The sequence below is a fragment of the Malus domestica genome, chromosome 13 (assembly GCF_042453785.1).
Source record: "Malus domestica chromosome 13, GDT2T_hap1".
NCBI lineage: Eukaryota > Viridiplantae > Streptophyta > Magnoliopsida > Rosales > Rosaceae > Malus > Malus domestica.
Window position 1 is genome coordinate 7456672 of NC_091673.1, and position 71238 is coordinate 7527909.

Here is a 71238-nt window from a genome sequence, read left to right on the forward strand (position 1 = left end):
ACCCTCGTATCATTCGCATACTTAAAAATGTTAGTAAACATAAGTGTGATCGGTCAAATTGTCATGTAATTTGAGTGAAAATATAATTAATTTTTATGAGCGGAATATATACTATTAATAAAACTAAGATATATTATAAAATACCATTACATGGATTACCAACATAGATTTAAGGAGGAGCTTGGTAGTTGATACCTTGATTAATAATATCCGCTAGTACCAAAAGTGGGTGGTTTTATTCTTTGACAACATTGATTAAGGAGGAGTTTAATCCAAAGTATCAATTATCAAAAGTCAGAGTTGGTCTTGGAGTTGGATGGAAAGGGTAATTGGGAATCCAAACCTCCCTCGCTAAGTCGATAAAATAATATGAAGAGAAAACATGAAAATAAGAATGAAATTTTTTTCAATGCATCTGAAACACGGAATAATAGTCATAAACTCTTTTTTTTCAAATGTATCTATCTATATGATAATAACATAACGTATGAGCTCAGTGTTCTTATCACACTAATCAATCTCTCAACGAGAAGGCATCCCTTTCTTTCCTTGTAGTGTGAAAGGTTTGATCACTAAGCAAAGCCTTTGCCTCTCTCTCTCTCTCTCTCTCTCTTCCCTGTTTTTCTTATTAACCCCACCATCAAATGTCCCCAACCTGCAACAGATTCACCAACAAAAACTAAAAAACAAACTAACTCCTACGGAAAAACAAAAGTCACTCTTTTCATCTTATCCCCCACCCTCTTTCCTCCCTCTATTCCCTTCTCTTTCTGTTCTTCCATCCCAAAATTCAAGTGAGAAGAGAAAGAACATATGTGGCAAGCTCATGCCTGCAAGTCTTCTTATGGAGAATCCATCAAAGCTCTTGAAGCTGATATCCAACATGCCAATACCTTGTGAGTCTCTTTTTTCTCTAATTTTTTTTTTTTTGTTGGTGATCAATCAAAACTGTGGAATAATCCATATGCATTTTCCTCTTCTGGGTAGTTTGTTGGGTAGTTAATCCAACTGAATTGTGGTTGTTGGGTAGTGCTTATCATTTGAGAGAGAAGGTAAAGTTGGATTTTTTTTTCCCTAAACATTTAAGTTCGATACTGTTTCCTTAAGGCTTTTTATGTGAGAAATTTTCCAGCTTTATATACATTACTGCTTTTATGTTGCCAATTTAATTGCTTCTCTGGAAAAAAAAGAAAAATCCCACAGGCTGTTCTTATTTTTCTACCCAAATGAAGCTCAAATATTTTTTGATTTTTTTTTTCCATTTGTTTTTGGGATGGATTTTGTTGCAGGGCAGCTGCTCTTCCCAGAGATTATGGTGGGAACTGTATCCAAATGAGATTGTCTTACAGCCCCTTTGCACCTTTCTTCCTGTATCTCATTGAATGGATGGATTGTAGTTGCACTGATGTACTTCCCAATTATTTAGGCCTTCTCCACATCCTTGTACACAAGGTGGGCTGCTCTTCCGTTTCATGCTTTATTCGTTTTACTTCCCAGTTGCCTGCTGCAGAAAGACAATCTTTTGTTTCCTAAAGACCGAAATTAAGCTTTACGATATTGTACAGGTATATGTCGATGGGATGCCTTCATTGTCCTCCAAAGAACAGAAGGTCACTTTAAGGGAATTTTACGGTATGTTATTCTCTTGTTAGCTTCTTATTGAAAACATACCGGTTCTTGGAAGAATTGTTTTTGACATAGCGGTGAATTCTGCTGGAAATCAATGCAGCTGTAATATACCCTTATCTTAGGCAACTTGAAGGCGAATTTAACGAACTGGAAGATAATAATAATAAGAGAAGTCGATGCACAGATGTTTTGGGCAGAAAGAGGATGGAAGACCAAAGGAAGCTTTCGGATAAAGATCTTGAGAGAGAAGATGAATGTGGGATATGCATGGAAAACTGTACAAAGATGGTGTTGCCTGACTGTGGGCATTCCATGTGCCTCACCTGCTTCCATGATTGGTATGATCAATTTCCATCTTCACTTGTTTGCTTATTAGCGAACTGAAAATCATTTTGCTTACCGGTGAGGTAACCTGTGGAAAATATTTATTCTGTAATGTGCCTGATTTGCAGGAATGCAAGATCGAAATCCTGCCCTTTTTGCCGCGGCAGCCTAAAGAGTGTTAGCTCCAGAGATTTGTGGGTTCTCACTAGCATCGGTGATGTTATTGATGCAGTAACCCTTGCGCAGGAGAACCTAAGACGTTTCTATCTTTATATTGAAAATCTACCTGTAATTGTGCCGGCAACGCATATTGTGGTATACGATTACATGCTCTGACTCACAACATGAAGAATGAAGTTGCAAAGTACACAAATTACTCATTACCCCAATGTATATATAGCCTAATATAGGGAAGTTCAATGTAAACTACCATGCCGGGTTGACGAGCTGTCTCATGGTAGCTGTATATAGTCAACTAAAGTACCGAATGCCTGTTTTCAGACGATAAGCTGGTAGCTTTGGAGATTCTTGAGTTGCATATGAGACTATGGGAGCATCCTGCCCATCTCCAATGACTAAGGCACCTGCAAGTCTCTGGCGGAAGCCCTGGATATATGTATATATAACAGGTAAGCCTGGCATTCAACTCAGCTTTTTGGAACCTGAGTGTTGGAATGGAAGTAATCATGGTTTCTGCTCAATTACTTGATGATCTCTTATAAATTAATGAAGTTTACAGTATTTATATACCACTTGATAACAGAATGTAAGTGCTTATGCTACTGCAATAGAATTATTTCGTTAAGAATGTCATGTCACGATGGAACTTCGTTTTAATGAAACTCATTATATATATATATACGAGTTTTAAATCTTCGGTGCATTGGAGATGCTCTCAGTAGAGTCATAGTAAGATTAACCTCGAGGGAGTTGGTTTAATGGCCAGGATTTTGTTTAAAAAAGCAACAATCCTGAGCTTGATTGTGCTCCAATCCAGCTCTACAAGTCGCCATCAGTAGATTTTCCCCGCTGAGCATCGGTCAATGTAGGACGAGAGATTGGCTGTGCCGTGAAGATAGCAGAATGCTCGAAGAGGGGGTGATTGGGGATACCTTTGTGCCTACCTTGTGATGATGAAAACACACATATCATCCCCTCAACAGGAAGCAAACTACTATGCCTTTATGCTAAATCCTGCTGTTTAACATCACTGGATGGCTTTAAGGGACCTGGTTGAGTAACTTCTGTTACAGCTAAACCAAGGTTGTTTTATGTAGTTATTGGCATGCAATATTTTTAGGGTGGTGTTGTCCACACCCTCATTTTTTACTTCTCATGCACCTCACAATTTTCGGCCGTCGGATCAAATGAATTGAAGAAAATCAATGGACAAAAATTAACAAATAAATGTATAAGGGAGATAAAAAGAGATGTGTGAATAGCACTATGCTATTTCCATCTGTGTTATGTCTCACATAATTTAAAAGGGAAAAATATCAGTAATAAAATTGCGCTAAGCCACAAAATGTTACTAATGTAAATACACAAGCAAAGTTTGTATTAGTGAATTGGTAATAATACGTAACGGTGAGACAATCATACTATAAATCACTCTTAAATTCCCAAGCAGTAGGCCTGGCATTTTGGACCCAACCCGTTAACCCAACCCGACCTAACCCGTTAATATTTGTATTTGAGTGGATGCTTAACGGGTCGGGTCACTTACGGGTGAACCCGTTAAATAACGGGTCACTTTGGGTCAACCCGTTAGACCTGTTAGGACCCGTTAACACCCGTTAGTTGATGATATTTTAGTAATTTTAGTAAAGTCTTAATAACAAAAAATAAACTTTATGCAAAAAAAATAAAATAATAATAATTGTTAACGGGTGATCCGTTAGCTTAACGGATTGGGTTCGGGTGACCCGTTAGCTTAACGGGTTGGGTTCGGATGACCAATTAACTTAACGGGTCAGGTTGAACCTGAACCTGAACCAAACCCAATAAACCCGACCGGTTTACAGGTCTACATAGTAAAGGAATATTTGCCCGGCTGCCAAATTGTCTCATCATCATTCAGATTGGGCCTCCGAATCAATACAACGATACTTCTCAACCCATCAACCCAACTAAAATTGCTTGGGTCCAAAAACAACTGCTAAGATAATAAGATTTATAAACAATGCTAACAAAGGCATAAAGTTAACTAGTTAAGTGGTGGCAAACATATGAGAAAAACTTGGATAGGTCAGCCGAAAGATAGATAGTCAAACACTTTTACAAGGGAGTGAGCCCTTCTCTATACAAAAAAACATACCGTAATATTCTTGTGAGAATGGCCTTGACTAGACCTTACTGAAGTTTTTCTCCGGACCTATTCTTAGAATGGTTGTTCATGGTATTCAACATCACTGCAACAGTTAAAAGGGGGAGTGAAAACAAAAACAATATAAGTAAAAACAAAAGAAAGAATACAGAGGTAAAGAAGAGGGGAAGCATCGTAGGAGAGCATAAGGGTCTTTTAACTTTTAAATTAACAAATAAAAAGGCAGTCCACTGATGAGAAGTTGCATGGAGTTCATCTCCCTAGTTCCTTAGACACCAATCATGCTCACCCTCTCTTTTAGTAAATTATTGTAGAATTTCTAAGTGGGCATTTCCTTTTAGAGCCATTGAGTTTTTATTTCTTCAAAGTCCTTTTCTACCCCACTCTCCTAAAAGTATGCCTTTAAAGGCTTATAATTCCCTAAAGTTTTTTAGAGTTGTAGGTGAAAAATATAGAAGGTTAATGGCTCACCCACTAATTAATGAGGTTCAAACATGTATTTAGGCTCACACCACATGTCAATTATTTGCATTTTTGTATGACACAAAGTGGAGGAGGAACTTACATATAATGAGAATATCATTATCATTACGGTGATCTTTAAGTCAATAACGACTGTCATGTAATAAAGTTAAAATACATGATAGTATATGATTAGTCTGAGAAATTGACTCTACATATCACTAACAATGTGCATGATATTTTAAAGTCAATCACCCACTTAGGGGCGAATCCACCTTTGAGACAAGGTGGGTCAAATGACTCCTCCAAGTTCAAAAATCCTCCATGAAAGAGTTTGGTGTTGCCCCTTGAAAATTTGAGATGCCCTTGAAATATGTCCTCCAACTGCTTGACGAATTGCCTTTATGAGCATTGGGCAGGGTAGCTGTTAGCCTCATACCAATGTATGCTTTTCTATGGTCCCTTTCGATAGACGCACTTGGTATATGTTAGCATTTGTCGCCATGCTCGCTTAAAAGCTATTGACATCAATCAATATGCTCGCTCGAAAGTTGTTGGTATTTGTTGACATGCATGCAATATGACTCGAAAAATGACCCTAGGCCTATCACGACTCAATGAAATGCCAATTTGGTAACTATTTTGTCCAAAATATTTTGCGTGCTACTTGCGCTATTCTTACTGACCCTCCCAATAATATTTCTTAGATTTGCCACTGCAGTGTCATGTAATAAAGTTAAAATGCATGATATTGTATAATTAGTTTGAGAGACTGTTGTAGTGTCATTCTGTTGTATGGTATGACAACGCATGATTAACTTAAGATATTGTCATAGTGATAAATATATCGTGGTCGTATGTATGTGCATATATATATATGCAAGTGTCTCTTTCACAAAGTGCGCAAGGAAATCTTGTTCTTGCTGGGTTGCTGGTTGGTCAAGAAACTTAATTAAGTGATCATTGGCACAAATTAAACCATATTTTATATTAAATGGAGTTTCAGAAAAGATGCCACTTTATTTTGCACCAATATGGAGCAAATGGCACTATACTGGCTTCAATATTTTTCTGCTTAGGGGCATCGTGGCCTCAATTCACGATAATGATTAGCCCGTCTTAATCTTAAATATTTCAAAAAATCTGCAAACTCTGCCATTACCTTTTTTAAGCATGAATCCTCTTATGTCACTGAGTGCATGTCATCTATCTAGTGGCCTTGTTAGATATTGGAGTGATTAGAAAGTAGATTAAGGACTAATTCTTTTGTTAAAGTTAGATGTTCCTTCGAGATTAATTAGCATCATGAACGTTCCTTAATTGTGATGTTAAACTTAATGTGGGTTAGAATCTCTCTAATTTCATGTTTAAAACATAACAAAAAACCAAGAGTGAAAACCACGCACTAATGAAATGGAGACAAAACACACTGCTTGTGTAAGCTGATTGCTAATGTCAATGTAAACAACACAAGGATGTTTTGTCCTTCTCTTATTGCATCATGAGTTATTTAATACTAGTGAAAGAAGAGATTTTTCAAGATGACTGAAACAGGGAGCGTTACGCTACGTTATACAATTGGAGAAAAGTTTTTTTTTTGTTTTTTTGTTTTTTTTGTTTTTTTCAAATGCCCCTCTAATTGTATAATGAGATGTGGTGTATTGCTCCGTGTTCCAATCACAATGAAAATCTCTGTATAGTAAAGGGTTACAGGACATTCTTACATGTAACTAGGGATACATGTTCAAGTTTCTATTCATTTGTTACATGATCAAGTCACGTGACAAGTGAAATAGTAACTTAGGTAATATATGATATGAATATAGAGATATATTTTTTACTACACTCAAGTTTTTTCTCAAAAGCCGATGCTAATTAACCAAGACTGATTTTTTTGGGTGTATTTTTGTTCATCACCCTCAAATGATAGTAATGCTCACCTGAATGAATTTAAATTTTGAGGTTTATGTCTGTCCACTACACAGATCTTAATATTTAAACTATCTAACGGTGATAAACAGAGTATTAAGTATTACCAACACTTGAAGGTGGTGATAAAAAATATATCCGATTTTTGGATCTCACAATCTGCCCATTCATGCATTTTCCTAAAATATTAAGTGAAACCTTACCCTAAGTACTTAAAGGTACTTTAATTATATGAATTATTTGCTGAGCAATGACATTAAACAATTAAATTAACAAAAGGAGTTATCCAAATGCTTCCACTTTCATCGAAAGGATTTGGATAATGTGTAACCAGACGGGTGTCAAGAACATGCATGCTTTACAAACACTGGTTGGAAGAATTAAAAGGTCAAATACTGTGAGTTTGGTACCAAATGGATTTCAGTTGTCTTCAAGTTCAGATGGTCTTGGCTTTTTGTCCAACCACTACAAAATATCCTTCAAACAACTTTTCATCTTTGTCTCTCAAATGCATTCCACGTGCCCTCAAACCCTTGTTTTCTTTATCCAACATGCATCAACTTCAAATATTTTTTACCAAAAAATTAAAAACATGAACTCCAATTTGTTCGATCACCTTCCTCTCAAGTGTACAAGGATAAATAATATATTTTTTGCACAACAAAAAGGGAGGCTTTGCCTTTTCTTGTCTTGCCTTTCGGCTTTGAGTCTTGACACAAAATGCAATATTGTAAAGGATCTTAGGTGACTAGTAAAAAGGAGTCCTTGCACATAAAATAATCTAGTTAAATTATTTTTGACGTGTGACTATAATACTTTGTGATTTTCATTGATTTTAATTCAATTAGAGTTTCTCTGAACTAAAACTTCACAAGTATTGATCATTGAGCTTGTAATAATGTGAAACAATTATCATTTGGCTTACTCCGTTATAATTTCCTTCCATTTTTGCCCATTTAAATCTTTTATTTTGGATGGAAGTTCTAACAGAGTTAACGAAAATGACCATTGCTCTACATTATAACAAGTTCAGGGACCAATACTCACATATTTTAGTTTAGGGACCAAAGCTCCAGTTATGCCAAAATTCAGGACCATTACTCCAATTCTCTAAACCAAATATAGTAGAATTATACTTTGATGTGTAGTTACAATACTTGGTTACTATAAATTATTGAAATATTTATGGGATAAATAAAATTAATAAAGAATTAAGATTTGTTTATTTAAATCTCACTCGTGCATTTGACGTTGCATTGAACTATAATGTGATATTGTAGAAGTTACCCATGCTTTGTGTCCCTTTGAAATTGATGCATTAAGCTACCTATGTGTCCTTTACAAGATGCCCTTGTTCATTCAAGCATTTTTTCACAAAGCATACACCACCATGCCCACCTTCAGATTCTACTTCTTTTATCTGGTAAACCTAAGATTCTACCCCCAATTTTTTGAAGTTACCATACTTTTCTCACTTTCCCATATTCTTTTTGGATACCAATGGTGAAACTTGTTTATGTTTCAGCTATATACAGAATCATAACTGACAATAGATGGTTGATGAACCAAATTTTCGTGCCTAGTGCCCTCCGATTTTATTTTGATTCAAACTTTGTCACACGTTCTATTGGGAAACACTAAGCAGAAATTAGACAATATATAAACTACTATTGAGTACTTCCTTGATATTCCTCAATTTTTATTGTTAATTAAATGCATGTAACTGATTTTATTTAGTATGAGACATTTAAATATAATACATACCATATAAACCACGACCTAGTGGTCCTTAACTTCCTTTAATACACGCTTTTTTGTTTTTTTTTTGTTTTTAGAAAAGGGGAACAATTGCTACCAAGCCACGGTTATCCACAATTTCCGGTGGTCAGGAAGACTCATGCTTTTTTAATATACGCTAATGTCCTCCAATTGTTTTGATTATTATTATTATTATTATTATTATTTGCAACTCATTCTATTTGCTCATTTTTCTCTCTCTATATATTTTAAGAAGAGAGAAGAACATGTGATCACCTACAAGAGTGGGTCGTCAAAAACACAAATAGATTTTCTTCTAATGAGGAAAGGGGATCGTATAACTTGTAAGGATTGCAAAGTTATACTAGGAGAGAGCGTGGCTAATCAACATCGCTTGTTGGTGATGGATGTACATATCAAAAGAGTAAGACAAAAGAACAAGACTTGGAAGTGCCCAAGGACTAGATGGTGGAATCTAAAAGAAGAAAAACAAGCCATTTTCAAAGAGAAGGTAATCACCCAATGTGTGTGGGATAGAGAGGGGGAAGCTAGCCAAATGTGGGATTCCATGGCTAGTTGTATCCGAAAAGTAGCAAAAGAGGTATTAGGAGAGTCCAAGGGCTTTGCCCCACACCAAAAGGAATCTTGGTGGTGGAATGAGGAGGTACAAACGAAGGTGAAGGCTAAGAAGGAATGTTGTAAAGCCTTATACAAGGAGAGGACCGATGAAAATGGTGAAAGGTATAGAAAAGCGAAGCAAGAGGCGAAGAAAGCTGTCAGAGAAGCTAAGTTAGCGGCTTACGACGATATGTATAAACGACTAGATACCAAAGAAGGAGAGTTGGATATCTATAAACTATCTAGAGCAAGGGAAAATAAGACAAGGGACCTAAACCAAGTGAGGTGCATCAAGGATGAGGATGGAAAGGTTCTTGCTACAGAGAACGCGGTTAAAGACAGATGGAGAGGTTATTTTCATAATCTTTTCAATGAAGGACATGAAATGAGTGATTCTTTAGGGGAGTTGAGTAACTCAGAAGAGTGTAGAAACTACTCTTTTTATCGTCGAATCCGGAAGGAAGAAGTGGTTGTAGCTTTGAAGAAGATGAAGCATAAAAAAGCAATAGGCCCAGACGATATACCAATCGAAGTGTGGAAACTTTTGGGAGAGACAGGTATAACATGGCTCACTGACCTTTTCAATAGGATTTTGAAAACGAAGAAGATGCCAAATGAGTGGCGAACGAGCACTTTGGTGCCTATCTACAAGAATAAGGGCGACGTACAAAATTGCATGAACTACAGGGGTATTAAGCTAATGAGTCATACAATGAAGCTCTGGGAGAGAGTCATTGAGCATAGATTGAGGCAAGAGACACGGGTTTCGGACAACCAATTCGGGTTCATGCCAGGGCGCTCAACCATGGAGGCAATCTATCTCTTACGAAGATTGATGGAAAGATATAGAGATGGGAAAAAGGATTTACACATGGTCTTTATAGATTTGGAAAAAGCGTATGATAGGGTCCCAAGAGACATTCTTTGGAGGATTTTAGAGAAGAAAGGAGTACGAGTAGCATATATCCAAGCTATAAAGGATATGTATGAAGGAGCAAAGACTGCCGTAAGAACTCATGAAGGACAAACCGAAAGCTTTCCCATAACTGTAGGATTACATCAAGGCTCATCCTTAAGTCCTTACCTTTTTGCGTTGGTAATGGATGAGTTAACATGACATATTCAAGATGATATTCCTTGGTGTATGCTTTTCGCAGACGATATAGTGTTGATAGATGAAACTCAGGAAGGGGTAAATGCAAAGCTTAACCTTTGGAGAGAAGTGTTGGAATCTAAAGGTCTTCGCCTAAGCCGATCAAAGACAGAATATATGGAGTGCAAGTTCAGTGCAAATGGAGGCCAAAACGAGTTAGGGGTGAGGATCGGAGATCAAGAAATACCAAAGAGCGACCGTTTTCATTACCTAGGATCTATCTTGCAAAAGAACGGAGAATTAGATGAAGATCTCAACCATAGAATACAAGCTGGATGGATGAAGTGGAAGAGTGCATCCGGCGTGTTGTGTGACCGCCGTATGCCACTGAAGCTCAAGGGAAAATTTTATAGGACGGCAATAAGGCCGGCGATGCTGTATGGCACAGAATGTTGGGCGGTGAAACATCAACACGTACACAAAATGGGTGTAGCGGAGATGAGGATGCTTCGTTGGATGTGTGGGCACACGAGAAAGGATAAGATTAGGAATGAGGATATCCGGGGTAAAGTAGGAGTAGCCGAAATTGAAGGAAAGATGAGAGAAAATCGGTTACGGTGGTTTGGACATATGCAAAGAAGGCCTACTGACGCTCCGATTAGAAGATGCGACTATGGGACAGAGGTTCAGGGCCGAAGGGGTAGAGGAAGACCTAGGAAAACTTTGGAAGAGACTCTAAGAAAAGACTTAGAGTACTTGGATCTAACGAAGGACATGACACAGGATCGAGCACAATGGCGTTCTAAGATTCATATAGCCGATCCCACTCAGTGACTTGGATTTTCCAAGTCTCCAACCGAGAAGTTTTCCTCACTCGGGAAATTAAGGGAACACTACCCCAACCTACATGCTCCACTCAGAAAGCTTCAACATACAAGCTTCAACAAAAGAAAATTCAAAGAACTTAGCGAAGAAGGCTTTGGTGTATTTAACACAATACGTTGAAATGAAGGAAAGCTTATTTATTGATATCCCCGATAAGCTACAAATATGTACATATACATGAGTCAAAATAAACACACAAGAGGGAGCCTTCACAAAGGTTGCTTAAGAGAAGTCTCAGCAGTCGGTAGAGCCCCAGAAAGAGAAGGCACCGGAGGGGGATCATTTGGAGCCTCAGTACTGGACAGAACCCTAGAAGGAGGAGGCATCAGAGGTTGATCATTTGGAGCTTCATTACGCGGTACAGCCCCAGAAGACGAAGGCAATAAATGCCTTTGGAACAAACCCACAAATCTCTGATGATCAAGTAAAACCTGACCATCAGTTTCCTTCATCTGGTCAAGCTTCATCTTCATGTTTGTAGCATAGTCATGTGCGAGCCGGTGCAACTGTTTATTCTCATGCTTGAGCCCTCTAATCTCCTGTTTGAGACTCATCACTTCAGCCGCCAATGATTCAACTTGGCGGGTTCGAGCAAATAGGCGTTGGGCCATATTAGACACAGAACCTGCACACTGAACACTGAGAGCCAGCGAATCCTTAACAGCTAACTCATCAGACCGTTTGGAAAGTAGTCTGTTATCTTTGGGAGTGAGAAGGTTCCTGGCCACCACCGCAGCGGTCATATCATTCTTCATCACGGAATCCCCAACGGTAAGAGGACCAGTAGGGGAGACGAAGGATGGGCGCCATATGTTGTCTGGAGAAAGCGGGGCTGCCTCTTCAACAAGGTTCAAGTCAAAACGACGGTCGGAGGGGCCAGACATTTTCAAAGGTGTTGAAGAGAGAAGAGGTCGGACAAATCAAGATCTTAGAAGTGCAAGAATGAAGCTTCTACTGGTGGAGATTCAAGTGTGCTTTAGAACTTAATGCCAGCCCCTATAAAAATCTGCACTCGACGGAGCTTCAGAAATCGAAGAGGCGTCTGCTCAGAAATCGAAGAGGCGTTTGCTTTCTCAAAAGCTGAGCTGCTTAGAGATCACGAGGGTTGATCTCAGAAATCGAAGAGGCTTTTGCTTTCTCAAAAGTTGGGCTGCTCAAAGACCACGAAGGCCGATCTCAGAAATCGAAGAGGCGCTCGCTTTCTCAAAAGCTGGGCTCCCCAGAGACCACGAGGGCCGATCTCAGAAATCGAAGAGGCACCTACTTTTCCAGCCTTGTCAGCACCTGTCACACGCACACTCAGCTTTGCGGAAATTATGGGCATTCTGTCGAAGACTTCTGGGGAAGTAGAAAACACATGAATCTTACTGTTCAATCACCCACTTCCCACACGCAACAATAGCTCATGGGTACCACAGATAACTTTGCCAAAGTTCTCTGCCAAAGTTGAGCACGTGAAGCTTGCAGCTCCCACTACATCGCTCTGACCAAGAAGGGTAAAAGAATAGCAAAGAAACAGCACTAACAAAGTTTAGACCCATAAATTTTGAAGGTCTAGCTACCATATTATTACCCACAAGGGTAAAGGAACAGTACCACTGCTGGATAATTGGAAAGTCCCTGTGTGTCAACCTCTGTGCTTCGTGGCAAGGTAGACTAGCAAACATGCTCAATCTTTACTCACATTCGAGAAAACACTCCCAATAAGATTGCTTGCTCCAAAATCGAAGAGGCACCGTCCTCCAAATCTCGAGAGCCAGACTTCCAACATGACTACTTTATTAAAAATCGAAGAGAGGGTAAAAGAACAGTACCATTGCTGGATAATTGGAAAGTCCCTGTGTGTCAACCTCTGTGCTTCGTGGCAAGGTAGACTAGCAAACATGCCCAACCTTTACTCACATTCGAGAAAACACTCCCAACAAGATTGCTTGCTCCAAAATCGAAGAGGCACCGCCTTCCGAATCTCGAGAGCCAGACTCCCAACATGATTACTTTCTAAAAAATCGAAGAGACACTGCTCCCCGAATCTTCGAGAGCCAGACCCCCAACATGATTGCTTTCTCAAAAATCGATGAGGCATCGTTCTCCGAATCAATCGAAGAGGCGCTCGCTTTCTCAAAAGCTGGGCTGCTCAGAGACCACGAGGGCCGATCTTAGAAATCGAAGAGGCACCTACTTTTCTAGCCTTGTCAGCACCTGTCACACGCACACTCAGCTTTGCAGAAATTATGGGCATTCTGTCGAAGATTTCTGGTGAAGTAGACAGCACATGAATCTTACTGTTCAATTACCCACTTCCCACACGCAACAATAGCTCATGGGTACCACAGATAACTTTGCCAAAGTTCTCTGCCAAAGTTGAGCACGTGAAGCTTGCAGCTCCCACTACATCGCTCTGACCAAGAAAGGTTAAAGAATAGCAAAGAAACAGCACTAACAAAGTTTAGACACATAAATTTTGAAGGTCTAGCTACCATATTATTACCCACAAGGGTAAAGGAACAGTACCACTGCTGGATAATTGGAAAGTCCCTGTGTGTCAACCTCTGTGCTTCGTGGCAAGGTAGACTAGCAAACATGCCCAACCTTTACTCACATTCGAGAAAACACTCCCAACAAGATTGCTTGCTCCAAAATCGAAGAGGCACCGTCCTCCGAATCTCGAGAGCCAGACTCCCAACATGACTACTTTCTCAAAATCGAAGAGAGGGTAAAGGAACAGTACCATTGCTGGATAATTGGAAAGTCCCTGTGTGTCAACCTTTGTGCTTCGTGGCAAGGTAGACTAGCAAACATGCCCAACCTTTACTCAAATTCGAGACAACACTCCCAACAAGATTGCTTGCTCCAAAATCGAAGAGGCACCGCCCTCCGAATCTCGAGAGCCAGACTTCCAACATGATTACTTCCTCAAAAATCTAAGAGACACTGCTATCCGAATCTCGAGAGCCAGACCCCTAGCATGATTGCTTTCTCAAAAATCGAACAGGCATTGTTCTCCGAATCTCGAGAGCCAGATACCACAGACCACTTTTTCAAAGTGCTCTGACAGAGTTAAAAATGTGAAACTGACAGCTCCCACTACCATGCTATGACCAAGCAGGGTAAAGGAATAGCATTACTACTTGTTGTTAGGGAGACGCCTATATATGTCGACCTCCATCCCCAACGGACAGGCAGACCTGCAAAAATGCTCAACCCTTCATCATATCTGAGAGGGCACTCCCAACAAAGCCTTTCGAAATATTCAGCTTTCTTTCCCCCCGATAATACCTCTGCAAACAAGCTATACTAGAGCAAGAATATCTCATATCATCAGGGTTAAAAGCAAGAGTATCCCATATCATGCTTTTTCCCTGTCTTTTCCTTTGGCCTTGTTTTTACCTGCAAGACAAGGAGAAAGAGAGCAATCAGTCAGCACTTGGAATCAAGTTTCCAGCCAGGAACTAACTGCCTGGAACCTCTTACCTGATTACTTACCTGGCATTGCTCTCGAGTACTCATCTTCAACATCTTATGTTTCCAGGGAAGATTCCGCATCTGCTTGAGGAACAGATAGGGCAAGTGCGAAGGATACAAGGAAGCATGTGGAGACAAGCGTAACAGCACACGTGCCGATACATCCATTACTCTGTCAAAAGCAAAAGTATCCCATATCAGCAGGGTGAAACGTACTCTAGATTTGATGGACTTGTTTTGACCCTCAAATTCTTCAGTCGGCCTTATACTCTGGAGGAAACCAGAAAACCCTCCAGCTCAGTTCAAGAATAAGCCTGTGGAAAGTTACTTCTTCAAAAGCAAAAGTATCTCATATCATCTCTTCTCATTTTTCTTCTCTTTATCCTTCATGCTGTTGCAAGATGGGGAGAAGGTGAACAATCAGTCGGAGCTCTGATTGCTTACCTTGTCTGTCACCTCTTTCAGCAGACCCCCTAGCTCGGCGACTTGGGGGACTCCTACTACATGGTTTGTATCGCGCTTGACCAAGCCTGAAACTACAAGTAAGCTTCAAGTGAAATTGATACATTACCTTGTGCATCTCCACCAGTTAAAGATACCACCCCTGGATGGAGGAAAAGTACTTCCAGAGAAGATGCCACATCTACCTATGAGACAGATAAGGCAAGTCAAGACGACACCACACTCCGATACTTAGAAGTTTCGTGATTACGAGATCATTCTCCCACAATATTTCCTAATGTCATTTGTACTAAATCATTCACTTGTACTCACTAAAGGAGAGCTTGAACCTATGTACTTGTGTAAACCCTTCACAATTAATGAGAACTCTTCTATTCCGTGGACGTAGCCAATCTGGGTGAACCACGTACATCTTGTGTTTGCTTTCCTATCTCTATCCATTTATATACTTATCCACACTAATGACCGGAGCAATCTAGCGAAGATCACAAAAAGCGACCGTTTTCGCTACCTAGGATCTATCTTGCAAGAGAACGGAGAATTAGATGGAAATCTCAACCATAGAATACGAGCTGGATGGATGAAGTGTAAGAGCGCATCCGGCGTGTTGTGTGACCGTCGTAGGCCACTGAAGCTCAAGGGAAAATTTTGTAGGACGGCAATAAGGCCAGCGATGTTGTATGGCACAGAATGTTGGGCGGTGAAGCATCAACACGTACACAAAATGGGTGTAGCGGAGATGAGGATGCTTCGTGGGATGTGTGGGCACACGAGAAAGGATAAGATTGGGAATGAGGATATCCGAGGTAAAGTAGGAGTAGCCGAAATTGTAGGAAAGATGAGAGAAAATCGGCTCCGGTGATTTGGACATGTGCAAAGAAGGCCGACTGACGCTCCGGTTCGAAGATGTGACTACGGGACAGAGGTTCATGGCCGAAGGGGTAGAGGAAGACCTAAGAAAACTTTGGAAGAGACTCTAAGAAAAGACTTAGAGTACTTGGATCTAACGGATGACATGACACAAAACCGAGCGCAATGGCGTTCTAGGATTCATATAGCCGACCCCACTTAGTGGGAAAAGGCTTTGTTGTTGTTGTTGTTGTTGTATATATTTTTGGGTTAGGATGACAATTCTAACCATTAAACTCGATAACCGTGGATAACCGTTTGAATGAATTGGATTTGGGTATGAAAATTTGGGTATGGGGAAAAACCATGATTATTATTCGGTTATGGTTTTGGATATGGTTATAGGGGTCCCCAAACAGTATCAATTCCAAATCCGAACCAAATAATATATATTATATATAATACTAAAGTATTAAAATATATATATGTATATATATTTATTTATTATTCACCGAATCCATTACCTTGAGAATACAAAAATTGCATTGCGTGATGTGCATTTTGTAGAAAAGTTCAAAAGTTTTAATATGAATCCAAATCTATGAGAATTCAATGACACTTATGGGAGATATCAAAGATCAAACCGACATTATCAATGTTTAGCTTTAATTTTTATGCTTCACAACATCTATTCATTAAATCAATTTATACATCAAATATTTAATGATAAAATTAATATTTACTAAATTATCATGCATCAATTGAATGAATATATTTTTTTATTGACAAAGATGAATATAACCGTTAACCGATGGAAAATCCGTTACCCAGTGAGTATGGTTATGGATAATACCCGATGGTTAATTTGCGATTATGAATATAATTAGTTTTCGTGGTTATGGGGATGGATATAATATTTCCGTCCCCAAATTTGAACCGTTGCCATCTCTATTTTTGGGACATTTAGATCTGGATCCAAAAAATCAATTAGGTTAAGTCCATTATTATCTTTTCTCTATTTTTTTTTATACTCATATTATATTTTGTAAAAATATTAGAGATAAATTAAAATCTTCTAATTTCAATAAATCTGCTTAATATCTTTTAACAAAAAACTAATATAGTAATACAAATCCATCCACAGAACATACGACCATAGCTCCAATAACAAATATACGAATGTATATTATACATATAACTGAGATATGAAACCTTACTAAAATGTACAAAAACATAGTATACTTACAAGCAAGACAAATTAATATGTGATTGGTTGATTATAAAAAAGAATTGTCATATAGGTAGATGAATACAATTAACTTATGGTATAAGTTGATTATAAAATTTTAGAGTAGTAGGAAAAACCAAAATAACATGAAAAAAAGAAGAAGAAATAATTAAAGAGATAATTAGAAAAAAATTTAATTTGTCTAATAAAATTTAATCATTAAAGAGATAATTATTGACAATAAAATAAGGAAAACTAAGAGCAATTCCACCCATGAAGCCCTTCCCCCTGGCAATCCACTATTCAATCCACCTTATTAAACAGTAACTGCCTTAAATGAATAGTAACTACCATTAATGAACAGTAATTGCCATTTACATCTCCACCTTTGGAACCCTTCCCCCTGGCAATAAGCAATTAAAATAATAGTTTTTTTTGTTTGTTTAAATAATAAAAAACCCTCTCTCTCTCTCTCTCTCTCTCTTTGACACAAAAAAAATAAAAAATTGCAAAGCCCTCGGGCCACATGCCCGTCGACTCCCCACCCCCCTTCGCTCGGGCTCCCACCCTCACTCGGGCCCTTCCCCGCTGGAGCTGCTCCCATCGGCCCTCAGGCCCTTTCTCCTCCCCTGTCGCCTGAGCAACCAGCATCCGCTGGAGTTGCTCTAATAAAAAAGACTTGAAAACTTTGAGTTTTAATGATAGGGACAAAATAAAGGATAAAATGAATAGTACCATGATTGTCTTTTTAGGGTAAAAATGTGATTTTTCGTTAAAATGAATAATACCGAAAGCTTTTTGTTAAAGTTCCCAATAAAATAAGGCCTAAAGTTAAAGAATTAGACTTATTTTAATAAATTCGAGTATTCTTAATATTGGGTTAAAAAATTGTAAATTATAGAGTAATGCTATTCATACTATGTTTTTATACCACATTTCTATATCACTTTAGGTGGCATTTGATGCGAATAGCCACATCATTTGAAAAATTTGCAAAACCCAAGGAAAAGAAAGAGAAAGACTCTTCGTATACCACAATCATCATTTAATTAACTAGTTTTTCTTAATTATTAGTTTATTAAATAATGAACTAAATTTAAAAATCTGATTAATTCAAATTATGTAGCTGTCCACATCAAATGCCACCTGCTATAAAAATAGGGAACTATAACGAAAAGTACCTGGTACTGTTCACTTTAACGAAAAACCACATTTTTACACTAAAAAGTCAATTATGGTACTATTCACTTTACCCTTTATTTTGTCCTTATCATTAAAACTCAAAAGTTTTCAAACCCTTTTCATTAGTTTTCCTATAAAAATATGATACAAAAATATGATATTTACTCTGACTTGTATCAACTGTCCTAATCCAAAAAAGTGAGAGAAACTAACGTGAACCACCCTGACCGTTAAGTTATCCGGCGCCAAATATTCGTTGGTTCCCTCTCGTCAAAAAATCCAAAGAAGCCATTTTTTAAAATTTTGGAGACACTCCGAAGCTATATAATCTCATTCGAGCTGTAAGTCCCCACGCTACCCCTCCCACTTCAATCTTAACTCTTCCTCCTTCCTTTAACTTTTTCCCAATGGAGAGTAGCTTCTCTTCTCCCCGAAACGATACTTTTCCTGCTGGCCTCCGGGTCCTCGTCGTCGACGACGATCCCACTTGGCTTAAGATCTTAGAAAAGATGCTCAAGAAGTGCTCCTACGAAGGTTATTTCACGCTATCTCAGTTTTCTCACTGTTCCTCTGTTTCGATCACTCTTTAAAGTTCCAACTTTGTTGTTTTTTTCTTCTCTATTTTCTGGAAATTTATAGTTTTCCTGAATGTTTTGGTGTTTTTGGAGATGGATTTTTTGAGTTGTGGGTTAATTTTGGTGGGTTCTTACTTATTAGTGGAATTTTGATCATATTTGGTAATTTAATCACTGTGTTTGTTGAAAGCAAGGATTTTTAATCTTCCCAGAAGCAGCAGTTTAGTTATCGATTTTTCGATTTAAGTAAACGGATAAGCAGAATGATCAGGGTTTACTTGAGATAGAGTATTTGATTGTCTTTACAGGCTGCTATGCAGGAGGATAATGATAATGTGTTTCCGTTAATTAGTTAGTTTAATCAAATGGCAAATACTTTATTCTGTATCGAATATAAACACGTAAAGGTGATTGATTTCAGATAACTGGAGTATTCTTTGGTGCCTCTGGTAGTGTACTTATAGAATTATTACTCTGATCAGTTGTATGGACAACTTGCTGCAGTTAAATACTGTCCCAATCTTGCTGTCATGCTTGGATTTCAGGTTTTATGATCCTTGCTCAATAAATTTTCGTGGTACTTCATATGGGGAACTGAAGTAGTTACTTTGGTTATGTTGGGGGATATTCTCATGCATGATTACTTGTATATGATCTAAACAAGTATAGAAGTCTTCCATTATTCATATAGAAAAGGAAATCCGTTTGTCTTACAGGATTTTATTTTTGTCCGACTGTCAGACACGATGCTTTGGCCAGTATGATAATATAATCAGCTGTCGAATGATAACAGCATCCATTAATTTTCATTATTTCTGAAGTTTTTTCCCTCCCTTTTTTGTCTGTGTTTCAGTGACTACATGTGGTTTGGCAAGAGATGCTTTGCACTTGCTTCGCCAAAAGAAAGATGGATATGACATTGTTATCAGTGATGTGAACATGCCTGACATGGATGGTTTTAGACTTCTTGAGCATGTAGGACTTGAGATGGATCTTCCAGTTATTAGTCAGTACTCTGCCGTTGACCAATAAAGCTTTGTCTTCAAAAGAAAAACGTCTGTCACCACTTAATTCTGACATATCATATCCGTTTTACCTGTGCAGTGATGTCTGTTGATGGAGAAACGAGTAGGGTTATGAAAGGAGTTCAACATGGAGCATGTGATTATCTTCTTAAGCCGATAAGAATGAAAGAACTGCGCAATATATGGCAGCATGTCTTTAGAAAGAAGATACATGAGATAAGAGACATTGAGAGTCATGAAAGCTTCGAGGGTATTCAGTTTATAAGAAGTGGATCAGATCAGTATGATGAGGGCTACTTTCTTAGCGCAGATGACCTCACTTCATCGAGAAAAAGAAAGGATGTCGATAACAAATACGATGACAAAGACTTTGCTGATTTATCATCTACAAAAAAGGCTAGAGTTGTTTGGTCTGTAGATCTTCATCAGAAATTTGTAAAAGCAGTACATCAGATTGGATTTGACAGTATGTAAATTTCTTGCTTATGAAGCTAGGTTTTTGGATCAGCATCATGAACTATAAGTCTGAATACATTTTGTGTTCCTTTTCAATAATATCGCCACCAACTTTATTATGTTTCTACAGAGCGATGATGTGTAATGTCTGTTTGGCAGAAGTTGGTCCGAAGAAAATACTTGACCTGATGAACGTGCCTTGGTTGACAAGAGAAAATGTCGCTAGCCACTTGCAGGTAAATACCTCACCTTTAAGTACTTTTCCTGATAACATCGGAAACTTTTATGTAGTGGGATTTGTACACCGCAATACTTTCATTACGGTAACATACCTGGCAATCGATAATTTCCTTACGCAATAATGTATGATATATATATATATATATATATATATATATATATATTACATGCATATATGTATATAATATGTATACACACACACAAGTATAGTGACAACATAAATTGCTCCCATTTCCTTGATCTCAGTCGGATTTGTCAAATTTACTGACACATGTACGAGGAATTATAGTTCATAATGCTTATCACTGAAGTAATTGAACTCAGTCTCTCCTGTAACAAAATGGCTAATAAAAGCTGAAGTGTAATAGATAATATGGTTACATGGCATGATTATTCTCACTGAAAAAGTTCATGTGCAGAAGTACCGGCTCTACTTGAGTAGGCTGCAAAAAGAGAATGAACTTAAATCTTCTTGTGGGGGGATGAAGCATTCCGATTATTCCTCAAAAGATGCTCACGGAAGTTTTGGCCTTCAGAACTCGATCAGCATTCAACAAAGTGATGTTGCACATGGCAGCTTCAAAGTTTCTGGCAATAGCTTAGTTTCCCAGAGAGTGGGTACGAAGAGCCACGAGAGTGACATAGAAGGGATTGTTTCAGAGCCTGTGGCAGAACCTAAGAAAGGTTCGAACGGAAACATTCCTGATTCTCAGAAGACCAGGAGTCCACAGATGGACTTCAATAATTCTTACGCGGAAACCAAAAAGGGTTTGATTGGCAATGTTCCTGATTCTCAGAAGATTAGGACTCCGCAGGTGCGTCCCAGTCATTCACTTGCATCGGTGGAATCTGAAGTAAACTTCACAGAATTTGAATCCGCTATTCCAACAAAGTATTCTAGGAATGAAATTCAATTGAATAAAAAGCAGAAGCCACTTATTCCGTTAAATAGTGGATTCAACAAGCCACCACTGCCCGGTCCACACAGCCATTTCCAAGTTGATCGAGTACAATCAATTCCTTCCAGTAGTTCAAGACCTTCTATCGCGGAGGAAGATGTAACTGGCCCTGCTAAGAGTAAGCCTTCATATTCTGAGTACATAAATATTCAGGGTAGCCATGTAAGTCCAACAATAAGCACGGCAGACTCCTTTCCTGATCAAATCAAGAGCTGTGTGGTAAACCATCAAGTTTCTGAGGCCGTTTCCACTAGTACAGCAAACATGGAGTACCAGGGCTTCAACTTGAACTGCATTACTGATTTGGAATCCGCCCAAAGAAACCTAATCGTGGAAAGTGCATCACCTTTTGGTTCTTTGGATGACGGCTTTCAAATTTGTTGGTATCAAGGTGATTGCTATGGCATGAATCTCGGACTTCAAAATATAGAGTTCCCGGAGTACAATGATCCTGCACTTGTTTCTGAAGTTCCCGCTCACTTGTATGATGCATTGAGATTTGATTATCCATATGAGCCATCAGAATATTCTGTCATAGGTCAAGGTCTATTCATATCATGAACTGCCCCTGCACGGCACTGTTCCTTTGCGCAACTTCAACGAAGAATGATCCGTTGCTATTTCCGTTTTGATAAGCCAGTATAAGTTGAATATCTGTTATATCTCTGACCGGTTTGGATTTGAATGTCGAGATGTGTATCACGAGTGATGGAAAACCATAGCATAATAAGCTTTCTTCTTTAAATTTGATGAGATGTGCACTAGATTTCTTGTATCTATACGCATGTGGAGAATCCATGCCAGAATGGTTTTTTGTTAAGTCTGTACCTCTGCATAAAACTCATCGTTCTCTCCACGCAAGTTATGAAACGAGAAATTTAATGAACAAAATGGAAAAAATATCGAGAAATAATTCGAAAAGGAGAAGAAAGAAGAAGCTGTGTACATGGAGCAACCAAAATATGTAATCATTCCTAACTTTTGTATATTGATCTATTTACAGTCACCCAAAAGAACAAAAGAAGCACCGTAGAAATGAAAGATAAACCCTACAAAATTTCACTTCTAACAGAAAGACCTCAACAAAATGCCCCCGTTCCCCGAAAGAAAACCATACTATCCTCGCATGTTAATTTTCTTTCCCCATATTTTGTATTACAGAAAGTAGTTGTGGCCCTTCTGGGTGGTAACCGGACTTTTCTTTTTCTTTTCGATCAGAGGGTGTCAACCTGCTGAGTCAATCAATCTCCATGCATATCCCTAAGCTAGACACCCTCAACTCTGGATATTGGGAGGAGAATTCTCGTGAGCATTCTTTTTTGAAAGAGAAGGCACCATTCGATTTGTGCTCAAATTGTATTTTTGTGTGACACACTTGGAGCTGTGAGAATTGACAAAAGGTCGAGAGCTTGAGTCCAGAATTTTGCTGACGGTAGAGTGCCTCCCAAGTTTGGGTGACCGAGACTGTGACGGAGGAATCTGCAAGACATTTGTGTCCACCATTCATAAAAAAGAAAACATTTAGAGGGATAAAATGGAAAAGGTTCCGAGGGGAGAGTAGCAGTCTTCATTGCCTCAGAAACTAAAATTGCAGTAGAAACTTTCCAAAGACAAGACTACTGAAAGCATTCAGTGCATGCTCTAATACATATACAAAGTTCGGAAGAAAATGTGTGTACCTTGTTCAAGTGATTACTTGGCAATTGTGGTCCCGAGGAGAGAACTTGGTTTCGTTTTGCTTTTAAGGCAGTGCTCTGGTGCAGTTTATTAACATCACCCACTGCTTTTTCCTGCATAACATTTTCTTTCTTTTAAGTATACTTATAAATGTTTGATAATGATACACGGGTACAGAATATTACAGGATTCAACTCGCATTGCCCTGTCACACATGTTTTATGCGACTTGCTCTGATAGCAAAACTCGAATGAGAAGAAACCCCTTATCTAAATGCATAAGATCAAAGGAAAGTTATTGTGTCAAAAATACCAAGATTTTTCATAAGAAACTAACCCTTTTATTAGATCTCAGTTGCAACAGCTTATGTTCAGCCTCCTTGGCAATTTTCTTCTCTTCCAGCCTCTGATAGAACTGGTGCAGGAAAAGAAAGAGAAATTTCTCTTAGCAAAGAAACCCACAAATACTTAATGAACCATGGTACGATAAGGAAGGAACTAAAAATATAATAATCGATCGAGTCTTGCCTCTTTACGCTTTTCTGCTCTTTCTTCACTCTTCAATCTAAAAGGACATGATACAATAGGGGGTCGTGGTTTACTTCCGTTTGCAGTAGAAGATTGGCTGCCAAACAATCAGTTATTTAGAATAATCCATAGCCATAAGTTATGAAAGCATTGGTAGTTCCTTTTAAATCTAGTCCAATAACCATTTTAGTCCAATAATCTAGAACATTATACGAATACAAGTTCATAGAGTTTGTTAAGTAATTAAAAAAAATAACAGAAAAAGAGTTATTAGTTCCTGAAAAATAAAATGAAAATAAATAAAACATATAGCCATGTCAGTAGCAAAGTCCTTACTCTTTTGAGGAGGATATCCATTTCCCATCTCCAATTGGTCCAGCTACTGACTTATTCAGTAATGTTTTTGCCCTAGAAGCAATATAATCGATCGCATAAGTTAAAGTACTCAATGCATGATAAATAGCACAAATCGTAAGGGAGTATGTAATGGACTGAGACTCTGAGACATTAGCGAACATATGAGAAGAAAGCAGAATACCTTCTATCTTTGGACCATGGTTCTACTGAAGACTGCATTAATACCCCGCCAACAGATGCCTGAAGTTGGCAAATAAAACTAGGTGTCACATTAGACACAAATCATATGAATGAAGAATAAATAATAAGATTAAATGGTAAGAATTCGTACCCTAATAGCAGTTCGTCGATGAGAAGCCGGATCATTTATGGAGATATTAAGTTTAGTCATTTTACTTCTCGAATTTCTGGTCTTCTCAACAACTGGTGAAGTTCTTTTACTGGTTTCATTTTCGCCCACATGAGAAGTGAAGTGCATTGACATGTGGAGAGATTTTGCAGTCAAACTCCTCTTGTCAACTAAGTCTGATGAAACCTTCTTACCCATTTGAGTGGCATTTTTCCCGTTTATGGTTTGCACACGAATTGCTTGTTTGGCAGGAGACGGTGGCACCTTGGGTGCTCTACCTTTAGTGGATAACCTTGGGGAAGAGTTCATCAATCTTTTCTTGCTCATTGAAGCAAGATTCTCCTCACCGGAAGCTTCCTGGAGGATCTGTGAGATGACAACAGTTAGTGTGGTGAGAAAAAGTGGTCAAGCAATTGCAACTTACTTAAAAACAGGACAGAGCCCAACAATTTACCGTCTCTGGCATCTTCTCTTCTAGGGTGGCAACAATCTCATTTTGGTCTTTGCCATTTTTAAACTGGTTTGATATTTCAACGTGAATAGGATTTTCCAAATTAACACTTTCTTCAATCATCGCTTCTGATCCGTCCACCTTGGTGATATCCAATTGATTCCCTTCAACATTTTGATTATGGCTATTCACATCAGCTGAGTATACTTCTACCTCAGAATATGGAGCAACATTTTCCTGTTCTTTATCAACAACCATCTGGCTCCCTCCATTTGCCGGTTCTATGTCCACGGAGGAGCTCTCACAATTTCCGTACACAGTTACCGATGATGCTGTAACATTACAGGCATCAGCATTTGTCACCTCAAGCAAGGCTGCTGCTTTCTCGGCAGCTTTTTTCTTGTAATGAGCTTCAAAATAAGCCTTCTTCAGAGCAACAGAGCCGGGCTTGGAGAACTTCTCGACTTCTTCTAAGTATCGATTGTGGGAAAATGCTGACCATTTCTCCCAAGCAAGAGGTTCTGACATATACCTACCGAAGGAGATCGATTCTCCTAGGCAGTGAAGGGGGTCGCCCTGCAATGCAAAGCACATCACAATTTCCTCAGTGAATTCCAAAATCCGACTCGTAAAAATGTAACCAAATCATACAAGTCCATCCAAACACAAAATTCAATAATTCCAACAAGAAACTAGAGAGATACCCATATCATTTAAACCACCATGAATAAGCTCACTGCGTTAATGTAATCCCAAAAGAATGTGATGCACAAGCTAAAGAACTTTAACATGAAAACGAAACTGGTTAAAAGTCTCTCTCTCTCTCTCTCTCTCTCTCTCTCTCTCTCTCTCTCTCTCTCTCTCTCTCTCTCTCTCTCTCTCTCTCTCACTCCCTCTCCTCTCTCTCACTATAATAACGCAAGATTAGGAACAAACCAAACGAACCAAGAACTGAAGACATCCATTGGAAAACCGCCTACTACAACACTACGCGCACTTTATCCCCTAAAAATAACAAAAGGAATAGCTCTAACAAAACCATCTTAATCCACACCACATTAACCAAAGTTCTCATTTTCCCACTATTTCTCAGCAGCCAAACAAACCACTATGCGATTAAAACAAGCCAATCGGATCAAGACCCATTAAAGCTTTCGAGAAAACAAGAAAAACCCATGAATCGAAAAACTTCAAGAGTCAAAGAAATGGGAAAATCTGCAGAAGGACGACTGACCTCTTTGACTTCAGGGGAACACTCAGAAGGGTCGGATGATGAGCTCATCAGGCAGGCCGATTCACCCATTTCAGTGTTCTTGCTTTCTCTGGGAAAATCCTTCCAATTGGGGTCGTTTATATGGCTAGAAATTTGAATTGTGAATTGCAATTCAAGAAAGGCGCCTTATTGGGTCCATTCCATGTTTGGTTTTACAATTTTTACCCCCAAAAAATGTGCAGAAAAAGAAGCTTTTTTAGAGAGAGAGAGAGAAGGGGAGCGTGGGGTTTTGTTTGCCTTTAAAGCTTGGGTTTCTAGTTTCCTTGATGATTTTCTTAGATGGAGATGGAGATGGAGATGTCTCTCCTTTTTTTTTTTTATTCTTGGAAATTTATTTATTATTTATTCGTTAAAATGGATCAAGGGCCTCAACGTTCATATACTGGAGTGTGATATGGGACCCATTAATTGGAAAATTAAAACTTTATTTCCAACGTCTATTTCCTTTTTAGTCGATTGACCAAATAAAAGTTCCTCTTTTTGTTAATGATGGAGAGAGTTTGAGCCACGGATCCTTTGTTTGCAGAAAGTTTGAGCCATGGATCCTCTGCATGTTGCGTCGACCCTTTTATTTTATTTTCGCAAACACTTAGTAAAATTTCAATTATTTAGAGAATTTAACACTTTAAGTTATTAACTAATGTGGATAAAGTTTGCATCTTTTTCTTCAATCGTAGATAGTACTGGAGTCGTACGAAAAATGAATCGAACTAATGAGTAAAATGGCACTTTACTGTAACAGACTGTAAATCAAACTATATATTGTTTGATCATTTACATTTACTGAAAAATTTTGGTACCATGTAAACGGTTCATTATTTTGTTATGTAGAGATAACTAAATGTTTTGTGGTTTGATTGATTGTTTGTTGTTGTAAATATGACTTTAAATAATGATTACGAAAATGAACGATTATGATTATAAAATTTGTGCAATGAAACCACGCTAATCGCAAGGGGAAGACCTTTCCCATGCAATGGATGCAAGTATATATGTTCATACTTTCATGTAAATGTTGGTTTAAAATGATAATATTATTTGTATCACATTTACTAATCACTTATCAAAATAGAGATCCATTGATATGCGTGATACTTACATAGTTACGTGTACTCAAGCAGTGTTTGACAATGTGATCAACAATGGGATCCAGTTAACAATATAAATGATATAGAATTTTTGTTGGGAAATTTGTTTTAACACTTTTCTTTTAGAGTGGAATTTACACATTCATTTTTACTTCACACACACGTTTTTTTAACCGTCGAATTGAACGAATTGAAGAAGAAGATCAATACCAAAAATTAACAAAAAGTATATGAAAAGTAAAATAAATGTGTTGATAGCACCACCCTAGATTTTAGTCTCTTCCTTTCCTTTGGCATGCAAAGCTTGCTTCTATTCATTACGACAAGTCATTTATCTTATGGTGCATTTACTAAGGGGAGTGGGGACAATAGGAAGGACAAGGATTGTTTGCACTCCCACTTTCGGTGCTCTCTCGTGCCCTCCTGTTTTGTGTGGTCACAGTTAAGCCACGTCAATATTTTATATTGTTTTTTTATAAAGATAATAAGACAAAAATGAAAAGTAATATAAAATGTTGACGTGGCTTAATCGTGACCACACAAACAGAAGGGCATGGGACGGCAGAAAATCCTTATCCATGTGAATTGCACTCCTCCCAGGTTATTCAAGTGTTGGTACTTGAGGGAATGAAATGCATGTGGGACCCATCTAATATGGGGAATCAGACTCCCAACATACCCGGCATCAATCTCCCGAACAATAGATGTGATTTGAATTCCGGGAGAAAGTTTATATCTGGAATCCCTTTTTTCTACCCAAAATACCCTTACCTCGTCTCCCTTCCACCTCTTTCTCTGCTTCTTTGTCTCTGCGGGCACGGGCAATGACCAATATCAAAGGAGAAGAAAATCAGAGGGAAAGAAGAAGAAGAAGATGGAGAAAAGAGATGGAGAAGCTGAAAAGAATTGAGGAATGGGATGCAGTGTGGTCTTCACGAGAAAGAAAAAACAATTGGCGGATGGGGAAGAAGAATCAGAAGAGAACAAGAAGAAGAATCATAAGGAAGCAAGAAGAAGAATGGGAGACTGAAAAGAGTTGGGGGATGGCCGAAAAGAATTGGGCGATGGGGTGCAATTTGGGCTTTCAGGAGAAAGAAAAATAATTGAGGGATGGAGAAGCGAGCAAGGAGGGCTCTCACTTGGTTTTTTTAATATCAACTACACAAATGTCTTTTTGACATTTCAAAAAAAAAAATTGATAAATTGTACAAATTCTTTGTAAAGCATTTTTCTCAAAGTTTTTTTTTAAAAAAAAAAAATTTATAAAAAATATAAAAAACTATATACTTGGAATATGAATAATTTAGTAATTACATTAGTTTTCACTCCGATTCATGTATTTAAGTAAAAAACTTATATAAATAAATATGGTTTCTACTCCGATTTCAAGAAATTTTAGTAAACAATTTTAATAGAAATCTGATTATGACTTCACCCTATTTCAATTCCCGTTTAATCTAATTCATTATCAATTCAATTCCTTTCATTTTGATTAGACGAGATTCCACGAGTACTGTAAGTTTAAAAATGTAAACCAGTAAATGCCAAAATGCCAATTTTCCAAACGATGCCGTTTCTTATTCGCCACCGAGTCTCTCTCAGATTTTTCCTTATCCAGGAACATTTCTGGACTTCTCCAGAACTGTCTGCTTCTGAATGTGTCTTCCTCCTTCCATCTTGTTCCAGAAATGTCTACACTTTCCTTTAAATATTGGAAAACCTGGATGCTCTCCTCAAGTTTTATTTCATTCACTTCACTTTCTTATCTAGATTTCTTACCTACCAAACAGATCCCCACAACTCCATTAATTACTGACCAATAAACGAAACCCAACATTTGAGAGTACCAAAATGTCTCAGGCCGTATCCAATGTCAGCCCCTTTTTCCCACTGTCATCTGTGAAAACCAGAAATGTGCGATACCCTGTTTTCTCAAAACCAATTAATGGTGGCGGATGTTTTAGCCACAGTAGTAAGAACAGCCTTAAGGCCATGGCAGGCGATGCAAGAGACAACCTTGACCACATGCAGAGGGCCACCAAGCTCCAACAACAGCAGGCCCAGCCTAGAAAGAGAGCTGCCCCAGCGCCGCCCATCGGTAAGTTCGAATTCCCACTAAAAAGTTTTAACTTTGAAGCTTTAGGACTGCTTTGGTTGTTCGTAAGCGCTTCTGCTAGTAGTGTTTTCATTGGAAACGCGTTGAAAGTGTCTGTCAGGGAACTTGAGTCAAATTCTTTTTGGTGACCCACCCTTTTACTCTTTCAGAAACACGGTCTCAAACATGTCCTAGAATTGAATAGTTTAAGAAACAAAATTGAAATTTGGCAGGGTTGTGGGACCGGTTTCCAACGGCCAAGACGGTGCAGCAGATGATGGAGACGATGGAGGGTCTGATGGACGACCCGTTTGCCTACTCCGGCGGGTACAGGACGCCAGTCCCGAGCGAGACGGGCGGGTACAGCAGGGGAAGGACGCCGTGGGAGATCAAAGAAGGTGAGGATGCTTACAAGGTGAGATTCGACATGCCCGGGATGACAAAAGAGGACGTGAAGGTGTGGGTGGAGGAGAAAATGCTGGTTGTGAAGGCCGAGAAGGCGGTCAAGAAGACGGAAAATGGGGCGGTGGTGGAAGAAAACGGGGAGGAGTGGTCAGCCAAGAGCTATGGGAGGTACAGCAGTAGAATAGCGTTGCCGGAGAATATTCAGTTTGAGAAGATTAAGGCTGAGGTTAAAGATGGGGTCTTGTACATTACCATTCCAAAGGCGTCCATGACTTCCAAGATTTTGGACATCAACGTTTGTTGAGTGATGTCATGGCCTCTTTCTTTTCGTTGTTCAAATGCTTCCATGACTTTCCGGTAATTGAGATCACTTGTTCATAGGGATTTTGAGTATTTCCAATATGGTGCATGTAAGACATATTCTGAAATCACAACAACAAGATATTAGGATCACGAATAAATCAAATCAATATGAAATAGAGATCGATTAATTATATTGAACTTATCTGTAGAATTCGGAAGACATGGTTATAAAGGTGAAGCCATTGATCCTTACGAACAAAGTAGAAGTAGTCTTCTACTTCCAGTACCTCTCAATGAACTCTACTATCGAAATAGGTTTATAGTTTCCGTGAGTTTCTATCGGTATGGAAGCAGGGACTGCTCCTAGGTTATATAGTTATGGTTTCAATCAATTCCTCCCTATTATCGGAAAGGATATCAACCCAAATCATATCTCATCAATTATAGTCCCATCATGATTCTTATTCCTTGTATTTACTTAATAAAGGTCCTTAATTGATTGCATGTAATTAGGACTCTAATATGTTTATTTCCTTAAGGCACCGAGAGTCCTAGAGATTTCATTAACTTGATTGCCAAGTCAATATTCCCTCAATTATTCTCGGCATAATCATTGTCATTCACAAAATGGTTTTACATTCTCCCACTTGAATGTCAATGAGAATACCTTAACGAGATAAATATATATGGTGATCACTTGAGTCCACTAAAGTATGCAATCATACCTTTCAAGTAACTTGTCACTTTGAGACTAAGTGCAGAACCAAGGAAAACAAGGCACATATTGGACAGTTTCTTGCACTCCATGATTACATGCACACTCAACTCAAAGCACTATGTTACTAACAAAGTCATGATATCAAGAGCTAATAGTTAAAACATTAGCTCACAATAGTCGAACTGAAAATATGAAAAATATATTTCAGTACAAAAGTAGTTCACAAAAGAACTCAACAACGTTGGTAACAAAATCCAACTTTTCTGTCATTTTAGAATATAATAAGAGAACAAGTAAAATACGACATACTGTTTACAAAATCAGGATCCCTTATTAAAACTTATGAACAAATTTTAAACCAAATTTACTCTTAAAGTATCAGCCACTAAGACTTCAAATTTTCAATACAAAAGGTAATCTTTACTCCCACTGATTAAAAGAGTAAAAGAAAAATAAACTTTATAAATGTCTATAAAACGAAACAGATACCTTTCACATACTCCCATTAGCAAAACATTAGTCATGGGATCTAGAACATAAAATTTGTGAGCTCAACATCTTTATTTTAGATATCTGTAGGGAAATGATTCTCATGACTGAAAAACTATACAAAATTATTTGGTCAGTTTTGTTCATCTAACAATTGACAGAAATAGAAAACTTTAACTGAATGTTTTCTTATTGCATCAAAAGCATATAATTCCAGAATCATCTTTGGACAGAAACTAATTATATTAGGTTTGCATAGCTAAAACACAAAATACAAGGGCAAACGTATATAGCTTCAACACTTTTGAGCAGATGAAGTATATGCAATCTTGTCAATTTCATGTTTCACTATACATTGATTTATATTTGTACTGAATAAGAAAACACTTTTGAGCAGATTAATTATTCATCAATAACATATAAATCACAAGTCCAATTTCTTGAACAACATATAAGAATTAATAAGTAAAACACCTTTGAGCAGAATATACTCATTAACCCTTCTTGAATTTCCTACAAGATTAGTTGCATATGTAACAAATAAAATATAAACAAGTATGATAATGTACGTTTTATCTATCAAAACTATGATCATTAAAAACATGCAAAATTGATGAGTGTGAAGCCCATAATACATTATTTCTCCCACTTGGGCAAACACTCAAAATTGCAAGATTAAACACTAGAGAAAGTGGTTTTCATATAACAAAATATAGGCTAGTTGAATCAATAAAGATAGTGTACACAATCCATTATATAATATAACATGGCAAATTTTTACAAAGTTTGGAGTTAGAAAAACTATCAAAATTGTAATCAAATAGGACACGTTGCAAGGTATGCAAAACTCCATTAGTATTTCCCAAGCTCCACCAAAATTTCAAATTTAATCATAATTTAAATAAAACCAATTTCCAATCTTTAATATGCTCAAAACACAAAAATTTCTTAAATAAATTTGTTGAGTCACAAAATAGTTGGTTTGGACATAATAAACCAATCTATATGTATCAAAATTAGGATTATATAAGGAACAATATCTCAACACCATTAATCGATCTAAAAGTGACAAGTGATTATATCAACCAATGGCTACAAAATTTATTTTAGTGTATGAGAGAAGACCCACATATGTGTTAAATATTAGATCAAAAATTAAAATGAAACCTAATAAGAGAATCCAAACTCAAAATTTATGTTTTAATTCTAAAACAAAGTAGAATTAAAGTAAACACATAGATATCTCAACAACATCAATTTTTAACAATAATTTTAATCCAATTTAGAACTCACAGAAAATTAAGGCAAAAGATTGGCAAATTTACCTACTCATTTTTGATTATGCAAGATTCATCATGGAAGTAGTCGAGTTGTGGTGGATCGAACCAACTTCAAATTGCATGATTGTTACACCTTTGGGCAGAAACTCATCATGCAAAGAAAATACATGCATAGCTAGCTAAAACATAAAATACACAAAATACATATAGCTTCAACAGTTTTGGCCAGATGAAAATACGTTAGAAGGACTTTATGATTTGCTATAATACTAATTTATAATTGGTGAGTGATTTCCTAAAATTCCCATTGGGACAAAAGTATTCACCATATAAATTAGAATTCTGATTTTTTTTTTCTTTTCAAAATAATCCTTTAGAATAGTATTAAATAACCGTTTAGTTGGATATTCAATGATTCTCAAAAGATTCAATCAGACACAAAAGTATGTCGTTATTGCCATTGAGCAATAGAGTTCTGGAAAGAGAAAATATGGTTATTCAGTTATTCGATAGCGACCAAAATGATCAATTAGTAAACTGATGCCACTTTCCAATTTTCTCTCAAAAGACAATCATCATAATCAGAATTGATGACCAAACAAAACATTGGTTTAAGCAAAACAAACCAATACATCTTTAAATCAAAATTCAATCAGTGTTGTCTATATAAAATTCATTAGTATTGAGAATTTGCATATAATAAGGACATATTGGAACCATAAACTTGTACAATAATTGGTACCAATAGATGTACACAAATCAGTTAAACAATATCACATAACAAAACTAGTTTGAAGTACCAAAATTCAGCAGTACTACTTTAGTTTGCAAATTCACTAAAAACTCAATTCTCTTTAGATTGTCATGAAAATTTTCAAGTCTGAACTAGACATATATGACTACTATTTTTCAAAATTTCATGATTTTTAAAATCTTATAAGCGAGCCAAAAATGAATTTGAAAAGAGAGGTGCTGCAGAAACAGCAGAAAATGTTCAGTACATACCTGAGATTACAAATTCACTAAATATTCATTGTTCATCCGATATGCATCAAACTTTTGAGACATAAAGTAAACATAAAAATTTGTTATTTCCCAAAATTTCATAATTTTTGAGACTTTACAAGTGTACTAAAAGAAAATTATAAATGGGATATGCTGCAGAAACGGCAAAAATTCTGCAGTACATACCGGAGACTAAATAATTCACCAAAAATTTAATTTTTCTCCAATATGCATGAAAGTTTTTAGAAATGAAGTAGACATATAAATTTACTGTCACCCAAAGTTCCATTCTTTTTGCAATCTTAAAAGTGGGCTAAAATTAAAATCGAAATGAAATGTGCTGCAGAAGCTGAGTAAATCTGCAGTACAGTCCCAAGATTAAAAATTCACCAGTAACTCATTTTCAGACCAATGCTGGTGAAAATTTCCATACTTCAAATAAACATCTCAATGTATATCATACTAAAATCTCAAGAATTTATGAGTTACATTGATATATCAAAATAATATCACAAACAGACTATTCTGCAGAAGTCTGCAGAATTCCAGCAACATAGTATCACACTTAAAAATTTACCATACATCCATTTCTTGTCCAAAAAACTTGAAAAAATACCAGCGTCTACAATCCATTTAATATTACGAAATGACCGAATTTCATAATATTTGGAGTTATGGAAGTCTATCAAGCCCAGGTTATTGAAATGAATGGGTTTCCTTTTAATGAGACTTTAATGGAGTCATACCACTATAATGTAGCACGATTAATTTTGACAAAAGTTTAGGCAATAAATAATTCACACCACAATTGAATCAATTTATTAAAAAATTGAAAACCTAATACGAACCGTCTGAAAGCAATTCATAATAATGTAATTAACCACACATCAAAATTATGACAGCAAGCAATCCTTCATAATACAATAATTTGTTCATATATACGTAAGTTGCCAAATAGTTTCACCATTATCGGTTCATCAGAAAACAAACAAATTGGGAATGCCTTTTAGAACATGTTAATTAACAAGGCTAAATCCAAATTTTAAATCATGAAAGCATGAAATCCAATACAATATTCATCCAGAAAACTCACATCTGAAAGGGTTAATTTAATAATTTGACATAATCGTAACAGAGAACAGCCCAAAATACAAGCAAATTTTTTTTTTTAAAGCTAGATTTTGCAACGTAATAAGCGGAAGCATAAATTCTCAACTTAATCAATTTTGAGATGGAAAAATAAATAAGAAAATAAAGGTTGATTGCCCAGAATCAACAATATCTTGATCAATTTAGTTGAAACCAAAAGCTTAATTTTAACTCAACCAAATTAGGTAGATTAAATTGTACGATTTCATACCTTTTCGGAGAGAATTCTTACCGGAAAACACCAAATAGATCCAAAAGCCGCTATTGAGCTGTTTTGCAAGAGAGCTAAAGACTTCACACGCAAGGGAGAAGACCCCGTACTGTTTCAACGGCCTATCTCACCTTTTTTTTTAATTTTTTTTTAAAATTTTTAATAATAATGAAATCGAATTATCGCAACTAAATCGATAATAAGAGGATTATATAATAAATCCAAATATCATCCAACATTAGGTTTGGTCAAACGCCATCAAAACCTGCACTTAGTTTACAAAATTCATGCAATTCGAAAAGAAACCATTTCATATTGCAATTCGAAAAGAAGTTTTCTTTTAACGGTGAAGTACTAGAACAATAGTGACTTTGATTATATATATATATATAAATATATACTTTTATTTTTCCGTAAAATATAAACATAATAAACTTACGAAAATTTAATTGATACAGAATTCAGAATCGTGGAAGCATGTTAACTGATTTCATAGGATAGAATGATAGAAATCAGCCAACTAAAACAATATCAAATAATTACCTTTAATCCGAACCCTAAGCTTGTTGTGTGGCTCTGATACCACATGTAAAACATATTCTGAAATCACAACAACAAGACATTAGGATCACGAATAAATCAAATCAATATGAAATAGAGATCGACTAATTATATTGAATTTATCTGTAGAATTCGGAAGACATGGTTATGAAGGTGAAGCCATTGATCCTTACGAACAAAGTAGAAGTAGTCTTCTACTTCCAGTACCTCTCAATGAACTCTACTATCGAAATAGGCTTATAGTTTCCGTGAGTTTCTATCGGTATGGAAGCAGGGACTGCTCCTAGGTTATATAGCTAGGGTTTCAATCAATTCCTCCCTATTATCGGAAAGGATATCAACCCAAATCATATCTCATCAATTATAGTCCCATCATGACTCTTATTCCTTGTATTTACTTAATAAAGGCCCTTAATTGATTGCATGTAATTAGGACTCCAATATGTTTATTTCCTTAAGGCACCGAGAGTCCTAGAGATTTCATTAACTTGATTGCCAAGTCAATATTCTCTCAATTATTCTCGGCATAATCATTGTCATTCACAAAATGATTTTACAGTGCATGCTTTTCCAGTTAAATGACCTCGAACTTCTTGAACCTGAAACAAAGACGGAAACAAAGCCTAAGCATATTGCATTCCTTCAAATGATGTCATGTGACCGAAGAATTTCTTAGAACTAAGATAAGACTGAACCAGTCCACTCACTGCTCTTTGTCAATTAATGTTTGGGGAAATTAACCGGAACAGGTTACAAATTTATAGTATAAAAACAGAATTGAATGAACACTGTTGGGAAAATTTCGCAAATAGAACTGGTTATAAATTATTAGTAAAAAACAGGAGTGAAGGGACACTGAACAAACAAGAGATACTAAACCGTTGCTGTATGCGAACATGATATACTAAACCGTTGTTTATATACGAATATGTTAAAGCAGGGAAGAACAAAACCCTCGTCCAAAGAACGGTAATTATCAGCTGTCCTCTGAGTAATTTTATGAGATCGGACACAGGATCTGCGGGCACCTCTTCAGCACTTTCACCAAGAAAAGAATGGCTTTGAAAAATGGGGGCAGATAAGCGAAAGCTTTACGTTTGAGAAATTGTGATACATAAACGTACCATGCTCAGCTGCAACCAAGTAAAGGCCATGGACAAACACACTAGTTGGGTTCTCACAACTTGTATTGGAAGACTCTGAAGTTCTGCGACGCGTTTTGTTCATTTTACAACCATGGAATCTGAAACCAAATTAAAATCCAGAAAACTAATTCTACATAATAAAACTAGATGCAACTGGAGAAATCGTATGTACTTAAAAAATCATCAATATTCGGAAATTATAAGAGCAGCAAAGCAAAGAAATTGACCTAAAAGGGAGAACCTTTAGAAATGGTTTCACCTATCCTTTCACCGCTAGGTCATGAAAAAACTGTTGTCCACTTGTCCCGATGCCAGAGGAGGTTGTTACAGTACTTGATGTGAGGAAAGAAGATCATCATCATCATCATAAGTTTCAAAATTGACAATGTTTTATAACAAGCAAAAGCTCAAGTTTGAAAATTGAATTTTTTTTTTAAATTTTTTTGTAGGCTAAAATGTCAAAATAATCCTTGTGTTTACACGTTTGATTAATTTAGTCCTCGTGTTTTCAATCTGGTTGATTTAGTCCTTATGTTTTAAACCGTTACCCAATTTGATCAATTCCGTTAATTTACTGTTAAATATTTCATTTTAAATTATTAAAAAGCCTGTTTATTTAAGGAATATGAAAACTCAATGTAAAACTAAAAAATAAAGTAAAACAAAAGTTCAGATTAAAAACTCAAGGCAACATCTCCAACCACGAACGTGCAGTGGGGGAGGGAGATCCACAGGAGGAGAAGGGGTGTAGATCGATGCTACGAAGGTGGTGGACGCGGAGATGACTCAAATTAGGGTCGTATGGGATTAACACTGGTGCATGGGAGTGGAGAGCAACAAACATCGATGTATCTTTAGAGAAATGACGCAGAATTCGATGGCAGGTCGGGAGACCGTGGGGGTCAAATTTTTTCAGGGAGAGATAGGATGGGTGGTTATGGGGCTATCCATGGTGGTTGCTTTGATTTTCTTAATTTTATTCTTTCTTTGATTTTTTTTATTTTTTTTTATTTTTATCAATTTGAAACATGTTTGTAACGTTTTATGGTAATTGGATGGAAAAAGGAGCACATTGACTAACCGAGTTAAACACAGGGTTTAAATTGACAGAATTGAAAACACAGGGACCAGTTGGTCGGAAGGCTAAAACACAAGGATCATTTTGTTGGATTTGTGACCAAGTGGACAACAAGCCAAAATACCTTTCGGCTAATAAAATAGAATAAGGAAAAGGGGGACATCATTATGATGTCTAGCCCTTGATTTGTGGCTTTTACAAAGGCAAAGAATATGTGGCCTTGTGTGATGAGTGTAGCCAAAAGAGAGAAGAGGAGAGAGAGAAGGCGGGGCCTTTTGTTTATATTAAGGCATTTGGTTATGCCTTTGGAAGTGGGGGGAGCGGCAGATGAGAGAAACCAGGGAGAGCATTCGGCTTTCCCGTTTGAATATGAGCTGCTCCTTCCCACCATTTGTAATAATCCCATTTTGTTAGTAATCACTCAATCAAAGATGTTGGTGCTACTTATGTAGCTTTTGGGAGAGAAGGATTTTGATATGTGTTTCTTCTTCTCCATTTGTTTCTTAGTTTGAGTGAGAGCTATTGATTGTATGTGACATTTGGGTTTGAGAGTTAAAACTCTATTTTCTCCTTTTGATATTAGTGGAATTTCCTCGCCGTCTCGGAACTGGACGTAGGCTTACGCCGAACCAGTATAAATCCTTGTGTCATTTGGATTATTTGTCTTATCATATTTTGCTGTTGTTGCTTATTGGTTTCATATTTGACGCTTCCGCACAACACATTTTAACATTTAAGTGCTCCTTTATTACAAACAATACTATGTACTAAACTACATTAAGGAAAATGGAGAGTTTGAACTCAAAGTAAATTAAAGAGGAAGACACTAGCAATCTACCACTTGCATCTTAATATGCGTTTTAGCCCGCAATTAGGTTCTTTTACGTGTATAAGCGCGAATTTCCAAAGATCCAACTTGTTGCGAGTAAGCATTAACTCTCTGTAGAATCCTAAACGACCTTTCGTGAAAGGAGCATGCAGCGGAGTAAGCATTAACTCTCACAGAGTCTGTGGCCTCTGCACCATATCAAGCAAATGCCTCTGCCATCTTCAGCTCTTTACCCTGTTGGAAGGAACCATTAATTAGGCATGTAAGGTGATAGGTAATCGTTGTTTTCGCTACGTGAGGGGGAATGGGACTGATGCGGGAAGCCTTAGGTTCGAATGTTGCCTGACAATAACAAGAAAGCCTTTCGACAACTACAGTTGAGAAACCAAAAACTTATCAAATGTATCGTGTGCATATGACTCACTTTCCCTGTTCTTCGGTTTTTCCTTCTGATTCTTGAGACTCGGATAAGTTTAGCGTCGTCAGCTTGCCAAACGATTCTTTTGCATCTCCAAAAAAATCCTTCACTTTGTCAAATGTGGTTTTGAGCTTGTCTTTTGTTGGTAGCTGAAAATTGAGTTCAGAATCGCAGACGATATTAAAGCAAAAGGTAATCAAACAAGCTGATGGAACAGAAGATTTGATTTCAACTGTAGTGTCTAGATACCACCAAATTTCCTACCAGAAGAAACGAAACCCTCTAGTTCAGGCCATGAAGCTTGTGACCGGCTGAATGTCTAATACGGTAATACCTTACAATCTCATGACAAAGATGATGGAGTAGGCGAATTACCTCAATTACATCCGAGGTAGAAAGTGCTGCTCTCATATTACCGTTTTCCTACACGATTGCCACAGAACAGACTTAGGCACTGAACAGTTTTAAGCATTTTAGTGGTGAGAAAAGAATAAAATCATCTACAAATGAACTTTTACTTAATGTAGAGGTTATAAGAGCATTACGACAATTTTGTAGCCATATCTAAAATCAGTAGCTGACCGCAACACTCGGTACTGCTTAAATGCTGTCTTCTGTATTTCCTTCTCATCCTGTTGAAATAAAAACGAAACAAGAATTTATACAATTGAGAATATGAAGCCGCTTGCGAAAAATGTTTAATCACCATACAAAACGCATTTGGTTACTAAACGTAAAAGCAGAACATCAAGCAACGAGAGAATAAAGCTGCTTGAAAAATGTTTAACCACCATACAATTCGCATTTGGTTACTAAAAAAGCAGATCATGTCCCTAACCCGCAATTAATCAACAATGTTGGACCATCTCCGCCACAAGGATTAATCAACATGTCCCTAACCCTCGATTAATAAACATATACCTAAACCGCAATTAATTAACATTTCTGTGTCTATACAGATTACAGAGAAGCATCCGAGCTTGTCTGTAATCTGTATGGACACAGAAATGTTGGACTCTCTTGACATGAACACAAAAACAGCTTGTTTAATAAGCCGCAACAAGCATGGACAATGTAAATTTTGATTTTTTTTTTTTTTTTTTTTGAAAGGACAATGTAAATTTTGATTGAGCAAGTAACAAATTATATGCAACTAATTCAATAACAAAGAACAAAACTCACTCTGTAAATAACTGCAGCAAGATTTCTAGCAAGTGTATCTTTGTATATATATTTCCCCAGAAAGTTATCTTTTGCGGCAATCATGATTTTAGCCGTTGTACCACCTGATATCACACTAAGTGGGTACCATAGGTAAACCTGTCCAAGCAACAAACAAGTGAATTAAAAGAAACAGAGGAGAGAGAGCCAGGGGGAGACAGGGGGGGGGGAGAGAACAAACATTGGCCATTCGGATAAAGACGACGAAGCGAGGGTTGCCGTCGTCTTCAATCTTGGGCATGGCAGGAGGCGGAGGCCTCTTGGGTTGAAACTGGCGGGCCATCATTCCCCTTTTGCCCTTTGATTCAACCACCAGCGCGCGGCGGACCTGCCTTTGCTCAGCCGCTTTCTGGGTCGTCGTCTTTGTGGAAACCAATGAGTGCCTGACCAGACCATCTTCGTGGGTCCTCGAGCTCGACAATGGAAGCCGAACCGCTGCGTTTAGAGACAAACCCACCTCCATTTTTCACTTGGGTTTTTGCAGAGTCCTGGATTTCTCAGTGTGTGTGAGCGAGAAAAGGAAGCCGTCGGCGTTGGGACTATCCGAGGAGGGACTCTTATCCACACGTCGTTATTTTGTCCGAGGGAATGGAATTTTTGGTGAGGTCTAGAGAGACCAGAGAGCAGCTTGGAATGGGAACTGTTACTCGCCAGCCATACACGTGGCAGATCACGATGGAGCTGCTGATGGCTATGTATTGTTGGCCGTTTATTTTGCCACGATGGTCCATTGAATACATGTGTTTGCGTCATAGCCTCAAACATTCATCTCACACTTATAATAAATGACTTCATTGGTACGTGGCGTTTATGTTCAATAATATAATATTATATTTTTTAACCTTTATCATTCAAGAAAGTTAAAATTTAAAATAAATTACATATTGACTATAGTTCCTTGATGTATCTTTAATTCAAAATAATCAATGTGCATTTTATTTAAATTTATTAATAAACAAATTTTAATTTAAACTTTTGACCAAAAAAAGTTTTTTTTTAATTTATTAATTTTATTTAACATTCTTCAAATTTGAAAGACTCAATTAATGTACTTAAATGTTAGTACCGAAATGTATTATATTGAACTAATGTATTTAAATGTTAGTACCGAAATGTATGTACTAAAATATATGCACCGAAATGTATTATATTAAATTAATATACCTAAATGTGTGTACTGAAATGTATGCACCGAAATGTATTATATTGAATGTACCTAAATGTTTGTATCGAAATGTATGTACATAAATGTATGCACTGAAATGTATTATAATGAATTTAATATACCTAAATAAAGAAGACAAAGTACATCGAAATTTATTGTATAACAAAAATTAGTTTATCTAAATGTTTACAACAAAATATATTACGATAAATAAAATGAGAATGAAAATTATAATGAAATAAAATTAATACATTAAAATTAGGAAGAACAAGAGAAATAATTAAAAAATCAAAATGTAATTAATAAATTAGGTTATTAATGCATCTAGAGACTAAAATTAGATTTTGATCTTACTCATGTTTTTAATCTAAAAATCATCTTTACCAAGGATTAAAATGGAGTTTTGTAATAAATTTTTTATCACATAGCGTTGCTTTATTAGACCGTACTGTTACACGGTGATGAATAGTTATGTTTAGGCTATTAGAAATTTAGAATTAGCCCCTTTTCCTAAAAAAATAAAATAAAATAAAATAAAATCACTCTTACTTTGAAAGAAAAAAGAACTTTTTGCTGTAAGATAGACATGATTAATTCCACAACAAGTATTTAGAGAATCTGACAGTAACATGATAAATTTCAAAAAGGTTATCCTTCTGTTGTTAGGCAAGGTTTTTTTTTTTGGGAGCAAGGAAAGTGCATTCCAGGACATAGAGGCCAAAGAAGAAACAAGAGAGCCTACGAGGAGGCAAACAAACAGCAAGATAAAGTAGGAGGGCAGTGCAAGGAGTTACAGACAGAGACGCTTCAGCTAAGCTGAGGCGTCACCCCCCACACTACCACCTACAGCTAACGTGGACAAGGAAGAACATCATTGTTTAACACAAAAACAAGCGAAGATGGAGGCCTATCGACCCAAACAACATCACACATCTCCGCACAGTCACGCGACGAAAGAGCATCAGCCGCCATATTGGCTGATCTTGGGACCCAAGACCAGAAACAGTTCTGGAAGGCTTCCCCCAAGAACTTCACTCTTGCTAAAGTAGGAACAGCCTCCCAACTGCCATTCTCAGAAGAATTTGAAAGGCAAGAAATCGCCTTGGAAGAGTCAGATTCCAGAATAACCTCAGAAAAACCCAAAGTTGCACCCAGCTTACAACCACGCAGCATAGCCATAGCTTCGGCAGCTGCAGCACAGTTTGTTGGAGCAGATAACATCATTTCCAGCAAGAAGTTGCAATGATAGGTTTTGATTTCCATCCAAGAACCAAGCAACCCTTGTCTTCAACAACCGTGTAACCCTCACAAGCATTAGTTTCTAGCCATTTCACGGCCTGTGCCATCGTCCTCAAAGGCGCCGGTTGGAACCCCGCACGCCTCATCCTACGGCGCCATTGATCAACCCTTTCGTGTCTCTCCACCCTGGCTGGTCCCTCGCAGCTTACGATGTTCTTAATCTCCTCCCCAAAATAAAACTGCTCCATTTTTACCCTCCTCGTGTCGTACTTGGGCAGCATTGCGTCTAAGGAGTCAAAGATGGCGGAGTAGTTATGCAGTGCCTCCATGAACCTCCCTAGAAAGAAAGGCCCGTTGTGGCTTGTGTCCTGCTCAACCAAAACCATAAGCTTTGGTGACAGCTCGTGTAGTGTTTGTAAAGCTGAGTTCAATGTCCCTCTGCTCTCTTTCACCAAGCAATGAAGTTGAAGAATGCTATTGATGATCAAAATCTCCCCATCAACCAAATGGAAATCTTGAGGCTTAAGGTTCTCCAAGTTGCTCTCCACTTCTGAAAAGTCCAAATTTATTTTCATGCTTTGAGCATGCAGCTTGAGATCGTCGCCGATTGCTTGAAGGCGTTCGGAAGAGCTACCAACTCCTGTAATGCGAAGGCAGTGCAAGGGTTGTCCTGGACGGTTTGCTAGACGGTCTATTAAGTCGCGCCATTGGTACCCGTGCTGGAGGCCTAGGGTCATGCCTAAGTCTATGACATGGACTGAGCTTCCTCCCTCAAAGGCTTCCAATATTGATGCATTCGCTACGAAATGACCAAATTGGATCTGTGGGCAGATTTCATAAACAAGGTGTAAAGCCTCGTCCTTCTCTGCTGAAAAAGGTCCTTTCTCTGCTGAAAAAGGCTTTGATTTCACGTTCGGGTCTATTACTCCTCCAGCCCCTAGTGGTTGAACTAGCGCAAGGCGGTTGGCAAGGCCTTGGACAAAGCAGGAAGATACTCGCTGGAATGATGTCCCGAAGGCCTGCGCATTAGCTCTCAGCTCAAAAAGCAATGCTGAGGCATGAGCTTTGTCACGACAAGCCACAGCCTCGGCACAAGCGATAAGTTGTTGGACTAGTTTTATTTCATCTTCACTTCCTCCTCCTTCCTCGGATTCATCTTCTTTGTCTCTCATTAAGGTTGCAAAGGCTTCTTCCATGGCCTCTGCAGCCAAATATCTCCGCTTGTGTGCGGATATGTGATCACGGAATTGGATTGTTGGCAAGCTAGTGAAGCCACTAGTACACATATTGCTGTCACTGCCAGTGTAAAAACTAGAGTAATTAGTACCCACTTTGAATCCATAATTGGCATCATGTTCCTGTTTTAGCCTCTTATGATTTCTTGTTTTGTCGACGAATGGACTCACCCAGTTTGCCGAATCGTCCTCCAAAGCCGAAAGAGAAGGGTGGGGAAGGCATGACATGGATGACAGATTGAGATCAAAGCCAATCACCTCGTTAGATGTAATCTCACCACAAAACTCAGGTTGCACATAGAGATCAGATGCCATCGTGTAGCTTTCTAATGTATTAGAAGCTTGACCAATTGAGTCTCCTTGCGGGGATATATATACAATGTGTGATATATGTGATGTGTAGGTTGAGGCTTCCTTCTTGTACTGACGACGATTACAATGTTACCAAGAATTTAAAATGAGTCTACAAAAGTGAGTAAAAATTAATAAAGTAGTCTTACTGCAAGAGATTTGTAACTTAAATGGTAAACTAAAAGGTATTGAGTCTTGCACCTGATGTCCCAAGTTCGACTCCTTTCTCCCCGATTATCGATTGTATCAAAACAAATAAAACAGGCTTTACTAATTCCATCAGGCATAGGGCAACGTATGCATAGACCAATCACTAATTAAGGAACAAACATTATTGCCATCATTTTCAAGGATCTCCCCAAGATTTGGGAGCTTTCTATCTTGTCTATGCCCACAGCTTTGGAGGTTTATCCATATGTGACTGTAATTTTCCCCAAATACAGAATTCTCCAATGCTACTTTCGGTTATAAAACTTATTCTTTTCGCCTCTTCCTTTTACTAAGTCCGCCGGATCCTGACATGGTTTAAAATAACACATATGGCCTGGAATAGTTAGCGCTTTAGCAGGGGTAAATTCTGTTAATCAATTAAGCTTATAGCCGACCTGCGTAGGTGATGCTGTCATGGACAATTAATTTATCCAGGCTCTAAAATGCATAAGAGCAAGAGAACATGTATAGGATATACCACCGGTATGGAGACAATCTTGGAGCTAAATGGACTGCGGCCAACAACTCCAAAAGAACAAAACAAAATATGTTTGCAGGGTGCAATGCACAGCTCAATAAGGATCAGATATCTCAAAACTAATCTGATGAAAACTATGTAAAAAAATTTGAACTGACATGATTTTGTACACAAAAATGTTCACTTTCGTTGTCCCGAAGCTGTTCAAATGCATGTTCATATGTGCTTCAATTTGAACAACTTCGGAACTTATCACATATTCACAATCAATAAGAAAACTCATGGCCTCTGAGTGATATATACTTCTTGACCCATATAGTGATATCCTCTGCACAAGCCTTGGCCTGGGGCGTCTCAAGGAGCACATCAAGAGTAGCAAACTCGTGCACAGTATCCTTGTAATCTAAAAGAGGTGCATCCACATTAGCCTTCCTCAATTCTTCGGAGTAAGCAATGCCACGATCGCGCATCCAATCATGCTGCGCGACAACTGTAAGTGTCGGAGGCATGGTCTTTAAGGGTGGCCCTCTCCCTGCAGGCATGAGGGGGTTGCCGGCGGGATGGTCTAAATCAAACTCTTCCTCTGTTTGAAATAGCTTCCATGCTAGCATACACGTAGCCTTGTCGAATAAGTAGGAGTTGGCTAGCTTAATCTCAGACCTGGTGGGAGTGCTTCCAATGAAAAAGGGGTACATTAGTACTTGTGCTACCACCTTTATCGGGTCCAAGAGGTCGCCTGCCTCCACAGCCTTCCGAGCGACATAGTCTGCCAAGTTAGCTCCACAGCTCACTCCAAGAAGTACACATCTGTTCTGATAAGAAAATAACATGTTAATGTTCATTAGTTACTGAATTTAAACAAAAGGTGTACAAACTAAAAAGGGCTGAACATAATCAAAACACTAATCATTAAGCAAATCCATGTACTTTAAATTTTGGGAACCCAACTGGTTAGTTCAAAATCCAAGAATATACACACAAAAACTATGCACAAATAGAACATGTTACAAATTTTAATTAAAAAGCATAAACATAAATTAACTAAATAATAAAAGACATTAAACCCTAATCTATATAAATCGCATTGTTATTTTAGTGTCACTAGTTCTATGTATACGATCTAAATACCCCACGATTTGAATTTTGTTGAGTGAACTGCATAAACTTTTGCGAACCTTCTGTGATTGTTCCAATTTTATCCATCCATCAACTTAATAATAAAAAATAGAATATACTAAACAATAATAAAGGAGCACTAAACCATAATTTATCTATTTCAATGAAAGTTTTGTACAGGGTCCATTTGTGCATATATGATATACCAACACTAATTATACTAATTAAACAATCCGGATATGGCTGATAGGCAGTAAGTACCTAGATGGATCTCCATGAGCAGCCAACCATGGCTCAACCATCGAAGACCCAAAGCTGTCAAAGATACGACTCCGTCCCTTTTGAACCAAGGCCAAGTTGGCCTGCTTTGCTACCCACTTCAACACCGTAACCCCGTCCTCAAACGCCGCTGGGTATGGACTCTCCGGCGCCAGCCTATACCCCACCGCCACCACGATCGCGTCACACAGCTTCGCCATCCTCCTGCAGAACGCGTCGTTCCACGACGTGTCGTTGCTCCCGCTCACAAACCCACCTCCGTGAAACTGCAAAAATATCGGAACCTTCCGGTGTCGCCTCCCCACTAACTGATCGGGAGAATATCCCCTGTACACGACACCATCGTCGGAGTTAGAGCAGACAGGGGAGGGAGACAACAGGGCGCCGACACGAGACGTGGGATTTGGTGCTTTGAGGGGGAGGACGGTGTCAGGTAAGAAGATGCGGAGGGAGAGGGAGGAGTTGGGGTCGATGTGTATGTTTTTGGTGGCGACGCCGTTTTGGAAAGTGGGGTTGGCGGGAACGACGGGCTCTTCGGGGCGGGAAGTGATGCCAAATTTCGGGTCTGTGTTTTGGAGTTGCGCTGATTGGGTTAGGTTGTGTAATTGGTGTCTGAGATGGTACTTGAAGAACAAGCTGTGAAGCTTCAAACTTAGGGGTGGCATTTTTTTGTTTTACAGAGAAATTAAATTCACAAGAGAAAATCAAAACATAGAAATCTCCTGGTTTCGGTATTAAATCTTCAATTTTATTTACCAAAATGAAGAAATCTTCAGTTTCCATTCGATTCAATTCAATTCAAAATGGCAGACGTAGAGAGAGACGTGTTGGAATAAGGCGGCAGAGTAGAAGCTTCGAGTTTGAAATTGAGCGCCATCCATGCAAGTTCGGATGAGGTGCCGTTAGAACACGTTTGTCGACAAACGTTAGTTTTTTTATATTATTTTTTAAATTTTTTAAATTTTTATAAGACGATAGCATTAGTGGTTAGATGTTAGATTGGGAAGGGGTTCAAACCCACGTCATAATGCAAAGGCACAACTCATTTCTACCATTGTAGTAAATGACCCAAAATACAAGATTAGACTTGTAAACGGACCAGATTTGGATCAGATCAGCCTTCATAATCATTTTGTTTATTAATCAGATTATTGAATATAAATTTGAATATTAGATTTTTTTTTTATAATTTTTTTACGGAAGTTTAAGGGAGATTGGTTATTCTCATCATTAGCGTCATGACATACTCATAACCTCGAGCCGAGAGAACTTACGCGTAACACCTAACACCTAACTGTCAGCTAAATTTACGTAGGAATTTATAAATCATGCACCAACGAAGACTGTTAACAGCAAGACTCATACCTTGATGGGATGACACACAAAGCGGAGACCTTGCTAACTGAACCAACCTGGTTGGCGTGTAGTCAAATTATTGAATTTAACTTGTTAATTGATATATGTGAGAGTCAAATTTGGATCGAATCAAATTATTATCGAGTTTATTTAAAGAAATAGGAAATATTCAAACCTTACCAGCAACTTTGTTGTTTATTGTGTCTTTGATAAGAGTCAACAATTTATTAATTGAGAAATTTAATAGTATATTTTGTGGGTTGGTTTGGATTGGCTTGGATTGAGATTTGGGTATTGGCTGGCTTGGATTGGCTTGAACTCATGTTTAAAGTTGGGTTTCATAATCCCACTTATTATGGGTTATCGATTTAGGATGCGTTTGTTGCACCAGACTATCTCGAACTGGACTAGCTTCAGGGACTAAGCTGGATTGGCTTGGACTAGACTAAGCATGACTAACTTAGTGAAGCGTTTGATGCAGTGTCGAACTAAGAAGTAGGATAATAAAAATAATAAAAATAATTCTTTTTTTTATTTTTCTATTTCTTTTTCCTGTTCTAGAACACCCCTGAAACCACTCTTCCCTCTCATTTTTTCCGTCCAAACTCCATACATTACAATCACAACTTTTCCTTCATTCCAATTGATAAAGTTCTCTGTCCAAATTCCACTACTTGCAACCATATCTTTCTCCTCCATTATAAAGCTCCCAAAACACAAACAATCAAAAATTCAAATTCAATTTCAATCGACTGCAGCCATAGTAGGATCTTCCTCGGAGGTTTTTTGCAAAAGACAGGTCTTTTATTATGGTTGTGGTTAATGATCGAGTTGCAGTTGCTGTGGCTGATGATTGAGTTGCAACTACTGTGGCTGCTGTGCATGTAGTCTGAGATAGCAAAAAACCCGTTTTTGCCGTGTTCGGGTCAACCCAGATGGCGGAAGGCCCCAAATCGACGCTGGGTTTGCGGGATGGTGGAGATCGACGAGAGTTGTCTCTGCTATGGTCACTAGAGAAGGGGGTTGCAGCTGCTGCTCATGTACGAAGGAGAAGGACTGGGTTCGCTGCTTGTAGACGATGGAGAGGGGACTAGAAATCCCGTTGTTTTGGGGGGGGTCTCGCTAAGACCTCCTGGTGAGGGACTTAGTCAAGGTAAGTCCTCCTTTGCCCCATTAAACTTAATCCTGCCTAGAACAAACATAGGCCTACACTAATGTCTAATCCAGTCCAGTCCAGTGAAACTTAAGGAGGCCAAACAAACGCCCCCTTAATGTCTTTTCGATCCATGATACACTTAATCTCACCAAACAAAGGACAACATTCATGTCTATTTTTATTCTAACTTATCCTATCTAATCGAACCTGCCAAAGAAAGCCTACATATACCCAGTTAAGGGCGAATCCCCACTATCATTCGGAGAATAAATTCATAATATACCATAATCTAAAGAAGTGTCAATTACATTTTACAACCTCAAAAATCTTGGTAGAATTGTAACCTCATTCAATATATTTAAAACATTTTAATCTCATACATTACATATTATTGTATTTCAATATCACACAATTGTTACTTAATTCATTAAATTTGAAGATGATGTATGAGGTTGCAATTGCACTTAAACATAATTTATCCACTTGCCATAGTATTGGCATCTCAATAAACAACTAAACCCCTAAAAATGAGGACCTTGATCAAGTAACATGGGTCTGACTTCGGTGTTACGTAGCATTGAATGTTACGACTATTCATAAGCTCAACTTATTATCCTAGGTCAGAACAAGTTAATAGGATCCCCTTTTTAATGTTCTAGTATTATAATACTCTTTAAAGATCATCTCCGTAAATAAATTAAAACTAAAGTTGTTTAGTTAATCAATTTTGTCCATATATTTTTGTATAGTACCATGACTAAACAACCTTAGTTTTAATTGTTTTTTGTTTGTACCATACTTAGGGCCTCCATATTTAGATCTCGTATAAATACTCGGGGAACTCAAATGTAATTATGTAATAAATGAAGGGGTAAATATATAATAAGTGAGGAGCCCTTATTCTATAAAAGGACTCCTCATTCTCCTCATTAAGGAGGCCAAGTTTTAGGCCATGGGAAGAGAGCACACAGAAAATAGGCTAGAAAGCACACTGCCTCTAGCATTCTTGTATATTCACCATTCAGAGTGAAACAATATCAACATCAGTGTGGACGTAGCCCAAACATTGGGGTGAACCACGATACATCTTGTGTTCTTTACTTTCTTGCAAATTCACGGTCGGATTTACGTTGTTCCAAGACCCATCCGGTTTTGTGCATCAATATTTGGCGCCGTCTGTGGGAAACGATACTAAAAGTTGTGTTGGTTCTCTTTCATTTTTTCACCTCTATCGTGAATATGCAAAATCACAAAAAAAAGCCATCAACCAGTCCCATCTCTCTTTCCTCTCACTGACCCACGTTGAAGTCACCTCTTTGCTTTCCTTCTCGTCCGTTCTCTCTGCTCTCTCTGCAACAATGAGAACACCACCTCAGGCAAACCAAAAAACCCATCTCCAAAAATACCCAAATTCTCTGAAAGTTTCAAACTTTATGCTTCTTGGGAGCTTTTGAGATTGTTTCAGAAATACTAAATCGTTGTTCTTTTTAAAAGCTTTGACCCACCTGCAAATCTCTGATCCTTCGCAGTTCTGACGCCGGAATTCGATCTACATGTAAAAATATTGATCGGCACCGTTTTGCCATTTAATGCGCGAGAAATTAAGCTTCTGGCTCGCAGCCGTTACTTAGTGAGTGAAACTGAGTCGCCATGGCGGGGAGGACGGACTCGGAGTTTATCCGGGTGCCGTACAAGAACTTGAAGAGAGAGGTGAAAGTGGAAATGATGGTGACGGATGAGCCTCATCATCGTATCAACCTCAATTCGTCTACGTCTTCCTCCTTTAGGGTTCCAAATGGGGGCGACGGCGGCCTCGGCCTTTCGCCGTCGGGTCAACTCAGACACAAACACAATACTTTTTTAACGCTTATTCTGAGCTGTACGGTCGCTGCCTGCGTATAATTCGGTTGGGCGTTGCAGCTTTCGCTTTTAACTCCCTATATACAGACGCTTGGAACAGGACATGCCCCTGTGGAAAGAGAATGCATGAGGGATTATCTTGCAAAGCCTCTGTGCCTTTGTGTGGTTCAACTTGTGATAAGATGTTCAGTTGTGGCTACCATAGGCGCCCAGAGAGGTGTCATCGTGGGGAGTGCATTGAGACTTGCAGAATAGTTGTCATTAAGTATTGCTGGTGCGGGAGCTTAAAAAAGGAGGTTCATTGCCATCAAGATTTAGCATGCGAAAGGAAGTGCCAGAGACTAAGGGACTGTAGGTGGCATGCTTGTAAGCGCAGGTGTTGTGATGGGGACTGCCCACCGTGCTTAGAGATTTGTGGAAGAAAGCTGCGATGTAGGAACCGCAAGTGCCCATCTCCATGCCATAGGAGAAAAACATGCTGATGACTCAACGCCAGATGCTTCATGCCCAGAATCTCAGGTTTCCCAATCCTGAATGCCTTCCCAAACAACAAAAGCCGTCCGTCGACAAGTCGTGGTGCTTCTGCTGCCGTTCAAACCACTTGAAGCTACTTTTACTTTTATCTACCACCAAAGAAGATGCCCACACTTTCATCATGCATGTTCCCATTTTCTGAGAAAGAAAAAGTAGAAAACAAAAATAGAAAGCCAATGAGCTGGAAATGCAAGTGCGGGAGATCATTACAAGCATCCAATGCAGTCTCCTCAGATTCCATGGGCATCGACCATCAGTAAAGCGAAAGCAGAAAGCAAAAATAGAAAAAGGAAGGAAAATAATGAAAAAGGAAAAGATGTCTGGAGATGGAGAAAAGCCAAGGAAGTGGAAAGCATGGCACACCCATTGATGAATATTTTATTAAGTTGTCTTCTGCAAACTGGAGCAATTATTGTATAGTTATACTGATATGTAAAGAAGATAGCATAACAAAAAAAAAAAGTACATCTAGTACTCCAAAATTATTCGGCAGCCTGCCGTTATTATCACCCACTAGGTGATCAAAAGTACGTCTAGTACTCCAAAATTATTCGGCAGCCTGCCGCTATTATCACCAACCAGGTGATCAAAAGTACGTCCAGTACTCCAAAATTATTCGGCACCCTGCCGTTATTATTACCAACCAGGTGATCAAAAGTATGTCCAGTACTCTAAAATTATACATGAGCATCACTCATGTCAATCATTCATAAACATTCATGAGCATCACTTATGTCAATCATACATAAACATTCATGACCATCATTCATGTCAACATTCATAAGCATCACTCATGTCAACAATCATGAGCATCACTCATGTCAATCAACATAAACATTCATGAGCATCACTTATGTCAATCAGCTTCGAAAGCTTCATTTACAGAGCTCTAGCTTCGAGAGCTCCAGCTTCAAAAGCTTCATTTACAAAATCTCTAGCTTCAAAGCTTCACTTGCAAAGCTTCACCTGCAAAGCTTCAGTGCAGGGTATACAAAGATGATGCGAAAATTAACTTAACACACAAATTTAACCCTCTTTTGACAATTGTAGTATAAGTATAAGTAGGGATCGTTCTGGACCGAGGATTAGGAGGGCTTGCTAATAACCTCTAAACTAACTAAAAAACATAAAACTAAATTTAAAAACACTTAACAAGACTCACAAGACTCAAAGCAAACTTAAAATACTCAAAACAGCTTAAAACAACCAAATAAACTTAAACTAGACACTAGGAATGACTTTGGACGAAAATTGATTTTTACTTGAATCAAAACATTTAAAAACACAAATTAAAATAGATTTGAAACACTTTGAAACAAGAAACTAAAAGGGGGGTTTTGATTTGGAGGAAGTTGTAACAAACAAACAAGTATGAAAAATTAGACAGATTGTAAAATAAAATTGAGAAATAAGATGATGGATGGGATACTTAGAGGCTTTTTCTCCACACATGACATGTATGCAAATAACTTGATTTCCAGTTACTACTTCATTAAATTATGAATGACAATGCTCCAAATTAGCCGTGACATCACTAGTTAACTCTCATATTTTCCTTGTTTTATTGGATTGGATGACATCATTCGACAACCCAAAACATTCTTCAAAAGTTCCCTACATGACATCATAATAGAGATACAATCAAAGATCAATACGTTTAATGAAAATCATAAGCATTGACAAAGCACTTGCAACTATGACATCATGTCGCTTATGCTAGAAATTGAACTTAACGCGATCGTTTATAAGCGACCTTCACTACATGTGAATATAAGTTTGTAACGATTATGTGAATCTTCCTTATATTCTAGCAACGGATTTATGCATGCCAATTAAGTGTCGACCCTTAATTAACAAATACAAATAAGTTATCAATCAAATAGTTAAGCCAATTGCATTCACGATTCAAGAGTTCATAACTTAAATTTATCAAATTATATTGCACACATAATCATGGCTTTGAGATCACCCCTAGCCAAGAGGGGCTTAGCCACTCATATTTACAACAAAACGAAAGGAAATGAATTTAAACATTAGAAACAAAAGAAAGAAAACACCTAAACGCTCCAACGATCCAAGTTGGACAACAAGCATGTCCAAGCACTTTCCTTCCCTTCCTTTGCTACGGCACAAGATGTTGGTGAATGTTTGAAGGTGTATGGAGGAATGGATGTGAAAATGAATGGATGTGTTTGGATGAAGGTTGTGTTGAAAATGGGAGTGAATGATCTAACAAAGTATGAACTAAATTTATGTTACACACACTTCCTTTTATAGAGGAAGTGCATGGCAATGGAGGGGAACATGGAATGGTGTAGCAATTGAGTGCAATGATGCATGAAATCTGAAATGATGGAGGGAACAATGAATGGTGTAGCAATTGAGTGCAATGATTCAATGTAATGATGCATGAAATTTGAAATGATGGAGGGAACAAGGAATGGTGTAGAAATTGAGTGCAATGAGTGGTGTTTGAAATGATTCAAAGGTGAAAGTGAAGTGATGATGCAAAGCATGGGGTAAAATGGAGTGGTGTTGCAGCTAGGGAACATGAATGATTGTGCACATGGTAGATAAAGGAAATGAAGGTGGAATGATGCAATAAATGAGTCAATGGAGGGAACATGGATGATGATGCACGGCATAGGAATCCAAAGGGAGTGCAATGGTGGTGCACGTCAATGATGGAAAGGTGAATGGTGGAGTGACACCTTTTTGTGGCTGAGCTCTTTGTCCTTTTTACATTAATTCTTCTTTCTCTTTAACACATTCCTAGCCTCTTTAGTCTTCAATTTCGTCCATCCACCTTGCTCCATGCATGTGTTATTCATTCCAAGCCCAAAACTGCTCCAAAATGCACCAAAATGCATCTTATTGCTTCATAAGGCCTATGGACCTACAAACACACGAAAATAGCTTAAAATACATAATTAACTAAGAAATAACAACATAAATGCATGAGAACAAGCTAACTCGGTTGCATAAATATGCTCCTATCAAAAGACCGCCCCCAAACAACCGCCATTTCGACCCATACATGGATTCAATTTGAAGTCTCCAGCCAACAGACTCTATTGACTGAAGACTTAGGGGACTACACTATGTACCATATATTGGGCTTCCACAACTGGGCCTCATGAAAATACTTGGGGGACTTAGCCCATCATTTATGTATTGAAGGGTGAACCCTTATTCTATAAAAGGGACTCCTTCACTTTCATTAGAGAGCACCCATTATTCACGTATTGAGGAGCGAACCCTTATTTTATAAAAGGGACTCTCTCACATTCATTAGAGAGCATCGTCGCCAGTTGAGCAACCGCCTTGCCGCGAGCATCACTCCTAACCCATCATTTATGTATTGAGGAGCGAGCCCTTATTTTATAAAAGGAACTCCCTCACCATCATTAGAGAGCATCATCGCCTGCTGAGCAACTGCCTCGCCGCGAGCATCCACTCTAACCCATCATTTATGTATTGAGGAGCGAGCCCTTATTTTATAAAAAGGACTCCCTCACCTTTATTAGAGAGCATCGCCGCCTGCTGAGCAACCGCCTCGCCGCGAGCATCAACTCTAGCCCATCATTTATGTATTGAGTAGCGAGCCCTTATTCTATAAAAATGACTCCCTCACCTTCAACGCCACAATCCAAGCCAACCAAGGCAACATAAGCCACAAGTCGAGCAGCCTTGCAACATGTGCTACTTCTAGTTGAGCATCATTTTAGATTGAGCACCGCCTCATATCGAGTATCAGTCCTAGATGACATCTAGTTACTTCGGCCCACACATGGACTAAATTTCAAGTCTCCAGCCAAAAGACTCTCTTGACTAAAGACTTGGGGGACTACTGTTTGTACCATACTTAGGGCATCCGTATTTAGATCTGGTATAAATACTCGGGGGACTCAAATGTAATTATGTAATAAATGAATGGGCAAATATGTAATAAGTGAGGAACCCTTATTTTATAAAAGGACTCCTCACTCTCCTCATTAAGGAGGCCAAGTTTTAGGCTATGGGAGAAGAGCACAAAAAAATAGGCTAGAGAGCACACTGCCTCTAGCCTTCTTGTATATTCACCATTCAGAGTGAAACAATATCAATATCAGTGTGGACGTAGCCCAAACATTGGGGTGAACCACGATACATCTTGTGTTATTTACTTTCTTGCAGATTCATGGTCGGATTTACATTGTTCCAAGACCCATCCGGTTTTGTGCATCAACAGTTTTTTTTACAGATATATATAGTCTTTATAGAGTGATTTTATAATATGAACGATTTTAACCATAATTTAATTAGCCAACGCCAATTTTTTTTTTGTTCGATTTTGTTGGTACAATATCTAATTGAATTGACTTCAATTTGAATGAACTAATTTAAAAAATCAACCGAACCCCATCTAAACAAACAAAGATCAAATATGTACCATAGTGGTTAACTAGTTCGATCTGGATTCTAGCCATTTGCATGCCTTGTTCTAAGATCTATATAGAAAGCCACAAAATGCTTCAAATTAACTATATATACCATCTTGCAACCCAGCGGTATGAAGACCTTTTTGTGGACATGAGTCAACCAAGACAAGTTAGGAGAATAATTATTTATTAGAAATATAATTGTGTTTTCTAATTTAGTTAGGAGTTCTTTATTATTCCTTGTATCACAAGATATATTTCCTATATAATGCCTCCTAAAGGGAGAAGAATAAGATAACGATTAAACCCTAAACACATATACTTTTATTTTAGCATTAAAGCAGGTTTCGACTTTTCTCTTCCTCTAAACTCTATTCTTGTTCACTGCCGACTTGGGTGCTTTTCTGTTGGCTGTTTAGCAGCTGTTTGGAACCAATCACAGAAGTCTTGAAACAAGAAACCTCTGTTAAAATCCCAAACCCAGGTCTCGAAACAAGAGACCAGACCTCTGTTAAAACCCAAACCTAGAAAATTAAAACTTAAACCACAACTTGCCGCTTTAATGACAGACAACCAAACTGTCGTCCCCATCGTGGGATGCTTGCATAAACCGAATGATCAAAATCCACATCTGGGCTTGCTGCGCTAACCACTAGCGGTTCTGAATATCGGCCCGTTGAGCCATATGGAGAAAACTCAGGAAGTGGACTATTGTTTTTTGAAGCCCAAAACAATACAAATCTGCCAGCAGTTTCTGCCGTTAGTAACAGAAAGGAGACCGGCCTGCTTGGCCCACCAGCAGTGACAACACGTGTAGAAGACAAACTTGGTCCAGATATATTGGATCCGCTTTCTCTTTTAGATTTAATTACTTCAAACGAGCAATCTGACGACCCCGGTAACACAAGCATGGCTTTAAATGCGTATGTTGCTCATGATACATGGTGGATTATTGATTCAGGGGCCACCGATCATCAGACTTATGATCGTACTCTTTTTAACTCCATGACACCACCACCACGAAACAATATTGTCACTGCTAAGGGATGTGCTGCCCCGATTATAAGGGCGGGTTTAATAGCACTCACTCCTACCCTCTCTTTATAGAACTGCTTACTTGTTCCTACATTTTCTAGCCACTTATTATCTGTGGGCAGGTAACTGAGCAATTAGACTGTGTGGTACTAATGTTTCCATCGTTTTGTTTACTTCAGGATATCCAGACTCAGGCGATCATTGGTCGTGGTACTAAAATGATGGGGTTGTATTATGTCGACGATGTTGCACAAGGCCAGGTTCACCAACTTCGAAGTTGTGATAATGGAAATGTAAACACTGTTCAATTGTGGCACCGTCGCCTAGGTAAGGTACTTCAGTATGATAATGGTCCACACACAATATTCGTTTCTAGTTAAGGTACTTCAGTATGATAATGGTGGTGAATACATTAATTAGGACCTTTCTCAGTTTTTCTAAGAAAAGAGCCTTCTCCATGAGACTACTTGTCCTCAGACCCCACAATAGAATGGAGTAACCGAATGGAAAAATCGACACATACTTGAGATTACTCGGGCCCTTCTCATTGGTGCTTGCGCGCTAAAGACTTATTGGGTTGATGTAGTGACCTATGCCATATATTTAGTAAACCGAATGCCATCATGTGTTCTCTCTTTTCGCACCTTGTTGGCTGTGCTTCGTGACCATGTTTCCATTTCCTCCATTCTTCATCTTAAACCACAAGTTTTTGGTTGTGTAGCTTACGTCCATCTTCACAAAAACCAATGAAGCAAATTTGAACCGTGTGCAATCCGGTGTGTTTTCATTGGTTTTAGTCCCCAACAAAAAGGTTACCAATGTTATCATCCACATACCCGATATGTTTACGTCATCATAGATGTTACTTTCTCTGAAGATGAATTGTTTTTTCTTCCCAGCCATACTCCTCAAAGGGAGACAACCTTAGACAAAGACTATGGCTGGTTTGATGTACCTTCCGACTACCCAAATAATGGGTATGTTGAAGATCGTGAAATTGGGCATCTGCGTGTGGAGACAAATAGGACAAATGATGGGCCTGATAATAAGGCTGATGATAGGTTGACAAATATGACGAATGGGCCAGCGGTATATGGGCTGCATGATGATGGACGGACAAAGATAACAGTATATGCTGATAAGCATGATGATCGGCTACTGATAAAAAAATGGCACATAATGGTACATGCCCACGTGAGCTTGGGCTATTTCCTATTGCTGGAGGCTCTGCCACTGTTGACTCCAGCCCAGATGGGCTTTCCGCTGCTGATGCCTACACAAATGGGCTTCCTGCCACTGTCACCAGCTTAGATGGGCTTCCTGCTACTGCCACATGCCCAAATTAGCTTTCTGCCACTTACCCGAGTACCATCTCAAGAAACAACCCCCTCACACTCCTCCAGTATCGGTCCATGATCCAACGAATATCCTCGAGGTAAGTGCTCACTCCGAAATTATTAAACCACTTTATGTGTTACCTTTTAAACAGAATCAAAGAACGTCGCCAAAAAGGTACTTTCTAGAAGGGAAGGTACGATACCCTATTGCGAATTGTGTCTCCATTCATTGACTTTCGCCGACATAATGTGCACTTGTTCAACTGATGGACACCATTAAAATACCTACCAGAGTAGAAGAAGCCTTAAAAGATCCAAAATGAACAGAAGCAATGAAAATTAAGATGGAGGCATTACAGAAGAGTAATATGTGGAGTGTGGTTACACTTCCTAAAGGGAAAAAAAATAGTGGGATGAAAATGAGTGTTTATCATCAAACATAAGGTTGACAGATCAATTAATAGGTACAAGGCGATACTAGTGGCCAAAGGGTACACACAGACCTTCGGTGTTGACTATCAAGAAACTTTTGCTCCTGTTGCAAAAATGAATACCATTAGAATTTTGTTATCTCTTACTACTAATTTTGATTAGCCTCTAAGGTGGTTTGACATAAAGAATGCTTTTCTACATAAGGATTTAGAAGAAGAGGTCTACATGGATATTCCACCAGGATATGGTGCTGCAAACTCTAGTGGGAAAATGTGTAGACTTCGGAATGCGTTGTATGGTCTCAAGCAGTCGCCTAGAGCATGGTTTGGAAGATTCATTCAAGCCATGAAAAAGTACGGATACAAACAGGGGAACTCAGATTATACTTTATTCATCAAACGTAAGGATGGTAAAGTTACTTTACTCATTATATATATGGACGATATGATTGTCATAAGGGGATGATACGAAGAAAATTGAACGGCTACATGGGTACTTGGCTTTCGAGTTTGAGATGAAAAATCTAAGGGGACCCAAGTACTTCCTAGGTATTAACGTTGCTAGATTTTGAGAATGGATATATTTGTTACAATGTAAGTATGTGTTAGACTCGTTGTCCGAAACAGGTATGCTGGCATGTAAATCGGCAGATACTCCAATTGTGCAGAATCATCACCTTGCGATCTATCAAGATCATGTTCTAACAAACAAGGAGAGGTATCAAAGGTTAGTGGGAATATTGATTTACTTGTCCTTCACTAGGCCATGCATTGCTTATGCGGCAAGTGTTGTGAGTCAGTTTATGCATGCACTGAATGAAGATCACATGGTAGCAATAATGCGAATCCTAAGCTATTTAAAGGGAGTTTCAAGGAATGGTCTAATGTAGAGAAAGCATGGACACATGGAGGTGAAAGGATATACTGATGAAGATTGGGCTGAGAATATTACTGATAGGCGACATACATCAGCTTATTTTACATTCGTAGCTAGTACAAATCTGGTGACTTGGAGAAGTAAAAAACAAAATGTCGTGGTGAGGTCATTAGCAGAAGTTGAATACAGGGGAATGCCACACAGTATTTGTGAATTTATGGGGATTCATATTCTTTTTACTGAGATTGGCTTTAAACCCAAGAGGTCTATGTTGTTGTACTGTGATAATCAAGCAGCTCGAAAGATAGCTAACAATTCGGTGCAGCATGATGGGACCAAACATATGGAAGTGGATAGACACTTCATAAGGGAGAAAGTTGACGTTAAGTTGGTTGACATTCCATTTGTGAAGATAGAAAAACAGTTGGCATATGTTATAACACATGTAACATCCTACATCGCCCAGGGGAATGGATCCTCTAAGCCTTATGTGTACATGCCCACCTCTTCCTAGCACGAGACCTTTTGGGAGCTCACTGCTTTAGGTTCCAATGGAATTCCAAAGTTAAGCGAGTAGCGCATGAGAGCACTCCCATGATGGGTGACCCACTGAGAAGTTCTCGTGTGAGTTCCCAAAAATAAAATCGTGAGGGTGTAGTCGGGGCCTAAAGCGGACAATATCGTGTTACGATGGAGTCGAGCCCGGGATGTGACAATTTGGTATTAGAGCCAATCCTTTGCCAGAAGTGTGCTGACGAGGACGTTGGGCCCCTAAGAGGGGTGGATTGTAACATTCCACATCGCCCAGGGGAGTGGATCCTCTAAGCCTTATATGTACATATCCACCTCTTCCTAGCACGAGGCCTTTTGAGAGCTCACTGACTTCAGGTTCCATCGGAATTCCAAAGTTAAGCGAGTAGCGCACGAGAGCACTCCCATGATGAGTGACCCACTGGGAAGTTCTCGTGTGAGTTCCCAAAAATAAAACTGTGAGGGTGTAGTCGGGGCCCAAAGCGGACAATATCGTGCTACGATGGTGGAGCATGATGTAGTTGGGGTCCAAAGCGGACAATATCGTGCTATGGTGGTGGAGCAGGCCCAGAATGCAGTGGACCCCGGGCCGAGATGTGACAAATTGGTATCAGAACCAATCCCTTGCCGGAAGTGTGTCGACGAGGACGTCGCGCCTCTAAGGGGGATGGATTGTAACATTCCACATCGCCCAGGGGAGTGGATCCTCTAAGCCTTATATGTACATGCCCACGTCTTCTTAGCACGAGGCCTTTTGGTTGCTCACTGGCTTCAGGTTCCATCGGAATTCCAAAGTTAAGCAAGTAGCGCGCGAGAGCACTCCCATGATGGGTGACCCACTGGGAAGTTCTTGTGTGAGTTCCCAAAAACAAAACCGTGAGGATGTAGTTGGGGCCCAAAGTGGACAATATCGTGCTATGGTGGTGGAGCAGGTCCGGGATGTGGTGGACCCCGGGTTGGGATGTGACAACACATGCATTTTCTGCTAGCAGGTTTCAAAATTCACTCGACAAGTTGGGCTTAAGGGATATCTATGCACCAACTTGAGGGGGGTGTGAACATGAGTTAACCCCGACAAGTTAGGAGAATAATTATTTATTAGGAATATAATTGTGTTTCTTAATTTAGGTAGGAGTCCTTTATTATTCCTTGTATCACAAGATATATTTTATATGTAATGCCTTCTAAAGGAAGAAGAATAAGATAACGATTAAACCCTAAACACATATACTTTCATCTTGGACAGTATCAGTGTCGTTAGAGAGAGGCCCCCCGGACTCGTCAATAAGGGTAGCTTTAAATATGATTACTCTACTCTAACTAATACTGAGACCTTTTGTGGTAAAGCCCTACACCTAATAGATTTGGCTGGTGGTAAAGTTAGGGACAATATCGATATCGTTAGAGTAAGGCCCTCGGGCTCGTCGATTTAAAAAAAAATTCAACACTTTTTTTGTCATTTGCTAGTCAAAATATTCATTAATGGATACATAAAAAAAGATAAAGAAAAAAAATGTAATCGTTCAAAGGTGTGTGGGATAGAGTTTTGGTTTTTTTGTATTTGGGGTTTTTTTTTTTTTTTTGTTGGGGTAGAGAAAAAAAATGTAATCGTTCAAAGTAGGGGTGGGATTTTTTCATAATTGGTTGGTATTTTACCGAACCGACAATTAATGGCATGGCTTTGGTAATTGATTTTGTATGCCGGCGGTATGCCATACCTACCAATATATATACATATATATATATATATTTTTGTTTTCTTTCTATTTAGATATTTTAAGTATTTTTTGCATGCTTGACTCCTCAATTTTAGGGTTTAGAAAATAAATGACTTCTTAGTTTTAGGGTTTAAAAAATACATGCTTGACTTCTCCCTACTACTATAAATCAAAATCAGATTGTCCATACTTTGTGTTGCAAGCCAATTTGAATTGGGGTGTAGCGAAATTGATGGCATGGGATGCATGTGAGGCTCATTAATATACTTAATAACCACAGGGATCCCAAACTCCCATATGCGAAGCGAATTGTCATCGCTGAAAGTAACAAACCTACAGTTATTGTCCACAAATGTAATCGTATTCACAGCACCCAAATGTTGATCATACTCTTGCAAACCTTCGGTTATTATCCACACTTTCCTTATTTGCAAACCTACGGTTATTATCCACACTTTACTCTTGCAAACCTACGGTTATTATCCAACCAAACCAACCAATAATTTTGGTTGAACCAATTTTTGTCAGCTGCAAGAAGACGGTTGGCTAGCGGTAATTGATTTTCGGTAATTACGTATATGTGGTTAGCATGTGACACAAGAAATTTGGCACGTTTTACCAACCGAATCGAGCCCTAGTTCAAAGGTGTGTGGGATAGAGTTATGGGTTTTTTTTTTATTTTTTTATTTTTTTTATTTATTTTTTATGTGTGGGGTGTGGCGGGCCAACTATAATGGGTAGTTGTCAGTGGGGGAAAATGTATTTTGTGCAGGTAACGATGACCAAATCAAGCACTTTGTCATCGGCATCGTAACCATGCGATACCTACCTAATCTTTCTTTTTCTGCAACAGTTTATTAGTATGGCTACACGTTAATTAGGTCATTATAATAATTTGAAGAATTTGTATAATTTCAAATGTCGTTTTGTGTTTAGGTAAAGTGAATCTTCATTCTACACAAAAGAGAATTTTGGATCACAAAATTATCTTCAGATAAAAAAATTAATCACTGAAGCATATGTACGCATAGTCGCATCTGGCACCTTCGGAATTGGTAAGTAATTGTTTGTTTGTGGTAATTAAACTATATCCCTTCTATCAAAAAAAAAAAAAGAAGAGAATTTTGGATCAGAGTTGTTTGGCCTTAATGGACTATAACAAAACTAACCCAAACCAATGGTTGGGTGGTCAAATTTCGGCATCATTCGATCCAAAAAGAGTCGAAGCGTTTAAAGACGATATTCTAACTAGACAGGTCAATGGATCAGATTCATTTTTAATTTGGTTCAATTAATAGGATATAGATTAACATTTTCACTCATATAATCTAATTAGGTTCGAGTATGGTAACTTGTTATCTTTAACATAAAATATGTATGTAAATTGATCTTATTCGACTTAAAATAATTTTTTTAAATAGAAGGTGGATGTAGCTTAGTCAGTTAAGAGTATTATGTATTATTATTTTTTTGTTGTAAAAATTGTATGTGAAAAAAGAAATTTAATTGTTTTTATATATTGAAGATGTACTTCAATTATTTACTTATTATAGAAATTAAAGTTTATAGGGTTTTTATCAACAATGGTCCCTGAGATTGACCAAACTCATCATTTGGATCTCTCACTTTCAAAATCAATCAATGTCGTCTCTGACATTCACCACAACACATCAATTTGGTCATTTCGTTTAGATTTCGTCAACTATTTCTACTAGTTTGCATGTGGGACCCACAAATCCAATAAAATGGTGACATGTGAATTACACAAAAGAGGGGTTTTTTTTATTTTTTATTTTTTATCAGAAATGGTCCCCGACATTGATCAAACTCCTCATTTTGGTCCCTGAGTTTCAAAAATCAATAAATTTGGTCTCTGACTTTCACTACTGCACATCAATTTAGTCATTCCATTAAAATTTTGTCAATATTTTTTGTTAGTGTGATAATATGGTCCCACTGGTCCAATCATATGGCACCACATGGATTAACTATAAAAAAATATTTTTTTAAGATTTAAAACTAAAAGTACTATAAGAAATTAAAAACAAAAAAAAAAGACAAAAAAAAAAAAAAAAGAAGACATCATTGTCTTCATCTAGGTATGCTAAAAAAGAAAAGGAATGCATCATGACACCAGTAAAGCTATTGTTCTCTGTGAACTCACTTCTCATTCTCTCTATAGTTGGTTATAATCATATCAAATTTGAATTGAATTTGGATTCGATTTTATCGAATTTAGATTGAATCTTATTTTCCAATCGGGATTGTGGGATGCGAGAGAAATGTCAGCACGGAATACTCGCCATTTGGTTCACTCTAAAAAAAAATTAGTTTCTTATAGTTAATCATCTTGGCGCCATATGATTGGACTAGTAGGACCACATCAGCACACTAACAAAAAAATATTGACGAAATTTTAATCGAAAGGCTCTATTGATGTGCAATAGTGAAAGTCAGGGACCAAATTTATTGATTTTTGAAACTCAAGGACCAGAATGAGGAGTTTGATCAATGTTAGGGACCATTTGTGATAAAAACCTTTCTTTTGTGTAATCCACGTGTCACCATTTTATTGGATTTGTGTGTCCCACATGCAAACTAACAGAAATAGTTGATGAAATCTAAACAGAATGACCAAATTGATGTGCGGTGATGAATGTCAGGGATGCCATTTATTGATTTTCAAAGTGAAGGACCAAAATGATAAGTTTGGTCAATCTCAGGGACCATTGGTGATAAAAACCCAAGTTTATATTAAAACGTAATAAACAAAGAAAAAAATTACAATGTGTTGTAGACCTATTTAACTGAACTATTCTAAGGGAATATAAAGGAAGAGGCCGACAACAATAAGAGAGAAAAGAGAGAGATATAATTGTGAGGTGTGTGTTGTATCAACCCATTGTGCCTTTATTTATAGTAGTAGGAAAAGTTAATTCCTTACCCTTTTAGGATTACAACTCTAATAAGATATTAGCTACTAAAGGGAATATTCAAAGATATCTATAGATACACTAGGATTTACACAATCACACTCCCCCTTGAGTGTGTAAATACTTAACAAAACATTGCATCATATCTTCAACAAATAAGATAGAACAATTGATGAAGTCGGCGGCACAACGGCAGAATACGAGTCTTAAATTTAAAGAAAGTAAGCATTAGTAGTAAAACTCACAAAACCTTGTTATGGTAAAACCAAGGTGGGAGAAAACCCCATACACTAAGGAGAAAAGTGAGAAGTATGCATAATGTCTAAAACAAACATCAAACATGATGAAAGTAGTGAATTGAACAGAGTATAATCATCCTAGGATGGGTGCCTCATCAAAACTTTGTTAGGTAGCAAAAACCCAGTGGGAAAAATGCTCCTAATCGTAGGAAAAAGTGTACATTAAGATTAAGTAAGTATGCTTCTGGATACTCCCCCTAAGTTAGACATAACTTCCAAATAAGAGAAATACAAGCAATTCAACTCAGATAATTTACACATACCGATTCTATGGACGAGCTTCTAAAAAGTAGACTTGGGCAATGACTTGGTAAAGAGATCAGCCAGGTTGTCTTAGGAACTGATTTACTTAACTTCAATGTTCTGATGCTGTTGTTGCTGATGAAAATAAAAGAACTTCAGCGCTATGTGCTTGGTGTTGTCTCCCTTATTTAACTGCTCGATACATGTTACATTGTCTTCAAATATTGTTGTAGGAAGGTCAACGACGGAAGTAAGGCCACTAGTGCTTCAAATATGTTCTATGACTGTTCTCAACCAAAAGCACTCACGCCATGCTTCATGCAGGGTGAGAATCTCAGCATGGTTCGAAGAAGTCTCAACTAGCGTTTGCTTGGTAGACTTCTAATATATAACGGTGTCTCCAACGGTAAAGACATAACCCGTTTGAGAATATGCTCTATATGGGTCAGACAAATATCCAACATTTGCGTAACCAACAAGGCAAGAATCAACCTGAGAACCAAGGGGGAAGCAACTCTAGAAGATTCGTGGGTATAGAACAAGCCCAAATCTGTCGTACCCTTGAGGTAGCGGAAAATGTCTTTAACACTATTCCAGTGCTTGCGTGTGGGCGCATTGCTACATCTAGCCAAAAGACTAATAGTGAAGAAGATGTCAGGTCTAATGTATTGAGCTAAGTACAATCAAGCCCCAATTGCACTTAGGTATGGAACTTCGGGCTCTAAAATCTTCTCTTCCTCCTCATCCTTTGGACGGAAGGGATCTCATTCAGCATTTCGAGTCCGAACGACCATATGAGTACTCGAAAGTTTCACTTTATCCTTATTAAAACGTTGCAACACCTTTTGGGTGTAGTTCGATTGATGTACTAAGATTCCATCCAAACAATGCTTGATCTCTAGGCTGAGGCAATATCGAGTTTTCCCAAGATCTTTCATCTCAAATTCTGATTTCAGGTGAACGATAATTTTCTCAAGCTCTGCAGGAGTTTCGATGAGTTCATGTCGTCGACATAAACTACAACGATCGTAAATCCGGAATGTGGCTTCTTTATGAACATGCATAGGCATAATTCGTTGTTTACATAACTCTGACTTGTCAAATATTCACTCAAATGGTTATACCACATCCGCCCGGATTGTTTCAATCTGTAGAGTGATCTCTTCAATCTACTCGAGAGAGTGTTCCGTGGTCTAGAACTATTTAAACCAGTCAATGGAAGCTCGTTTGGAATTTTCATATATACATATATATTTCCATATCTAAATCTTCATAGAGATACAAGGTTACCATGTCTATAAGTTGGATATTCAGTTTTTCGGAAACTACCAAACTGATTAGGTAGGGGAACGTTATGACGTCCATTACGGGGGAATACGTCTCCTCGTAATCAATCATAGGGCACTGAGAAAAGCTTTGCGCTACGAGGTGTGCTCTGTATCACATTATTTCATTCTTCTCATTACACTTCCTCATGAAAACCCACTTGTAGCCTACGGGCTTCACATGTGGTGGAGTAGGAGCTATAAGTCCAAACACCTTACATTTCGCAAGCGAATTGAGTTCAACCTAGATTGCTTGTTTCCAATTTGACATTTCTGTTCTATGTTGTCATTCATCAATAGAACATGGTTCAATGTCATCACTAAGCATGATGTTAGTAGCTACTGTGTACGCAAATGCATCATTGACAATCATCTCATTTTGATTCCAAACCTCATCCAATATTGCGTAGTGGACCGAAATCTCACGATTCTCGGGAGGTCGGGTTGTCTCCTTTAAGATATCACCATAATCTAGAATAACCTTATGTGTTGGAATATATGAGTGAGTGATGGTCAGATTTAGACTAGGGTCACTAGTTGATGCTGATTTCCTCTTCTGGGGTTGTGAATCTTTTGAACCAATGGATTTGCCACCCTTCAGGGTCGGAGCAAATGATTGGCTAGCCGCCATTGTACCAGGCCACGTGGAAGGTGCAACCTTCCCACCTTCAGGGACAGTCCGACCTTTCCAGGCAGGATTATGATGTACGCGGGGTACATCTATCCTTGCAGGTGCATTTGCAGCACGTATATGTGATCTTGTCACTTTTGCTAGATCAGTAAAAGCATCCAGCATGCTCTAAGCAATTATTTGAAGATCTATAATTTGTCGCACCTCAGTTTCAGACTGGGCAATACGGGGATCTAGATGAGACATAGTAGGAGCATACCACAACAATTTGCGGTGTTCTCTAGGAACGTTAGCATACTTATCTCCCCTTAATGACAGGAAGACTGTCTCATCAAAGTGATAATCCGCAAAACATACGGTAAAGAGATCTCCTGTCAAGGGCTTTAAATAGTGAATAATTAATGGTGAATTATAACAGACATAGATTCCCATTTTTCTTTGAGGACCCATTTTGATACGTAGTAGTGGCGCTATTGGCACATAAAATGCGCACCCAAACACATGTAAAAGAGAGATGTCAGGCTCGTATTCAATAACCAATTATAACGGTGAATGAGGTTGGGTAGCGGTGGGCCTCAAGTGGACCAATATAGCTATGTGCAATATTGCATAGCCTTAGGTAGATATCGGCAGTTTGGTTTGCATAATCAAAGTCCAAGCTATCAATTGAATGCGCTTTATAAAAGCTTCTGCCAGTCCGTTTTGGGTGTGAACGTGGGGTACAAGATGTTCCACTTCAATCTCTACTGACATGCAATAATCATCAAAAGTCTGTGACGTAAACTCTCCAATGTTATCCAGTCGAATTAACTTGATCGGATAATTAGGGTGGTGAGCCTTTAGCTTAATAAATTGTGTTAGGAGTTTTACAAATGCAGCGTTGCATGTGGACAATAGGCAAACATGTGACCACTGTGTCGATGCATCAACCAACACCATAAAGTATTGAAATGGTCCGCATGTTGGTTGGATAGGTTCACAAATATCCCCTTGAATCCTTTGAAGAAACTTAGAAGGATTATGAATAATCTTTGAAATCGAGGGTTGAGTTTTCAACTTCCCTAAAGAACACGCTTTGCAGGGCGGGAATTCAACATATGGAGGTAAATGATGCCCATGTGATAATTTGAGGATACGACACATCATGTCATGTCCGGGATGTCCTATACGGTCATGCCAAAGCAACAAAGTGTTATGAAACTCAGGCAGAGGGCCACCCACATGGTGGGCTTTTATGCCGCAAATGGTTGTGATGTACAACCTACTCGGGAGATGTTCCAACTTCTTATTAATACGTTTCTGGCCATATTCGTAAGAAGTGATACAAAGAAATTCAAATCCATTATCTTCAGTAGTTTCAATATGATATTGATTATCTTAAATATTTCTAAAACTCAGCAACGTTCTTCCGGAACGTGGAGAACAGATGGCCTCTTTAATGGTTAAGATGGTACCATTGGACAACATGATACGGGCCTTTTCGTATCCTTCAATTAGGTTGGATGAGCCCGAGAGAATTGTCAGATGTACTTTCTTAGGTACAAAGTTAGTAAAATAGTGTCGTGGTAGCACGATCAGCCAGACAACTAACTTCCCCACTAGACATATACCTAGAAATAAATTGATTGAATTGGTCACATGCATAAATATAATTCCATTCATTTAGTTAATCAATTTGACAAATAATATCCATAAGATAATTATCCATAATTCAAAACAAACAAAAACCAAACAAATTATTCCAAATACTTAGAAAAATTGTCCAAAATTAAGCCATAAACCTAGAAAATAAGGAGGGGTTTGGCCACTCCTAGTGGGTTCAGCCACTAAGGGTAAAACACCCAAAACATGTCTAAAATTTATTCGTCCATATGAGTTGATGCTTACTGAAAATCTAATATCTCCATGGATGTAGTAGCATCTTTGAGATGATCCACATTCACAAAGTTAGACTCACGATGGGAATGATACTTGGCAATAACTTTGGGGGTAGCTCGGTATACAAGTGGCCAATGATCATTTGACCCACAGCGGTAGCACATGTCCATTTCAGTGGAAGCCGATCGAACGGTAGCTTTTCCCTTGTTCTTGAAGTTTGGGGCCTTAAGGGCAAGGGGTTGGTGCTTTTGGGTCAAATTTCCTCTTTTGGATGGGCCTTGATTCAGTTGACCTTGGGCCTGTGGTTGGGCTTGTCGCCCATTGCCATGGTAACGAAAATTTTTACGTCGTTCGTGGCTTCTAGAATTGGTCTCATGTGCTTTAGGGGCGACGTTCGAGCCAGTGGGTCAAGTTTGATGATTTTTCATCAAAAGCTGATTCTGCTTTTCAGTGGGAAGTAAAACAGAGATCAAATCCTAAAATTTGGTGAACTTCTGTACCCTATATTGTTGCTGCAGGATAATATTGGTGGCATGGAAGGTCGAATATGTTTTTTCCAGGAGATTTGATTGGTTAAGTCCACTTTATAGAACTTAAGTAGTGATCAGATTCTACAAACTTTGGAGTTGTATTCATTTACGGACTTAAAGTCGTGGAAGCGTAGATGTTGCTAGTCGTGTCTTGTTTTAGGCAAGTAAATGTATTTCTGGTGATCGAAACGGTATGCCAGAGTAAAGTTAGAGGGTGCATGGGTCCTCCTCAGTGAGGTACTTAGTATGCAGTGCATCGTGGATGTGTCTTCGAATGAAGATCGTTGCAGTAGCTTTTTAAGCTTCGTCAACGGGTTTTTCATCAATGGGTGCCTCGATGACGGCTTTAATACCTTTTGCAATAAGATGGAGCTTCACATCTTGAACCCACTTCAGATAGTTTCTTCCAGATACTTCCAGAGCAGTGAAATCGAGTTTGTTCAAGTTCGACATGTCCCTAAAACGGAGGTACAACAAAATGTAGTTAGTCATATGGTAATCCATAGACATACATTGTAGAACATTCGGGTTCTATAGACATATATTGGATTAATTTATGCATGAAAGCTACAGGTTTCATGTGGTATGTTTTGAATGAAAACTTCGGGTTTCAAAGGCACTAAATATGAAACTACAGGTTCAATTAGTTTTTATGAATGATTAGTTCATAAAGGAGAGGTTCCTGCAAGAACACATAATGTAATATACTGATTTAAGTGTAGTGGATTTAAGTTGCTTCGGGAACTCAAGTGTGAGAGCTTCGGGACTACGAAAGGATGTCAATGGTTCAAAGTATAAAAATAAATTATTGAATCGTTAATGTCCAAAAGTGATTTTCAGGTCAATAATTTTGGATTAATTATCAGATTAATCGATTACATGTCACTTTTAATTAATTCAATAGATTGGGACAAAACGAGGTCGATCGTGGAAGCAAAATAATGACAAACGGGTCATATTAGCTTCAGTTGGTGAAAAACCAAGTGATAATTAATTAGCGTAAGCCAAAGTACCCCAAATAAATATTTGGACATGATTTTATAATGTAGGGATACCAAATATTGGCATCAGTTGTAGGCTGATTGAGTCACATGAGGGCTTTAGGCCTCGGGGCCGTGTGGTCTGGAGAGCCTAGTAGCCAAGGCTGCTGGCCTTAAGGCAAGAAATTGGACACGGGTGCAGGCCTAGCAAAAAGTTGGCTGTGGGTTGGTCCAGGAAGCCCAGCTGAAAGCTGGGTTCGAGTGGGGGCAAGCTAAGGCCAGCAACAAAGGATGCGGGCAAGTAGGCCGAAGACTGAGGTGAAACCAGTGAACTATAGGCTGCTGCGGGCATGCCAAATCATGGGAAAGTAAGCCCAGTGGTGGACTCGTGAGACAACGGGCTAAGAAAGCTGCAAGCTTTCTTGGTTGGGCTAAGAGACTTCAGGCCCGTTAAGCTTATTAGGTCGAAGGCCTGGGGTGTCTGGGTCAGCGTAGCAAAGCCCAAAGGCTACTGCCGTGTGGTTCAAATGTGTCAAAACGACCTCATGCCATGATGTGCTCCACGTAGCTGAGCTTCAGGCCAACGGCGATTCGGCAGTGGTGTGTGTGTGTGTGTGTATTAAGGGAAGGGATCCCCATTTTTCAAAAAACATGGGGACACCCTCTTAATCATTAGATTTGGCTTTAATGAAATTCTGTGGTTGAGATTAAATCACAAGCCACAGAATCTCAACCACAAGATTTCATTAAAGCCAAATCTAACGGTCAAGATGATATCCCCATTTTTTTTTTTGAAAAATGAGGATCCCTTCCCTTAACGGCTTCCTATATATATATATATATTTTTTTTTTCTGACTTTTCTAAGGTTTGAAAAAACCCTAAATTGCTTCTAATTTATTTATATGCTTTGACTCACAAATTTCACATAGCAATATAATTGCGTAATGCATGAAACATATATATATATATATATATATATATATATATATATATCGGAA

The 71238-nt window shown here is 38.3% G+C and overlaps 7 protein-coding genes across 10 annotated transcripts; 3 read left to right on the plus strand and 4 right to left on the minus strand.

Moving 5' to 3' along the window:
- The first annotated feature begins 283 nt into the window (after window positions 1-283).
- LOC114820672 (E3 ubiquitin-protein ligase AIRP2-like) lies at window positions 284-2825 on the plus strand. 2 transcript variants are annotated; one of them, XM_070810663.1, is made up of 5 exons: window positions 284-896; window positions 1290-1452; window positions 1566-1632; window positions 1730-1967; window positions 2082-2825. In XM_070810663.1, exons 1-5 carry the CDS (start codon window positions 814-816, stop codon window positions 2287-2289), a joined length of 759 nt encoding a protein of 252 aa, XP_070666764.1. In that variant the 5' UTR covers window positions 284-813; the 3' UTR covers window positions 2290-2825. The 2 variants fall into 2 exon arrangements, with proteins under 2 accessions (XP_070666764.1, XP_070666765.1); XM_070810664.1 differs by having other exon boundaries at window positions 483-896; window positions 1295-1452.
- A 15652-nt stretch (window positions 2826-18477) lies between these two features.
- LOC103452399 (two-component response regulator ARR11) lies at window positions 18478-22219 on the plus strand. Of its 2 annotated transcripts, none has more exons than XM_029091760.2 (5): window positions 18478-18741; window positions 19636-19788; window positions 19887-20273; window positions 20423-20499; window positions 20923-22219. In XM_029091760.2, the coding sequence occupies exons 1-5, from the start codon at window positions 18615-18617 to the stop codon at window positions 22021-22023; spliced, it is 1845 nt and encodes a 614-aa protein (XP_028947593.2). In that variant the 5' UTR covers window positions 18478-18614; the 3' UTR covers window positions 22024-22219. The 2 variants fall into 2 exon arrangements, with proteins under 2 accessions (XP_028947593.2, XP_070666940.1); XM_070810839.1 differs by having other exon boundaries at window positions 20426-20499.
- A 190-nt stretch (window positions 22220-22409) lies between these two features.
- LOC103452077 (protein WVD2-like 7) lies at window positions 22410-26447 on the minus strand. The gene is made up of 9 exons (XM_008391559.4): window positions 26058-26447; window positions 24827-25399; window positions 24355-24738; window positions 24205-24263; window positions 24003-24074; window positions 23667-23763; window positions 23476-23553; window positions 23142-23252; window positions 22410-22941 (listed from the first exon to the last, which is right to left on the minus strand). Exons 1-9 carry the CDS (start codon window positions 26124-26126, stop codon window positions 22738-22740), a joined length of 1647 nt encoding a protein of 548 aa, XP_008389781.3. The 5' UTR covers window positions 26127-26447; the 3' UTR covers window positions 22410-22737.
- A 2303-nt stretch (window positions 26448-28750) lies between these two features.
- On the plus strand, window positions 28751-30068 carry LOC103452075 (small heat shock protein, chloroplastic-like). The gene is made up of 2 exons (XM_008391557.4): window positions 28751-29282; window positions 29513-30068. Exons 1-2 carry the CDS (start codon window positions 29036-29038, stop codon window positions 29986-29988), a joined length of 723 nt encoding a protein of 240 aa, XP_008389779.1. The 5' UTR covers window positions 28751-29035; the 3' UTR covers window positions 29989-30068.
- An 8279-nt stretch (window positions 30069-38347) lies between these two features.
- Window positions 38348-40747, minus strand: LOC103452079 (protein HHL1, chloroplastic). 2 transcript variants are annotated; one of them, XM_008391561.4, is made up of 6 exons: window positions 40273-40747; window positions 40053-40190; window positions 39416-39502; window positions 39246-39293; window positions 38877-39019; window positions 38348-38686 (listed from the first exon to the last, which is right to left on the minus strand). In XM_008391561.4, exons 1-6 carry the CDS (start codon window positions 40552-40554, stop codon window positions 38674-38676), a joined length of 711 nt encoding a protein of 236 aa, XP_008389783.2. In that variant the 5' UTR covers window positions 40555-40747; the 3' UTR covers window positions 38348-38673. The 2 variants fall into 2 exon arrangements, with proteins under 2 accessions (XP_008389783.2, XP_070667239.1); XM_070811138.1 differs by having other exon boundaries at window positions 38348-38794; window positions 40273-40725.
- Window positions 40748-42476: 1729 nt separating this feature from the next.
- On the minus strand, window positions 42477-44045 carry LOC103452401 (GRAS family protein RAD1-like). Its single transcript, XM_008391890.3, has one exon. The coding sequence runs from the start codon at window positions 44043-44045 to the stop codon at window positions 42477-42479; it is 1569 nt and encodes a 522-aa protein (XP_008390112.2).
- Window positions 44046-44844: 799 nt separating this feature from the next.
- LOC103452078 (probable carboxylesterase 11) lies at window positions 44845-46830 on the minus strand. The gene is given in 2 exon segments (NM_001329022.1): window positions 44845-45576; window positions 46147-46830. Coding segments are annotated over 2 exon segments (1224 nt in total). The 5' UTR covers window position 46830; the 3' UTR covers window positions 44845-45035.
- Window positions 46831-71238: the final 24408 nt, after the last annotated feature.

What these genes read in the sequence shown, in the direction of transcription:
- LOC103452077 (XM_008391559.4), bottom strand. Translation starts at nt 26,126, where the DNA reads ATGGGTGAATCGGCCTGCCTGATGAGCTCATCATCCGACCCTTCTGAG. An exon ending in AAGAGAAGATGCCAGAGACG is followed by an intron (nt 24,739 to 24,826) that starts GTAAATTGTTGG and finishes GTCATCTCACAG; the next exon opens with ATCCTCCAGGAAGCTTCCGG. An exon ending in ATCGACGAACTGCTATTAGG is followed by an intron (nt 24,264 to 24,354) that starts GTACGAATTCTT and finishes TGCCAACTTCAG; the next exon opens with GCATCTGTTGGCGGGGTATT.
- LOC103452079 (XM_070811138.1), bottom strand. Translation starts at nt 40,554, where the DNA reads ATGGAGGTGGGTTTGTCTCTAAACGCAGCGGTTCGGCTTCCATTGTCG. An exon ending in GATATGGCTACAAAATTGTC is followed by an intron (nt 39,294 to 39,415) that starts GTAATGCTCTTA and finishes GCAATCGTGTAG; the next exon opens with GAAAACGGTAATATGAGAGC. An exon ending in CTACCTCGGATGTAATTGAG is followed by an intron (nt 39,020 to 39,245) that starts GTAATTCGCCTA and finishes CTCAATTTTCAG; the next exon opens with CTACCAACAAAAGACAAGCT.
- LOC103452401 (XM_008391890.3), bottom strand. Translation starts at nt 44,045, where the DNA reads ATGGCATCTGATCTCTATGTGCAACCTGAGTTTTGTGGTGAGATTACA.
- LOC114820672 (XM_070810663.1), top strand. Translation starts at nt 814, where the DNA reads ATGTGGCAAGCTCATGCCTGCAAGTCTTCTTATGGAGAATCCATCAAA. An exon ending in ATCCAACATGCCAATACCTT is followed by an intron (nt 897 to 1,289) that starts GTGAGTCTCTTT and finishes ATTTTGTTGCAG; the next exon opens with GGCAGCTGCTCTTCCCAGAG. An exon ending in CACTTTAAGGGAATTTTACG is followed by an intron (nt 1,633 to 1,729) that starts GTATGTTATTCT and finishes AAATCAATGCAG; the next exon opens with CTGTAATATACCCTTATCTT.
- LOC103452399 (XM_029091760.2), top strand. Translation starts at nt 18,615, where the DNA reads ATGGAGAGTAGCTTCTCTTCTCCCCGAAACGATACTTTTCCTGCTGGC. An exon ending in ACATCAGATTGGATTTGACA is followed by an intron (nt 20,274 to 20,422) that starts GTATGTAAATTT and finishes TCTGTTTGGCAG; the next exon opens with AAGTTGGTCCGAAGAAAATA. An exon ending in ATGTCGCTAGCCACTTGCAG is followed by an intron (nt 20,500 to 20,922) that starts GTAAATACCTCA and finishes GTTCATGTGCAG; the next exon opens with AAGTACCGGCTCTACTTGAG.
- LOC103452075 (XM_008391557.4), top strand. Translation starts at nt 29,036, where the DNA reads ATGTCTCAGGCCGTATCCAATGTCAGCCCCTTTTTCCCACTGTCATCT. An exon ending in TGCCCCAGCGCCGCCCATCG is followed by an intron (nt 29,283 to 29,512) that starts GTAAGTTCGAAT and finishes GAAATTTGGCAG; the next exon opens with GGTTGTGGGACCGGTTTCCA.